Below are 71,105 nucleotides of genomic sequence, written 5' to 3'. Positions count from 1 at the left end.
AGTCTAACCCCCCTGCCAGAGCAAGGTCACCTAGAGCAGGTCACACAGGAATGCAGCCAGGTGGGTCTTGAATATCTTCAGAGATGGAGACTCCACAACCCCCCTGGGCAGCCTGTTCCAGGGTTCTGTCACTCTCACAGTGAAATCGTTCTTCCTCCTGCTTCCATGGAAATTCGACCACTGCCCCTTGTGCTGTCACTGGGCATCACCCAGCCGAGCCTGGCTCCATCCTCTGGGCACTCACCCTGCACATCTTTATCAAAACGAATGAGGTCACTCTCAGTCTCCTCCTCTCCAAGCTGAAGAGTCCTCAGCTCCCTCAGGCTCTCCTCATAAGAAAGATGTTCCACTGCCTTCATCATTTTTGTGGCTCTGTGCTGGACTCTCTTTAGCAGCTCCCTGTCCCTCCCTGTCCCCTCAAGCGGCCCAGAATTGGATATAATATTCCAGAAGAGGCCTCACCAGGGCCTTAGCAGACCTTAGAACAGACCTTAGAACAGACCTTAGCAGAAAGGTCTGCCCTACAGCTCCTGATACTCCATCTCCTTGAATACTCCATAGGCTCCTGTGCCACTGGAAGGCACTGTTACAAATGGCACGGGTTCCAATCATTCTTCCTCATAAAGTGCAACCACTTTCCCTTCAGCTGGAGGATGGTGATGGTTCAAGAGACCACGAAGAATTTTCCCCTGGTGAGCTGTGGGATTCAGTGTGGTGTCTGAACAGACCCACAAGGCAAAGGAACAGAAGCAAGATGGTAGCAGTTTCAAGATCTAACGTGTTCCTCAGCATGTGCTACACGTGTCACCTCCGTCCTTCTGGAAAATCATGAATCACGTACTGCTTTCCTGAAAAAAGCACAGCTGGTTTCTGGGATGGAAGCTCTGTAACTCCCTCCAAAGGGCAAAACAAATTAAGTAAGAGCAGAGCAGATTGCCTCCCATTTTGCAGAGGGGCTGGCTTCAGGAGAGGGCAGTGAGGAAAACATGATCCCTGCATGGGACTGAGGCGTGGTAGCAAAAATGGCTTCTCTTATCAGGCATCATTCTGGTGGTGACTGAAAGAGGATTTTCCTAAGAACATGGGCTTCTTGCTGTGGTCAATGTGCCTGAGGGACAGGATGCCATCCAGAGGGACCCTGAAAGGCTCGAGAGGTGGTCCCATGCCTCACCTGATGAAGTTCAACAAGGCCAAGTGCAAGTCCTGTAAGCTGGGTCAGGGCAATCCCAAGCACAAACACAGACTGAGCAAAGAGTGGATGGAGAGTGGCCCTGAGGAGAAGAACAGGGGGGTGCTGGTTGATGAGAAGCTCAGCTTGGCTCAGTGGTGCTCACTGGCAATGCAGAAAGTCAACTGGATCCTGAGTTGCATCAAAAGCATTGTGGCCAGCAGGTCAAGAGGCTGCCCCTCTACTCTGCTCTGTTGAGATCCCGTCCAGGGTACCACAGAGAAGGTCATGGAGCTGCTGGAGCAAGTCCAGAGGAGGGCCATGGGGATGAGGGCTGAGCACTTCTCCTACAAAGACAGATGAAAGAGTTGGGGCTGTTCAGCCTGGAGAAGAGAAGGCTCCAGAGAGACCTTAGAGTGGCCTTCCACTACTCAAAGGGGGCTACAAGAAAGCTGGGGAGGGATCTTTTATAAGAGCCTGTGGTGATAGCACAAGGGTGATGGCTTTAAACTGATTTACATCAGGTTCAGGTTAGATGTTGGGAAGAAATTCTTCACTGTGAGGGTGGCAAGGCCCTGGAGCAGGGTGTCCAGAGAAATTGTGGGTAGGTGTCCAAGGCCAGGTTGGATGAGGTTTCAGACAGCCTTGTCTAGTGAAAGGTGACCCTGCTCATGGAACAGGGTTTGGAACTAGATGGTCTTTAAGGTCCCTTCCAACCCAAACTATTCAGTGATTCTCTGATTCTTTACTACACCACACAATTCATACATCTTCCTGTTGGCTTTTCACCTCTGTGTGTTGGATTGAAGGCCACAGCAGATTATCTACAGTAAACCAGGTGAGACACAGGCTCCAAATTGGCAAGGACCTTCCAGCAAACACTGTCCATCCCCCTGAGCAGAAAGGAGCCAAAGTCCAAGAGCCTCAGAGAGGATGTGTTGTAGAGACAGGAACAAAATTGTGCACACTTGGAAAAGGCTTCCTGGCCTTTGCAGTGCTACAAGAAGATGTTGTGTGTTCCTGTCTTTGTGACACCTGCCCCTATTACTGAGCTTATCTGGTACCAGTGCTTGTCTTCTTTAATCACCAGTTAGCAGCCAAAACACCACAAAGGAATAATTCCCATGGACAAGCTCTTCTTCCAGGCAGAAGCAGTTAAATGTGAAGCTTCATCATGCAGCTTTTAGGCTGGAGTCAGAATTCCCCTAGTGAAAATGGTGTTTCTGCCTGTTTGTGCAATTACCTTCCTTTAAAGCAGTAATTTGATGCTGAGAAGGAAGGCAAACAATTACAGCACTCACTGGTGCAAGTACCTTCATGCTTTTTCTGCCTTCTGACTGCAAAGACAATATTGACACAAGCACACACATCATATCACATCTTGGACTGGTGCTAGCAGGACAAATATTCCCACTGCAATGATAGTTTGTTGATACTTCAGACACTTGGGGATCAGGAAATGCCGAGGCACTGATGGAAGGGCTGGCTGCCAGGGGTTTTGGGAAGCCATCTTCAGGAAGTCCCTGCTGAGTGTCTGCAGGCATGAAGGGACAGGAAATTCATGCCATTGGCTTCTTTCTGATGAAGCCCCCTACCACCCAACAGGGCATGACAGAAGAGATCCATCCTGGTACTCAACTGTCACTGGAGGTGTTCAAGAAACGTGTGGCCATGGCACTCTGGGACATAATGGCCTTGGCACCCTGAGGTTGATGGTTGGACTCGATGATAAATCATAGAATGCACTAGGTTGGAAGGGACCCCCAAAGGTCATCTTGTCCAACCCTTTGTGCTAAGTAGGGGCATCTCCAACTCAAGTTGCTGAGGGCCCTATCAAGCCCAACTTTGCCTACAGGGATGGGGCATCCACAACCTCCCTGGGCAGCCTGTTCCAGTGTCTCACCACCCTCACTGTAATGAACTTCCTCTTTATGTCCAATCTAAATCTACCCTGCTCCACTTTCAAACCATTGCCCCTTGTCCTAGCACTACAAGTCCTTGTGAAAAGTCCCTCTCCAGCCTTCCTGTGGGCCCCTTTTGGGTACTGGAAGGCTGCTGTAAGGTCTTTCCAGAGCTTAGAGCTCTGATCTTAAAGGACTTCCCCAACTAAAACAGTTCCATGGTTCCATGGTAATTGTTTTCTTCCTAGGAGCAGGTAGTGCTCTGGGAATGTCAGGAGCAGCACAGAAAGTCCTGTTGCCTTCAGTAGCAAGTCATCTGTTCAGCTGATGGAGAAGATTATCACAGCCCACATGTTGTTGGCATTTAATTATTCTCTTTCCTGTAAAGAGCCTGGCTTTAATTAAATGGCAAAACAAAGTGAGAAGTTTTCTCCAAGCCATTTTCAAGTGCTCACTTCCTCCTCTGTGTGTTCTGTGGTTTGCATGATTTGCATGAGTAATGGGGTGCTTGCATTTGTTTGGTAAAATTCAAGTGGTCAGTAACAACTTCCTGTCTGAGCAAGCTGCCCACGACTAATGATATTGGTGTGGTTTGGGAGCAAGTTGTATTTGCAGCACAGGGCTTGTGCTGCCAGCCTGCTGCTGCTGCTCCTAGGGGGTTTCCAGAGCTGCTGGCACTTAGCAGGCTCAGTCTCAACCCTCACCAAGGTAAATGCTGTGCTTGCAGGGCTGACACAGAAGTAGCCAGAAAGGTGTCTTCAGAACTAACATCAAAGCAGTGCAGAGGAGACATGTTCTGAACCAAACCTGATCTTCCTTCTTACACAAACATTTATTAACTTGCATTTGCAGGACCACATCTGGCTGTGACATGAGCACTGGACACACTGGTGAGGGGTTTGGCTTTGGAACATCTATCTCTTAGCTCAGATGGCAGAGAAAGTGTTCACCTGCTCCTCTGTTTGCCAGCACTGAGGGCAAGGACAGCCATCCCCACCAGGGAATCCCTTTGCTTTCAATTGAAATTAATTTTCCTGGTCTTGCTGGGACAGACTCCCAGGCAGCCATGCTCAGCAGGCCATTAGCACTTTGGAGTCAGACAGGGCAGCTGACCTGAGCTGGCCACAGCTGTGCCCTGTGTTACAATCAGGCTCAGTATAAAGGGGAGGTTTATCAAGGCGAGGAGGGTCTCTTATTTGGGCTTTCTGCTCCCCTTCCCTCTCCTGAGGCTTGCCTTCCTGGATTCTGTGGCTGCTGTACCTTCAATGGGCTGAGTATAACTTTACCTACTTCATACCAAGCTGGGTGGCTGTAAATCTGCTAGAGGGTAGGGAAGCTTTACAGCAGAGTCTGGACAGGTGAGACCCATTGGGCTAGGCTGACTGTGTGCAGTTCAACAGGGCCAAGTGCCGGGTCCTGCATTTGGGTCACAACAACCCCATGGTGAGCTACAGAGCTGGGGATGTGTGGTTGGAAAGCTGCAGCTTGGAGAAGGTATTGGTTGATAGTGGACTGAACGTGAGTCAGCAGTGCCCAGGAAAGCCAATGGCATCCTGGCTTGGATTAGAAACAGGGTGGGCAGCAGGGACAGGAGGTGATCATCCCCCTGTGCTCAGCACTGGGGATGCCACACCTTGAGTGCTGTGTTCAGTTCTGAACCCCTCACTCCAGGAAGGACACTGGGGAGCTGGAGCCTGTCCAGCGAAGGGCAAGGAAGCTGCAGAAGGGCCTGCAGCACCTGGGCTAGGAGGAGGGGCTGAGGGAGCTGAGGGTGTTCAGACATTTCAACCTGTTGACAAGAGATAATGGGCATGAACTTGACCACAGGAAGTTCCATTTAAATGTGAGGAGGGACTTCTTTTCTCTGAGGGTGGTGGAGCACAGGAACAGGCTGCCCAGAGGGGTGGTGGAGTCTCCAGCTCTGGAGTAATTCAAAACCTGCCTGCTGTAGGTGAATCTGCTCTGGCAGGGGGGTTGGCTGAGATGATCTCCAGTGATGCCTTTCAGCCCCTATCATTTTGTGATGATCTCTTCTTTCCTTGCTTCTCCTCTGCTGAGGAGGAATTAACAGGTGGTAGAGCAACTGCTATCCCTTGGCCCCAGATAGGGGATAAATGTAGAAATGCAGTCTTCTTTAACCTGCAGGTACAAATTTAGACCAGTCTTGTGTTCTGAGTGAAACTCTGGCATGGGACTCACTTCTGCTGAAAACACCTTGGAGAACTTTATCTCTCTTTATACCTGAAAAAAAGAAACCAAAAGGCTACACATAACCAGAGGCTACAATCTCCCCAAATTGCAATGGCAAGTTGACACAAATTATATTTAGCAGTAGCTGTTTCTCTACAAGTTACAGATATTTTTTTTTTGCCTGAATTTTATTCATTGCATCTTCAGAGAGTCAGAGGCACAGATGGGTACTGATCAGCTAACCCAGCCTCCAGGGTGACACAATCCTCTTGCAGGAGGCATTTGGAAAAGATGAACTCTATCACAGCTCTTCTTGCTATGCCTAAAGGCTGGTGTGGTATTTGTGGCAAGTAAAGGCATGTGGAAGAGCTTGGGCTCTGATATGACATAGAAAAAGTAAAAAATAAATAGGCATAGTCCATGACTTTTAAAATGTGGTGGCAGAGACTAGCAGAGAAACATCAGACTTGTTGCAACACCTATGGAGTCTGTGACAAAGCTGCTGCTGTCTCCGGTTATTGCTGTTCAGATCATGACAAACAATGTCTTTGCCATTAGTAGGCAAATACAAGGGCCTGTCAGCACAGAAGGCTTCAAACCCCTGCATCAACATCCAGCAGTTTGTTTAGAGAGCTGATTCAACAGCCTGCTGACATGGTTTGTCACTTGGCTTACTTCTTCAGCCTTTGCTTGCTGAGCCTCATGTCTGCATACGAGCATTGACCACCTTGGCTCTTTCTGGGAGCTGCAGAGAGGTTCAGGGGCCAGGGGTGGCCAGAATGTGGATAAGCACAGATTCTGTAGACTGTGTAGCCAGGTGGGGCTTGGTCTCTTCTCCCAGGCATCCAGCAACAGAACAAGAGGACACAGTCTCAAGCTGTGCAGGGGGAAGTTTAGGCTTGGTCTTAGAAAGAAGTTCTTCACAGACAGAGAGATTGCCCTTTGGGATGAGCTGCCCAGGGAAGGGGTGGGGTTGACATCCCTGGAGATGCTTAAGAAAAGCCTGAATGAGGCACTTGGAGCCATAGTCTGGTTGATTAGGTAGGGCTGGGTGATTGGTTGGACTTGATGATCTTGGAGGTCTCTTTCAACCTGGCTGATTCTGTGATTCTGATTCTGTGGACACCAACACCAGTGCGTTCTGCAGAGGATGCCTGAGTGTGAACAGCCTCCAGGAGAATTGTTCCACCCAAGGTTCAGCTCTGGATGATTTGATTCTTTGAGTTTCTCCTGGCCTTGATGTAAAAGGAGATACTCAGCGCTCCAAGGAACGTGTTGGTGGTACACGGTCTCAAGCCCTCATGGCACAGGCTGATTGATTATCTCAGGGACCTGAAACACAGTTTCAGTTTAGGAAAAAAAAAATCAAATGCCAAACATGTGCTAAGCAGATATATCTGAAATACTTCTTTCCTTCATCACCCTTCCAAATGCAGCCAGCAGCAAGCCTTGCACAGAAAGGAAGTCAGAGCAATGACGCTGTTCCCTGTGAGCAAGGCTGCGTGGGTGTAACCAGCATCAGCAGTGACACCAAGAAATAATGGCTCCTCTCTGACAACCACAAGTGCCCTGCAAATGTTAGTTCAGTTGAGCAACTGAGGTGGGCAAAGATGTTTCAGTTTTGGAGCTGAAGGCTCAGAGAACTGCAGCAAGGCATCTTGCTTGAGGTGAAGCACAGGGCTAGTGAAGAGCAAGAACAATGTGCCTGTGTTATGACTTGCAGACCTGTGGTCTAACCACCAGACAAGAAAGGGCTTATTAAAACTTAGTGTTAGGGGAAAAAAAAGTCCTGCTCCCTAACAAAACAGCAAGTTCCTGTGAAGAGCTGCGAGTGGCTTGTGCAGCCTCTGCAAAAAATTATTGAAGAGGGGTTGGCTGTGGTTCCTCTGTGAGCATCTACGTCAGGGCTCTTCAAGAGTTACTCAGAAGCCCAACGTGTTTCTGTGCACCTTGTTTGCAAGGCTCAGATTGCAGGTATAGACTACACCCTGTCTGCTTCGTGGCAGGAGAACAAAGTGCCTCAAGCCACCCCTTCCCCATTTCAAAAGAAGCTATCTCTTTGCCACAAGTTCAAAGCAAAGAGATTGCAGCTCTTTTGCCCATACAAACGTTTCACCAGAAGCCACCTGGGGATTTCAACTGACTAATAAGTCAGCTCAATCCCTCCAGTATGGGTCCTGATCTGGGTGTAGGTGCTAAAGCATGGCTACAAGCTGTTCCAAGCCAGGTGACACATGCTCATCCTCTTCTACCTCTCTCAGTCAGTCCTAGTTCTGCACAGTCTCACAGTATATCAGAGGCTGGAAGGGACCTCCAGAGATCATCAGGTCCAACCCCCCTGCCAGAGCAGGATCACTTAGGGTAGTCTGCACAGGAATGCGTCCAGGTGGGTTTGGAGAGTCTCCAGAGAAGGAGACTCCACAACCTCCTGGGGAACCTGTTCCAGGGCTCTGTCACCCTCACTGTAAAGGAGTTTCTCATGTTGAGGTGAAATCTTCTCTGTTCAAGTTTGAACCCATTGTTCCTTGTCTTATCCCTGTGAACCACCCAAAAGAGCCTGGCCCCCTCCTCCTGACACCCACCCCTCAGCTATTGATAGACATTGATCACATCCCCTCTCAGTCTTCTCTTCTCCAGACTAAACAGCCCCAGGGCTCTCAGTCTCTCTTCCCAGGGGAAATGCTCAAGTGCCCTAAGCATCCTTGTGACTCTCCTTGGATTCTCTCCAGCAAGTCTCTGTCTCTCTTGAGCTGGGGAGCCCAAAACTGGACACAGGATTGCAGATGTGGTCTCACCAGGGCTGAGTAGAGAGGTAGAAGAACTTCCCTAGCCCTGCTGGACACCTTTCTTGATGCATCCCAGCATCCCATTGGCTCTCTTGGCCACAAGGGCACATTGTTGTTCCATGCAGAACTTGCTGTCCACCAGCACTCCAAGGTCTTTCTCTGTGGAGTTGCTTTCCAGCAGGACAGCCTCTAACCTGTCCTGGTGCCTGTTATTTCTCCTCACTTGAAGAACTGATTTTGGCACCTGATTGGGTTGGTGAGGCAGCAGCCATCAGTTTAGCCCAAATCATGTTTGTTTCAGAGTGAAAACAAGCATCTGCAGCCTCTCCTCATGTCACCGTCATTTGAGGGGTAAATTTGACCAAGAGTCCATTTCCATTGCCCCCAGGTTCTTGCTGAGCATTGGCAATCCCCTCTGTATTAAGGCCTGTGCTTGGATGAAAAACATTTGGCTCAGAATTACAGGAAGAAAATCTTGGAGGTGTCCAGGTCTCAGCCTTCCTGCAGTTCCACGTATTTCCTAATTTCTTTTTGATAGAGCCCATTCAGAAAATATTATTCTAACTTTACAAACCATGACTGAGCCTCATTTGTGCAACCACTTTTGTAAACCCTTGAGTTTTACACACTACTTTGTGCTGTCTCTGCCCCTCCAACCTATGCCACTCCTACCCCACTTCTACACTTTGAATTTTAGTGCTTTGGTGGCCTCTGGTCCCTGCAGGTCTGATGACTTCTGCAGCCACCCATGCAACCCTGATCCTTCCAGATGTAGCCTGTTCCAGAGCAGGAGATCTCGTTTGATGCCACTAGATCCATGCCTTGGGTATAAACTGTTCTTTGCAGGAGGACTCTGTTCTGGAATGTCCATGTTACAGCAGAAATATTGTGCAACACGGTGATATATGGAGTGACAGGCTCAGGCCAGGACTGATGCAGCAGTGCCATCCTGTACGTGGGTTATGATTAACTCTGGTTCTCAGCACATGAGACATGGGCCATCAGTCTCCTTCCCTTCTTTTTCTGCTTTAGGATGAGCCACAGACGCTACCTGAGCTATATTGCAGTGCCCTAGAGGACACTCATTGTTTATTTGGAGTAACTGAGATGTGGTTGATGGAGCCTGTGGTGGACTCCAAGCCAGGGAGCAGGCTCTGGTGTTCTGGGCCCCAGTGCAGACACCCTACAATCAGGGTTTGCAAATGAAAATCTGGGTCAACTCACAACTCTTGGAAAGCTCATCTTGGCTGTAGCCCAGCTCCACTGCTGGGCCATCTGTACCCTTTTGCTTGACTCTCCCATCACTCGTGCTGGGAGCAAAACAGGCTCCAGCTCTAGATGAGCCCTGAACCCCTGTGGGACTCCAGACACAAAATTGTATTTCCAGACAGCCTCTGGGAGCTGCAGCTGCCTTCTGAGCAAGCGTTTCCCACACACGGGGACAGGCACCATGGGGGCACTGGTGGCTACATCAGGATTATGTTTTACCTTAGCTAATATGCAGGTGGTGCAGCAATCACCTCTGTGCTGACCACCCTGTGGGTTCCGGGAGCAGGTTTTGCTTGGCACTGGGCATCCCTCCTGTGAATACAGACTGAGATGTCTTAAGGGATTTAAAGCTGAACTTCGGTTTCCTGTGCCTTGCCAAGTTCTCACTGTGCTCTCCAGTGGTCCCAGCACCAAGGGGATGGTGCAATGGTCAGAGATGAAAAGGAGCATGTGTCAAAGCCAAGCCACACCACTGGGGAGTAAAGTCACGTAGCTATGGGAAAAACATGTGTCTGTGAAGACTTCCCCTGACTTTAGCACACACATTCTGCTCCTTATTAAATGTCTTTTTATATAACTTGACCTAACAACATCTGCAAAATTCTTGCCTTTCTGAAAGTGCTATGAATAGGTCACTGTTTATTTCTGATTAAGCCCAAGTCATTTATCATTCTGGTCAGGCTTTCATTTCTCTAAATACATTCACTCTCAAGATTCTCAGTATTTAAAGACATCTTTCATAGTAATTCTGAGGTCAGCAAAAACACCCTGCCAAAGACTATGTGCACATTTCTACAGCATAAAGTTTATTTTTTCACTTCCTAAAAAAGACCCCAGTAGTGTGCTTGTACTAAATCACAGTTTTGAAAGGAAATTTAAGGCAATAATTTCTGTAAAAAGCTTTAGCAGTTAACAGTTGGCTGAGTGTTTAAATGCAAACCGTTCCTAGAGACAGTTCAATAACCTCCCCTGTTTAATTAGTTGTAAAATTATAGCACTGGTGTATCATAGGGATAGCTGTTAGGAGGTAAATTGTTTAGGTAGCAAGTTCCCGAGCTCCTGTTTTTTCATGTGTTCCTTATAGAAAAGCCAATTTTAAAGTAGAATTTGGGCTAAAACATGTTTTGTCAAAATTCAGAACCCACTGGCTGATTCAAATCAAATTTGCAGGAACCTAACAAATCCCAGAGATAACAAAATCCCTGCCCACATGATAAAAATGAGCAGGCAGCAGGGAAGATGGACATCTGTCGGGGTGCTGGTGGAGAGGACAAGTGCTCCTTGGCTGCAGTCCTGCCCACTGGGCAGCTGCTCACAGCCCCAGCCCGCACCAGGGGACAGCCAGCAGGACGTGAGAAGGAGCTGGGAGCCTTGTGCGTGGGCACAAGGGTCAGACACAGAGAAGAGTTTGTTCCTTTGCAAAATTTCCACTTGAGGCTTTGATCTTGTGGTTTTCCATGTACTTCCCAAACTAATTCTGGTTCCAGCATCAGGTAACCCCAAGGGATGCCCTAGGAGGTGAGCCGCAGGTTGAATGTGTTGCAGGATGCACACAGGGATGAGCCAGGAACAGCTTCAAGGGCTCAGGGGGCTTGATAATATCCAGCCCCAGCTTGTGGCCATTTCACAGGCTTCAGCTCCAGCTGCTGTAAAGCCAAGCAACAACTGCACCAATTCTCCAACTGGTGTTGGACTAATTTTGGCCTGACAATGGAGGTGAAAAATGAGTTGTTTCTTCTCTGGACAGCTGCACTCTGATCTGGTTATGATTTCATCTGTATTTCTAGAAATACAGAAAATATCCAGAAATATCTGGCTATGTAATCTCTTCACGGATCTTCATGATCCTCACCAGTTCCTACCCCTCAAGCTCTTGGTTAAAATTAGCTAAGCCGTCACAGACAGGCTCAGGCAGTTTTCATCCACTGCAAATTTGTCACTTTGGGGTTGTGTTAAGTGAGTTCAGCTACAGGGTGTCTGAACAAAGACAAACCAAACTGACCTACCAAGAAAGGTCCGTGGGCAGTTGCAAGAAGCATGAGGTAGCTGCTGGGAGAACACAGACAGATGTTGGAGACATTTCTCTATTTGTAAACAAACAAGCAGGCTGACACCCAAATCTGGCCAGCGTGGTGGAAAATATCCAAGTCATGACCTCCATCAAATAAAAGAAAATAGATGACACACCAGTGGGACTCACTGTTTTCCCTATCTCTGGGGAGTCATGCTGGTTTTACGAGGCTCTCCAGGAGAGCTGAACTCAAGTGACCACTTCAGGTGCCAGTCAGGGCTTCTCATTGCACCATCACCATCTGAAAGGGCACAGCCAAGTCTAGGCTTGGTTTGGTTTTCTTCCTGATGGTTTCCACTGGTTTTATGTCTGCTCCATAACTCCCTATCTTATTTTTTTTTCTCTTCTCCGTGTTCTCTTCCTTTCCTCTCCTATCTTATCATTTCCTCTTAACTTTTCCTCTGTTCAGCTCTTTGACTCCCTTAGAGCCTTTGACACTGTCCTGCACCACATCCTGGTCTCCAAGCTGGTGCAGTCTGGGTTCCATGGATGGACCATTCAGTGGATAAAGAACTGACTTGCTGAGCACACCCAAAGAGTGGCTGTCAATGGCTCCATGTCCCAGTGGATGCCAGGGACAAGTGGAGTCTCTCAGGGATCAGTCCTGGGACCAGTCTTGTTCAACATCTTTGTTGGTGCCATGGACAGAGGCATTGAGTGCACCCTCAGCAAGTTTGCTGATGACACCAAGCTATGTGGTGCAGCAGACATGCAGGAGGGAAGGGATCCATCCAGAGGGACCTTGACAGGCTGGAGAGGTGGGCACAAGCCAACCTCATGAGGTTCAACAAGACCTAGTGCAAGGCCCTGCACTTGGATCGGGGCAATCCCAAGCACCAATATAGGCTGGGCAGGGACTGGCTTGAGAGCAGCCCTGAAGAAAAGGACTTGGGGGTGCTGGGGGATGAGAAATTCAACGTGAGCCAGCAGTGAGCACTTGCAGCCCAGAAAGCCAACCAGAGCCTGGGCTGCAGCAAGAGAAGTGTGGCCAGCAGGGCCAGGGAGGGGATTCTGCCCCTCTGCTCCACTCTGCTGAGACCATACCTAGAGGACTGCATCCGGTTCCAGAGCCTCTGTTACAGGAAAGATCTGGAGGTGGTGGGAGGTGTCCAGAGAAGGGCTATGAGGATGAGCAAAGGACTGGAGCTCCTCTGCTATGAGGACAGATTGAGAGAGTTGGGGTTGTTCAGTCTGGAGAAGAGAAGGCTCTGAGGAAGGGAGCTATCTGAAGGGGACTACAAGAAAGCTGGGGAGAGACTTTTTAGGGTGTCAGGGAGTGATAGGACTGGGGGGAATGGAGCAAAACTAGACGTGGGTAGATCCAGATTGGGTGCTAGGAAGAAATTCTTCCCCATGAGGGTAGTGAGAGCCTGGCACAGATTGCCCAGGGAGGTGGTAGAAGCCTCATCCCTGGAGGTTTTTGCAGCCAGGCTGGATGTGGCTGTGAGCAACTTGCTGTAGTGTGAGGTGTCCCTGCCCATGGCAGGGGGGTTGGAACTGGATGATCCTTGAGATCCCTTCCAACCCTGACAATTCTATGAATCTATAATTTAAAACTAAGTCACTAACACACCACTGTTATTTGTATGCATATTTGTTCTAGCAGTTGAGTTTAACATGCCACTTGTCATCCACTGAATTGTGTTGTCCAGCTGCAAACAGGTCCATAGCCTATTGTAAACATTAAAAAAAGAAAAAAAACAGCTATTTTAAGCTACCTTTTCATGTGTCTGAATCAACCTATTAGACACAACTCAACCAGTTGCGATTTCCTAGCCAAAACTTTAGTTCTGCTGAGGACCTGTCCCATTATGCCACACTCTTATTCTTAGCAGCCAGTTACAAACTGGAAACACCACATGGGTTTGGCCACAGCATTGGAGAAACAAACATCTGTGGTGACATACTTCTGATTTTGATTTGGGGTGCCTCATTCCTTTCCAAGTGGTGGTGGTCAGAGGTGAGCTTCAAGAGTGGGGTGTTTCCAAATTTTGCAAACAGCCTCGGAGGTATTTAAGAGATGTGTAGATGTGGTGCTGAGAGAAGTGCTTTAGTGGTGGCTTAGCAGTCCTGGGTAGAGTTGGTAATCTCAAAGGTCTTTTCCAACAAAAATGATTCTGTGAATTAACAAAGTGTGTGTGTTTGTGAACAAGTGTGCAGCCAGGGCATCTCTGATTACCTGCTCAACCTGCCTAAAAGTGGTGACTTGGAATTGTATCACAGCTTCTTCACACGTTCTCCTCCCCCTCTACTCTGCCCTGGTGAGGCTGCATCTGGAGCATTGTGTCCAGTTCTGGTCCCCTCACTTAAGGAAGGACCTCAGGGAACTGCTTGAAACAGTCCAGCACAGAGCCACAAAAATGATTAGGGGAGTGGAACATCTGCCTTACGAGGAGAGACTGAGGGAGCTGAGGCTCTGTAGCTTGGAGAGGAAGGAGACTGAGAAGTGACCTCATTCATGTTGATAAAGATGTGCAGGGTGAGTGCCAAGAGGCTGGACCCAGGCTCTGCTGGGTGATGCCCAATGACAGCACAAGGGGCAGTGGTGGAAGTTGAGGCATAGGAAGCTCCATAGAAACAGAAGGAAGATTTTTTTTCACTGTGAGGGTGGCAGAACCCTGGAACAGGCTGGCCAGGGGGGTTGTGGAGCCTCCCTCTCGGGAGATATTCAAAATTAAGCTGGATGTGTTCCTGTGTGATCTGCTCTACATGGCCCTGCTCTGGTAGGGGCTTGGACTGCATGATCTTTGGAGGTCTCTTCCAGCCCCTACCATTCTGTGATTCTTCATAGAGTTTCACCATGACCCCTGGGCACTTGACTGCTGCCCTGCTGCTCAAACAGCAGTGGAGATGCTCCAGTGGGGAAGTCTTCATTGTTATCAACTGAGGACTTTCAGTCCCCCTTCCCCAGCTGTCCCTAGACACCTTCCTCTGGGATAACCCCACCTCAGATTACCAACCCCTGCTGGTAATCCATCCCCTACCTTGCTTGCAGTGACTCCCTGTTGTCCACAAGGCAACAAAAACCGAATCACAATCTCAGCAAGTTCTGGTGACCCCTTTCAGAGCCTGCAACACAAACACAAGCGGCAGACCAAAGCGGAGGCGGAAAGCTGAGCTTTTCATAAAGCAAGCACATTGTGGGACCTTGGAAAGGAAGATTTGTTTGCATGCTGCTCTCTCCAGCATGCCTGTGCGTGCTTGTGCTGCATTCCCGAGGGAAGATGGGATCCAGAGCTGGGACGGGAGCTGCATGGGAAGCCAGCTGCTCCAGCCCTTACTTTGATAAAGTGGTGGTGGAGTCCACCTCTGAGAGAAGCACTTTTGTGGTCTTTGCCTTGGCAAGGCTGGTCTGTAAAGGTAAATTGGGTTCCTTGCTTTGTGATCTGGCAGGATTTAAAATCTTCTGCTTTTTGAAGTTAGTCAGAATAATTAAAGTGGGGCTGGCAAACAGGCGAGGCGATAAGTAGCAGAAGCCAAGTTTCAGGCTACAGGCAATCTGCATGTGCCTGGGATCCACCTAATGAATAAAATGAAGCCAAAGGAAGACAAGCTAGTGGGGTTATAACAGCTAAGGAGAGGCAAACCCAAATTATTCCTTTGTAGGAAAAAAAAGAGGCACCATTTGGCCTCTTCAGGCTGGAACTCATGCAGATGAGGTGGATCCCCTGGCTCTGCAGAGACAGAGCCTCTGACACACTGCTTCAGGTCTAGGGATGGCATGGGAGCTATCTGCACAGCATGCTCAGCATCTCAGGCTGAGGCTAGGCCAGCTAGAGCGACCCCTCCCCCGCACTACAGAACCCACTGTTATGGAGGGAACTCGGTGGCAGATGCAGCCATGCCGGTCCCTCGCGTTCTGACCTTGCGATGAAGACAAAGGCTTTGGGGAATTCAGAGTGGGTTTTGTGTGTTTACTTAGCTTGTGGGAGTTTAATGTTTAATCAGGACAGAGAAGTGAGTGGATTAGTCATGTAATTGTGAGCCATGATTCCTGCCTTTTCCCCTTTTGTTCTTTGTTCTTCCTTATCGGGCTCTTGCGTTCAGAGGACTCAGCTGGCTTCCCAGCCCAGGCTGCTGGGCTGTGGCTTCGCAGGAAACTGCACTTTCATAGCCTTTGCAGGAGGCTCTTCATTTAAACAACTCAAATTAGGGGCATGGATGCCAGGGGTGGTTGGCATTTAAAAGGCTGCCTAACCTCAAGGGAGGAGGATGCTTCCCCATGTCCAGGCTGGTGCCCATTGCAGTGAGTACCACCTTTCCCACACAGCTACACCATGCCCTCACCCAGGAGAAGCAACACTGACATTCCCCAGATTCCAGCAGTGATCACAGAATCACAAACTGGCTTGGGTTGGAAGGGACCTTAAAGATCATCTAGTTCAGCCCCCAGCCATGGGCAGGAGCACAACCAACTAGACCAGGTTGCTCAAAGCCTCATCCAATCTAATCTTAAGCATTTCCAGGGATGAGACATCCACAACTTCTCTGTTCCAGTGTCTCTTGACCCTCAAAGTAAAGAACTTCCTAATTTCCAATCCAATTCTACCCTGCTCTAGTTTAAAACCATTGTCCCTTGTCCTAACACTTAGAAATAGTCCCTCTCCTTTCCTGCAGCCACCTTCAGGTACTGGAAGGCTGCTCTAAAGTCTCCCTGGAGCCTTTTCTTCTCCAGGGTGAACAGACCTACTGCCCTCAGCCTGTCCTGATAGGAGAGGTGCTGCAGAGGTTGCTGATTTCTCAGATGAAAGGCTCCCAAAAGGAATAAATGGCACTAATAAGCAGCATAACTCCAAACAAGGGAACTGTTTGTGTGAAGTGAGCAGGACACCAGCCCCAAACTGCAAAACACTTTATGGGCTCCCTGGTTGGTAGGTATGAAATGACTTGCAGCTACCTAAAGCACCCCCACGGGGCTGTTCCCTAAGGGACAGGTTCATGCCTCAGTGCAGCTCAGATCTGCCCCCCAGCATGGGTTCACCCCCGCTCTCTGCCAGTGTGTGCCACAAACCCCAGCTGCTCTGTTCTTCCCACCCTTTTTTTTCCTCCTTAGAAATGTCAGATCTGGCCATGGTCTGCTGCTGCAAACCATGCTGCTACACTCCGAGCAGAGACAGCCCCATTTATTTAATGATTTTGATTACTCTTGCTGGTTAATAATTAATTCAAACTGGGTCCATAAGACACTTCTCTTGGGTTCTTACTGCTTTTAACCAGACTGAAGGATGCTTTTAACAAATCTGTACCTCAATTAATCCCTGTAAAAAGAAAGGATAAGCATCTTCATTGCCATCAAATATTTATCTTTTTTCCCCTGTGTCAACTCTACCTTACTCCTTTCTAATCTTAATTCATCCCTGTGTTAGTGGATCATAACACATCATTTAACACTTAGAGAAACAAGGCTGGTGAGGAGTTTGGAGGGCATGTCCTGTGAGGAGCAGCTGAGGGAGCTGGGGTCATTTAGTCTAGAGAAGGGTGAGAGGAGATCTTTTTGCTCTCTACAGCTACCCAAAAGGAGGTTGGAGTGAGGTTGGCATTGGTCTCTTCTTCCAAGAAACTAACAATATGATGAGAGGGAATGGGCTTAAGCTGTGCAGGGGAGATTTAGGTTGAACATCAGGAAAAATTTCTTTGCTGCAAGAGTGATCAGGAACAAGCTGCCCAGGGAGGTGGTGGAGTCACCATCCCTGGAGGTGTTCAAGAAGCTGTAGCTGTGGCCCTTCAGGATATAATTTAGTGGTCATGGTAGTTGGGTTAAGGCTGGACTCAACGATTTTTGAGGTCTTTTCCAACTTTATTGATTCTATGATCTACAGAGGTATTTCCCTAGTAGTCAGTTAATTACATAACAGACACATGGCCCACGCTGTGACAGCTGGTTTGAAATGTTTCTAAGGTGCAATAAGTCTGCCAAACGATCCAAAGGATGTCACTTATGCTTTCTTTTCCCCAAGACAAACCAGGACTGACAGAGCCACTCATTTTTTCATTATTAATAACACAACTGCTCTCAGCTGGGAAAAAAAAACCCACAAACAAAACCAAAGAGGAGACACATTTCAAAGCCCAGATGTCTACAGAGTCTGAAGTGCCACAGAGCAGCCCAATTCACCTGCTGCAAATATTGCCATCCCAGATATCAGGAGAACCACAAACCCCATCCACCTACCATGGAAAGAGACCCTCTGCTTGGAAACACAAAGCCACCTGGCTAATGTAGCCAGCAATGTGCTCTTGTGGCCAAGAAGACCAATGCCATTCTGGGGTGGATCTGAAGGGCTGTGGTTAGTAGGTTCTCCTCCTTCTCTACTCTGCCTGGTGAGGCCACATCTGGATTATTGTGTCCAGTTCTAGGCCCCTCAGTTCAGGAAGGACCTCAGGGAACTGCTTGAGAGAGTCTATCACAGAGCCACAAAAATGATTAGGGGAATGGAACATCTTCTTTATGCAGAGAGCCTGAGGGAGCTGGGACTCTGCAGCTTGGAGAAGACTGAGAGATGATCTCATTCATGTTGCTAAAGATGTGCAGTGTGAGTGCCAAGAGAATGGATCCAGGCTCTGCTCAGTGATGCCAAATGACAGGACAAGGGGCAATGGGTGGCAGTTGAGGCATTGGAAGTTCCATGGAAACAGGAAGAACAATTATTTTGCTGTGATGGTGACAGAACACTGGAGCAGACTACCCAGGGGGTTGCGGAGCCTCCCTCTCTGGAGATATTCAAAACTAAGCTGGATGTGTTCCTGTGTGATCTCCTCTAGGTGACCCTGCTCTGGCAGATGACTTGGACTGGAAGAGCTTTCAAAGTCTCTTCCAGCCCCTACCATTCTGTGATACTGTGGTTATGGCTGGACGAGCACAGTAGCCTGATGCAGAGGTAGCACTAGTCCTGAGAACAGCTGTCAACATCTGCCTGCTTTAGGGTGAGAGATTGCAGGGTTCAGAGACACCAACGCTGTCACTGGCTGAGCAGGGGCACAGTCACCTGGCAGTGCTGCTGTTTGCATAACCCCTTGAAGCTATTGCCACAACCTGTGGAGCTGGTTTCAGCAAGAGTGGAAAATCTGTGGACAGAAAGGGAATGCTGAAAAGCCAGGACAAGCTAAAGCAATGTCTGGGGAGGTACTGAGTGCATTGTCAGTTGCATCATTTTCAGCAGCAGTTCAGTTTTGTCCACATTCAGCCCTGGGTGTACTTCTTGATGGCCACAAGGCTTAGAGAAAGGCTCCAGACAAAAAGAGTTATTTCCTAAAGCATCCTTGGGGGCCATGAAGGAGAGTCTGTGATTGTCTCTGCACCCAGTGCCCTTTGTCTGGCAATAAATCAAGTATACATTGTTGTCTGCTCTCATGTGTAGACCTCTAACCTTTCACAAGAGGAGGTGACCAGGATCTGCTTGAAGGGTGTCTGCTGCAGGCACAGCACCACACCTGTGACAGCCAGAAAGCCAACTCACACCTTCTGATCTCCTATTGTCACCTCAAAACCATTCAAAAACTGGGAGCAGGGTTTCTCTAGGGTGAGTCCAACAGCAGACACAACCACCCTGAGCTGAGTAAGTGACTACAACAGCCGTGCAAGCTGAAAGCCCTCTGGGTGGTTTGCACATATTTCAGTGCAGAATGTGCCCTTTTCTGAAGAAGATTAAGCTCTTATCTTTTAAGCTTTGGAATGAGAGAAATAGTCCTGAGCTGAAGGAAACAGTTCAAGCTCTTTATTGCAAAGATACTATGTTTTAAAGACAATTTGCCTTTTATGTATATTTAATATGTTTATATATAATTACATAAATATATGTATTTAAATAGATATATTTAATATAGAAATATAATACAAATATCTATTATATAAAATATGTTTCTATATATTTATAATTATGTAAAGATAGTGTAATTATATATATAATATATATTTATGTGGAATGGCTTGGGCTAAAATGGAATAAGCGGGGGAAAAAAGGCTCTTTGCTTTTCAGTCATAAACTTTATCTCTAAAAATTATGGAAGAAAAAGTAAAATGTACTGCTTGATGGAAAATGAAGATGCATCATCTGCATTTTAGTATAATGCTATGCACATAGGAATGAGGAAAACAACCTCAGTGTAGGAATATTAAACTCCTAAGACTAATGAACTCCAAGTGTTTAAATGTGACTTTCATGGAAACGGGTTACTTAAAAGGCTGAGAAATTACTTAATCACTGTGTGTCAGTACTGATACATAGCAGTTGCACCAGGGTATGCTTTTCTGCTTCAGTACCAAATTAATAACAAGATGCAAAGACTGGCAGCTGAATCTGAATGAATTCAGCCCCCATGTGAGATTAAATTTCCAAGCTCTGTCAACATCATTTCATCAGAGGAGCTGAAGTTTTAGCTCTCACTCAGAGGCTTTAAAATGCATATTTGTAAATAGGCTGTAAAGCAGCTTTTGAATTAAACTCCCTGCTTAGATGTGCAGGGATTTTAATGCTTCTGCTCCTTTCCTCCCCAGGGCAAGAGGCTTGCATTGCCCTCAAAGTGCACCTCGCTCACAGGGATTTGCTGTAAAGCAGTGACTGCAGGGAGACCTCCTCCTGCAGTGTTTCAGCTGATTGCCTGCAGGGATGGAGAGGCTGGTTGTCCTTCACTACTTGTTAGCTAGGAATAGCTTGGGGATCAGCATTGTTAGTCTCTCAGGCTTCAGAAACTCCGTAACAGGAGGTGAACAAGGATGTACTCAAGAGGTGGAGAAGGTGACCTTGTTTCTTACAGTCTCTCTTGCTCGTGTGTTTGAAGTCACTGCAGCTGAGAACCCTGAGGTGTACAAAGGGTGGCTCTTCCCCAGGTCATATTGACAGGAACCTTGGAGAAGTTTTGTCTGTTTCTATATTAGCAGATCATTTAATTAGGTAATAAATATTACACCATTGATCCCATGCCACTGCAGAAAACTCAGACATTCATCCTCTGGGATAAAGTTTAATGGCTGAAAAGATTTCCCTGAGTGCTAACACTGAAGGTGTTAGCAGAAGCAAGCTACTGAAGCAGAGGAATGACCTCTTCTGATCACAGCCTCTCAGAAAAGTAGTCCATCTCAGTTTGGTAACACCCCTCCAAAAACAGTGCATTGGAAGAATACTGCATGTGGATGGAATTTGCTCTTCTGAACTTATTAAAAAAAATAATTGAGAGCCTTTTACTCTGTACTTGGTAATTCTCTGGCCAGGCTTTTTTCTGTTTTCCACTGTAGCAAAACTGTTAGTTTTAACAAAATCATTTTGTCTAAGGCAGAATTAACTTCTCTAGGCAATGAAGTGAGGGTTTGTTCATAGCTCTTTGTTTCTGCTTATGTAGTAAGTTGCCGAACTTCCTCTGCTGGATAAAATTATCCCTCACAAAAATACATCTAGAAAAGTTCAGAACTGGGGTGGTTTTGAATTGATGAACATTTCTGCTTCATTGCCAGGACATGCAGGACGTGTGTTTATATAGAGAGGGCATATATGTGATGTTGTGCTGGTTCTGCTGGGACAGAATCCTGGGCCAGTCATGGGCTGCAGGTCATTAGCAGTCAGCCAGGGTGTTTGCAGAGGGCAGGGAATTTTCTGCTTAGACTCCTGCTCTTGCCTGCGGTCGTCCTCACCCTGCTCCTGCTCTTGAGAACTGCTTTGCTCTTTAACATGACTGCTGTACCTTTAGCTGGGCTGAGGGTAGCTTTGTATACTTTATGCTGCCATTGCTACTATTTCTGCTCTTTCATTAAATCCATTCTCATTTCAGCCCACGGGTCTCCTCTCCTTTCCCTGATTCCCCTTTTCTGATGGGCAGGGGTCATTCTGTGATAGAGCAGCTGCTCTACCTTAGCCCCAGATGCAGGCTAGACATAGACAGCTATGCATATTTACCCCTGTATCACAGAATCATAGAATGGGTTGGGTTGGAAGGGTCCTTTAAAGGTCATCTAGTCCAACTGCCCTGCAATGGGCAGGGACATCTTCAACTGGAACAAGTGGCTCAGAGCTCCATCCAACCTGACCTGGAATGTTTGCAGGGATGGGACTTTTAACACCTCTCTGGGCAAGCTGGGCCAGTGTTTCACCATTCTCAGCATAAAAAAATCCTGCCATATATCTAGTCTAAATCTCCCTCCTTTCAGATTAAAGAGAAGGCTCTGAGGAGACCTTCTTGTGGCCTTCCAGTACCTAAAGGGGGGCTACAAGAAAGCTGAGGAGGGACTTTTTAGGCTGTCAGGTAGTGGCAGGAATGGGGGGAATGCAGCAAAACTAGAAATGGGGAGATTCGGATTAGATGTTAGGAAGAAGTTCTTCCCCATGAGGGTGGTGAGACACTGGAACAGGTTGCCCTGTTCTGGGAGGGGGTGGAAGCCTCATCCCTGGAGGTTTTCAAGGCCAGGCTGGATGTGAGTAACCTGATGTAGTGTGAGGTTGGAACTGGATGATCCTTGAGGTCCCTTCCAACCCTGACAATTCTATGATTCTATGATCACCTCTTCTCCTGCCACAACAGGCCTTGCAAAAAAGACTGTCCCCAACTTTTTTATAGTCCCCCCTCTAAGTTCTGAAAGGCCTCCCCTTCAGCCTTCTCTTCTCCAGGCTGAACAACCCCAAGTCACTCTTCTTGTTCTTATAGGTGTTCCAGCACTATGATCGTAAGGTCCATGCCCTTCTTGTCTGAGGGCTCCAGAGCTGGCCCCAGCCAGACCAGCACTGCAGGTGAGGTCTCACTAGAGCAGAGCAGAGGTGGCAGAATCACCTCCCTCAATCAGCTGGCCGTGCTGCTTTGATGCAATTTGCCTTCTGGGCTGCAAGTGCACATTGCTCAGCTTCTCATCCACTCTATGCATATTGTCTATACAATATATACATACAGTATTTGCAGTTCATATATATACATGCACATCTATTACTCCTTTGGTTGTAACTGTTACACAGGTACAGTAGAACTCCCTTTTTCTACCAGGTGTTTCCAAATCCTGTGAAATAAACACTTGCTCTGTAAGATACATACTGCTGCAGGTCACCTACCCAATGTCATTTATTATAGACTGTATCTTGAGCACTGGAAGCCCACAGGACTTGATGTCCAAACTCTGTTACTCCTTGCAGTAATGAGAATCATAAACAGCTCCTTAGTAATGTATCAGTGCTGAAAGGGCCTGCCAATATTTTTCCCAGGCATGAAGACTGTGTGAGAATACCTGCCAGCTTCTGGAAACTATGAATAGAGACAACTGGAGAGGAAGTAAGTGCCTGTCTCATCATTCTGCTGGAATACACTGGGCTCCCAGCCAATTTCTACACTGAAGTCAGTGGCACTGCATGGGACAGGAGATGGTGCAGACTTTATTCTTGAACATTTTTAGACATTACAAGGTAGGTGAAAAATAGAATCTGACCTTTGTGGTCTATGCACACCTACTTTGTACTGCAGAAAAATGGGAAAGTATCCACATGATCTCATCACTTCAGATCTGAGGTTTACCTGTCTGTCACCACAGTTTCTTTCAGCTGACACATTTGCACACTGGACAGAATGGAACATTGAAAATACTGAATAGCCTCAAAGTCAGTGAGCTAAGCTGAGCTTTAGCAGCCTGTGTACCAGTACAATATCATAACACCAGAACTATGAGCAGCCTCCTACTGAAAGTAATTTTGCTTTAAATTGAGGTATTAGAGATGACAATATTTATGTTTCTATACACAGAAGGTTGTCTTGGACATCAAAGATTGCTACTTAAATGGTACTGTGTTGAAACACAACCCTGTTGGGTTCACCTTCTGTGTCTGTAATTCCTGGGGGGAAAGCTGTGTCAATGGCAGCTGGTTTTGCCACCTCAGATCCATCAGTGGCTGAGCTCTTCATCTTTTGGTTCCTCACATGCAGAGTCTGTGGCTAACAGAATTTGGCTATCTGAAAAAGTTTGTACCTCAGCTTAAGCAAAGAGAGTGCTTAGATACCTGATAGAGAAGCCCAGAGAAGTTGTTGATGGCTCATCCCTGGAAGTGTTTAAGACCAGGCTGGATGAGGCCTTGAGCGACCTGGTCTAGTGGGAGGTGTCCCTGCCCATGGCAGGGGAGTTGGAACTGGATGATCTTAGAGGTCCCTTTCAACTCAAGTGATTCTGTGATTGTCTCCTCACTAAATATACGAAGAACTGGGCCATTTCAAAAGAAAGGTTACAGAAGTATTCAATGAAGGAAATTAGGGTAAATAGCAATAGGAAGTTTGCTACCTGATTTCAATGGAATGGATTTCCCATTCCAAACGTCACCATCATCTTCTTTTATCCTTTCCTGAGTCCTATTGTCACAATGCATGGTTATTCAAACCTTGTTTGGGAGGCTGGAGAAGGTACTTGGCAGACTGTAGACTGCCATGGTTTTCATTCCCTCACTTTCTGCAGGTGTGTAATGAAATGGTTTTTGACTGCATGGCTTTTTGATCACCAAAAAGGCATATTGCTTTTGCAATTAGCTCTTCCACCAGCCATGCAACGGCAGACCACATCCTGTCATCGTTTAATGGGCTGCCAGAGTCTTGATAGCTCTGTCAACACCAGAAGTGTCAGCTAGGGACCTAAGCAGGGGAGGGACAGAGAGCTGGCTACTGTTAATTGTCTTACGTTAACTCCAGTAAAACACTGTTAAGTGAAAATAATTCCAAAAACGTATGAATAATTGTGAATGGAGTCCAGACTGAAAAGCTTTTGGCTCTTGCAGCTGCAAAGTATGTGACCTAGCCGGGCTTTGATAGGGAAAAGTTGCCATGGGAATGGTAGGGCATTGTTTGTGGGTGACTTCAGCTTTTATTGTTGAGCTCTGATTGCAGCTTTTGTTTCACTGTGGAGCGAGTAGGGTCCTTAAATGCCAGCTCGAAACAAAGATGTATTTACAGGCAATGGCTGACTTCAAATGATTTCTATTTCTAGAGATATCATGGCTTTAAGCTAGCAGGAAAAAAATAATATATTACTATTTTGGAAAACATTAAGTAAAAAAAGAGTCCAGTGGAGGGTTACAAAGATGAGGAAGGGACTGGAGCATCTCTCTGATAAGGAAAGGCTGAGAGCCCCAAGGCTGTTTAGCCTGGAGAAGGGCAGCCTGAGAGGGAATCTGATCAATGCTGATCAATAGCTAAAGGGAGGGGAGCAAGAGGATGGGGCCAGACTATTTTCAGAAGTGCCAAGCAACAGAAACAAACTGGAGCAGGAATGTCCACCTGAACATGAGAAACTTTTTTTTTTTTTTCCTGTGAGGGTGCCAGAGCCCTGGAGGAGGCTGCTCAGAGAGAAGGAGAGATTCCAAACCAGCACGGACATTGCCATCCCAGGCAACCTGCTTTAGCAGGGAGGTTGGACTGGATGACCCCCAGAAGTGTGTAGAATATAATTCCCAGTAAAACAGGTTAAATATCGTTACTGGACGTTGTTATTTGCCACTAGAATGGTAGTGACCAGCGCCTTCAAAAAGCTTTGTGGTAGCATCCAAACTGACAAAGCTTCTGTGAGAGGTGTAGGGGAAGTGTCTCCACATATCCAAACTGTTAATTCTGTTTCTGATAATCCCTCTCCATTAAAGGTAACGTTAAAACCAAAGTAATTGCACATCCCCAAAAAAAGCAAAGCTGCAGGAAATTACTATGAGCAGTGACCGATGTCTTTGCGTGACAGCTGACAGCCGATGCCTTCCCGTGGGCTTGGTTCATTCCCTGCCCCTCCTCGGTACCCACAGCGGGGGCAGCCCCAGGCCCCTCTGCTAAGCCCACGCCTGGACTACAACTCCCACCAAGCCTTGCTCCTCAGAACATCTTCCGGACTACGGTTGCCGTCAGGCCTTGCGCGGCAGGGCACGGTCTGCACTGCCGTTCCTCTCAGACATCGCTTCGCAGGGCCGCGCCGATGCCTCCCTTCCCATCGCACTACAGCTCCCAGGAAGCCCCGCAGCCCCCGGTGCCTCCCGGGAGGTGGCGTTGCGGCGCATGCGCACGGCGGGGCGGGGGCCTCGGTGCTGTCTCCGCGGGCAGCGAAGTTTCTTCGGAGGGAGAAGGGGGCGGGTGGAGAAAGGGCCGAGCCGGGCCGGGAGGGGAGCGCGGCAGGAGGCGGCGAGTCCCCGCACGGCCCGGCTCTCCTCACGGAAGCTCCCGGACTGCACTGGACTCCAGTAAGTGTCTTGGCCCGGGGCGGGAGCGCTGAGGCGGGGCAGCGGCGGGGGCTGAGGCGGCGGGGCAGCACGGTCCGGCCCTGTAGGGAAGGCGACTGGGTGATGCTCTTCCTTCCTTCCTTCCTTGCTCGGTGTTAGACCGGGCAGGGCACTGTCCTGTTCCTTCGATGCTTCTGCCTTTGTGTGGCTTCTCCATCGTAACCGCTTCGTGCCTTTCCCTTCCCTCCCCCGTCCTCTTTTCCTTCGTTCTCCCTCCAAGCCGCTGCCTTGGCGTGGAGACTGACCCCGTGTTGTACCTCGGGGACGGTGTACAGGAGGGCTGGGGCATAATTGTCCTGGTAAAGCAATCAAGGCTCTGTCTCATCCCCAGAGGTAAGAGGATGATCTCATAACCCGTAATATTTTTTTTTCTTATATTTTTTCCCCCCTTCTCTCTTCTCAACTTCGGTCTTTGAGCATGATGGGAAGGAGCGATCTTATCTGGGCAGAGCCCTGCAGTGATGGTGCCTGGGAGGGTGTGGGCTCCTTGAGCACCCTGCCTGCCAAGCTGGGCCTGCCTCGGTCCTGCTCGCGTTTGGTATGGAAATGTCTGGCTGGAGCTTCAGAGAGAGCTGAGTGTGATCAGGACAGCTAACATTTAGTGGCTGGTTTGTTTTTAGCTTTCGAAGGTGCTAGTTCTGAAGAGGGCTATTTAGGAAAGCTGATGCCTGTGCTAGCAGTGCAAGCCAGCGCCTTCTGAGTTGTGTCCTAGCTTAGTTGAAACTTGGGCTGGTTATTTACTGAAGCAGAGCGTCTTGAAATGGATAACGTGATTATAAATCAGTGTTAAACTGTAACTAACTTTGTGGTATTTGCTGGTTTTAGCACGTGTAAAAATCCAGATAGGCGTTTGACATGCTACTAACTTAACACGGATTTAAATACTACATGTGTTATGCGGTTCCGTTAGGTGTAACTAATGCATAACCTTCATTAAAGGCATTGTATTAGTGCATAAAATGTTTGAAAGGTAACATCAAGAGGACAACAATTCCTCTCTGGGGAGCAGCCTCCTGTTTTGAAGTCTCTTTTTAAACAAAACTCTACTTTTCCTTCATCGGCTTGTAACCAAGCAAAAGGAACAGTTTATCTTCATGTGTGGAAACAGTTATTAATTTATTAGGTTGAGTGTTAGGAATTAGGCATGAACAAAGTGCTGGTGCTTATCTGAGTTAGTCTGAGAGGGAGAGGTTTTTTTAAATTTCATTTTTTAGATTCTTAAGAGCTAGGTTCTCTCTCTTTAAAAAAACACAGTGCTTTTAAAGAGACTGCTAGGCATCCCTGCATGTAGTAAGCTCAGTGGCCTCAGCTTTGTTATTGCCTTGTGAAAAATTTCTTACTTTACTAAAAGAGGCCATAATATCTGCAAGGATCTATTTTCTGTTCTCATTGCTTAATCCCAAACATGACAGAAGACAGTGCCATGTTTGATTATGCATTTTGGGCCTATGAGGTGCCAGGGATAACTTCTCACTGTTGAAACCAGCAGGATTTGGGGTTTTTGTTGTGTTGGGTTTTTTTTTCCTCTTTTTTTTCTTTCTTTGATTTGTTCACTTCCTTTTTATGCTTCAGCTGTGTTCATTATGATGCAGCACCAACAGTCTTCACTGAGATGCTGTGCATGGCAACTTAGCCTGGTTGCTCTACAATGACTTACTCTGTCCCTTAATGACTTCACTGCACTTTTAAGGATGGGGTTTTTAATACTTCTGATTTGAAAGCTGTGATGGAGTAGGACAAAGTCTTGTGTCAGTTCATTTCACAACAGGTGCAACTTCAAAGCAAATTCAGTAGCTCCTAAGAAGGTCTATATATCCAGTTATATATAGGAAGACTTTCTAGGTTTTATTACTTGCTCTCATGAGGCTCTATGTTGATAAATTCACAAGAGATTTGCTGCATTCTAGCAGGTCTTTGCAATGGGTTTGTAACAGTGCATTTGCCTTTTAGGTCCCTGCAGTCTCTCTCATCTCCTATTTCTGGTTGTTATTTTTGCTTGAGAGAGTCCCACAAGTAGCAATACACAAAGCTGTCAGATAATGTAAAGCAGAGAAGTGTAGAAGTGCTGTTTTCCTGTTTGTCACATGAGTCAGTGTTAAAAGTGGGCTGAAATCTCTCATGGTAGAGAGATTCTTAGCCTGGTTGATATTTGGAGAAGAGCATTGCAATTCAGGGATAAAAAAGCACTGGCACTGCAGAAAGTGGTAATTCAAGAGATAGTATGTGGGGAGTTTGTGTTTCTTGAATATCACTAATGCTGAACTGCTGGAGACAGCTTTGCATAAATAACAAAACTTTGTGTGGCTCTCGCATGTTCATTACAGTTATTAGATGCTGTGATTTTATTTTGGTAGTAGAAGATAGAATTTTGAGTTGGTCAATTATAAATACAGAATTTATTTTCTTAAGCTGTTTCTGTGTTTTATAGCTGTGGTTTGCCTTATGTTCCATTGTAGAGCTATGCATTTCAGGGGCAGAAATAAAGAAAAAGATGCACAATAGGTCACTGACAGGTATACTGCAGCATTTAAGTGTTTCAGAGGAGCAGGTGCATTCATATAGTCGTAGAATAAACAGCCAACAGTTGACAAAGAAAATCAGAAGCATTTTACTATTTTCCCCTCCTTTCTCCTTTCATTTATTCTTCCTCAGGAGTAGTAACTGAGTGACAGAAGACAGGCACACACATGGAAAACAAGGCAGGCATATATATGAGGGATGAATACAGAAGGCCTTGGTTTTCCCAGGTAGCTGTGGCTTATTTCAGAAAGTGAGGGAGCTATTTCAGCAGAAATAATTGAGGCTGACTGTACATCATGGACTTAGAGCAGAGGAGAGGAAGTGCAAAAGGCAGGTTTTATTTGCTGTAACAGATTAGAAATATCTTGAGGACATTACTGAAATGTGAACAGATCTCCACTTGCAGTACAGCCTCCATTGTTGTGTTGGACATAACCCAGACTGCCAGGCCTGCAAAATTCTTAATCTATTTTAGTAGATTTAGAATTCCATCAATGTCTTTATTACCAAATTTTCCTGGTTATTTAAGCTGACAGTATTCATAGTAAATGTACTTCCTTCAAAATGCAGCAAACCAGCAGCACTGGGAAGTCAGGGCATGTTACAAGTGACATGTTTCCTTGCATCCTGTGATGTCCTCTTCCATATATCCAGCTGTATGTCTGAACAGCAGCTTGTGACACAAGAGCATGCCACTTTCTTGTCTGATGGGTGTTGGGGTTTATTTCTCCTGATAATTCTGAGCAATATAAACATGATTAGAAAATACTTAGCAAGGTTTGGATCCAAATAAGCCTTTGTGCAGTTGTGTATTTGCATGAAAATACAGGATTGCAACTTCAGTGCTAAAATAAGGGAATTTAGCTAACTGGCTTTAGCAGAAAACATTTTTACAAAACAGAGCAAGTGCTGTAGATGGCACCAGGAAACAAACGATACCACAAATTGAACAGTGCAGGTATTTTTTTTGGGTTTGAGCCCAAATGCATCCAGATACGACTAGAAGCATTGCTCTTGTTCAGTTCCAGTTATATGAGAAACGTAAATGTCACAGTTCTAGTGAGTTTATCTGTCATGTAGAAATAATGTAGATGCTTTAAAAAAACCCTACCTACTAACAAGTATGGTTCAGGTTTTGAAGTTCCACTTTAATGTACAGAATGACTGAAATGAATTGGAATGGGAGATATGGCTGAGCTGTTTCAATTTTTTTTCCTGCTCTTCCAGTGATCTCTCATGTTAAGACTTTGAAAATTCCTAAGTCTAAGGTCATTTTGCTACATGCTGTAGCCTAACATTGATAAACATGTAGATATGTATTCATATATGGCTCAATTTTATAAATAACACTTTCCTGTTAGTGCTAGGTAAAGCAGCAGGGTTTTGTTGCTGTTGAGGAAGGAAGCTCAGTTCATTGTCTCAGCACTAAGCAGCATTTTTTCCCTCTGGGGACTTGCAGAAGCATCTAGAATGTGTAGGTGTTTCTTTAATCTTGAAGAAGGAACTTATTAAGCTTTCTGGTGCAGAACTATATGAGCCACTTTCAACAGATGTTATCTACATGAGTAGGGAGTTGCAGGTCTGGTAGACATTTGTGGCATTCAACAGTTTAAACAGTTTTCAGGTTTGAACATATGCCTTTGCCTTGAAAATCTGAATAGTTTCAGGTATTATGTAGAAGAAAGATGGTTCAATGGTGAGGTTGCTGCTCTGGGACTTGGGGAACAGGTTCAATTCACTGTGTTGCCAAAAGCTTCCTGTGTGGCCTGGGACAAACTTCTTCTCTGTCCCTCTGTTCTCATACTGAAACTGCAGAGCAGGAGCAGCTCTGCATGGCACAAGTGTCACAAGGATGTGTCAGTCAGGTGCAGGGGTAACATGGGGCATGTAGCTCCCTTGTGCTAGGAGGAGGAAGTTACAGAGACTGCCTGCATTAAAAGCTGAGGATGAGCTTCAGACAGAAAGAGTAAAATCAGAAAAATAAGGCAAGGGAAAAAAAGGTTTGATTGGAAATCTCTTGTACTAACTAAAAGGTGGGAAAAAAGGAAGGCAAGTCCTTAAAACTTTAAGGAGCGTTGCATGGCTCTGTTTGTTTAACAAAGTATGAAAACAATGTCTAAAATACCTGAATGAGCCAGGCAAATCTTTTCTATTATGATTCAGCCACACAATGAACAATAGCAAAACTGTCTCTGTCTGTTCTTTGGAAAAAGCTTTTAATTCTAGCTAGCCATTAGATCCAAACCTTTGAGCTATCAATTTTCTTCATTTCCTCTGCTGATGTGATAGACAGCATCTCTTAAATTCAGTCTGATTTATTGCCTCTTCATGTGAAAGAGGCTGAGAAAAGATAGCTCTTCTACTTCCCTGCTCTCCTAAGGGGAAAAAGATTTTGGAGCCACCTCTGAAGAGTGGTGTCTTTACGTTTATAAAGCTAGAAGTGTTTTGGATTTTAAATCCTTCTGGTGGAAATACAAGATGGCATTGTCATTGCTTTAAACTGAAAATGTAGACTAGACAGCAATTACCAAGGTTTGTAAACATGTTTTCATCATTGAGAGTCAGCACTCCCAGGAACAGTCTCCCTGTCCTGGCAGATAGGTGATAAATTCAGTAATTGAATATGTACTTGTTTATGCTCTTCACGGGTGCGTTGGTACCCACCACATTTATATCCCATGTCCAAGGAAATGTGTTTGAACTTGTTCAGACTAGTGACTTAATTAAGTGTTCTGCTGCTAAGTGCTAAAACAGTTACATGTCAGGTTTGCTGTGAGAGGGAGCAGTCCTCTTAAAGCTGCACTTCAAAAGATGTTGTTAAATATATTGGTTAACTCTTTAGGGAGGCTTATCATAACAAAGGGGACTTAGGCTGAGCTACTAATTCCTCTAGCGAGTTATTTCTATAGCTAGCAGACACTTGTGCTGTAAAGTTACGTGGCACTGCTCAGAGGATGTTCATGTTTCAGAAGTGTTCCTGCTTATGCAGGACTTCAGACTTCAGTTATATTTCTTCATCATTAATCTTGTCTTTTTCTCCATAAATCAAGTTCACTGTAGGTGCTGTAATTTATTTATACAGTCTTGCTGATTTGTGCTGGTGGCCTGATTTTTGGCTTGAGGAGCAGGATTTCATTTGGGAGGTCCATTGGTTCCCTCCATGGGGGAAGGCCACAGTACAGTATGTTGAAAACCAGTCTGTTGCACACTCTTGGTAAGGCCAGGATTCCTGGGCATGTTATTGCACACACAGAGGACTTGTGATTCTCCTGAAGTGCTTCCATCTCACTGTGTGTAGGTCAGGCAGCAATCCGGTGAAGTGCCAGGAGCCTGATGACTTCCAGCTGGAGCTGGGATTACTCTGTAGATGGAGCATTGTTGTTCCCCATATTTATGCTTTGAGAAACAGCAGCATCAGTGCAGACCAGCAGCTGTGCAGTAAACTGATATTTGTGTCACTGAACAAATGAGGAGGAAGGTTAGTAACCAGGTGTGGGTTGTACCTGTGAGAGGACAATCCCTTGGGCTCGTGTCTTGCTTCCAAGGCTGAAGGCTGCTGAAAATGAGTTGTGTGAGAAGTTACAGTGAAGTATGTGCTGCAAGTGAAGTGTTGGTGAGCTGGTGCTGTCTTACAGGACCTGCCATTGCGGATAAACTTTAATTTGTGGGCTTTCACTCTGTGTCAGGTGAGACTTTTGTGAAATATACCCAAGTGGCATTTTATTTCCTTAAATTAAAAAGTATAAAAAAGCAGGGGAAGGGAAGGTCGTTATCTGAAAATGCAGCCATTTGATGGGAGCTTAATTGTCTCCTCCCACCATGCTAAATGAGTATTGGTTCACTTACATGAGATAGACAAAGCTTTATTCTTTCTAAAGAACTTTCACGAAACTGGAGCTTACTGAAGGCTCTGGGATTAGTCCTAATTGCTGCAAATCCTTTTGTAGTACTAATATGGTTGCTAAATAAGATGGATTCTGGAGGAGATACCCAGTTTTCCCAGTAACAGGAATTTTGTCCCACAGAGGGGGCTTATGCAGCAAAACATGGTCTGTATGGCAAAGCCCACAGTTAAAATAAGTGAAGTCTGAATGGCAACAATTTTTCCTTCCCAGGGTATTAGTGTAGATGAACCATTGCTTTTTTCTTTTTTTTTTATTTTTAATTATCCATTGGATATGAAAAGTTGGTAATCAGTTCCTTGTGTTGTCTGTTTGGTTTCATTAAGGCTTTTTGTGTTTTTTAAGGCCAAATCAAATATTGTTCTGCTGGTGCTCTTTTCATTATTTGATATTTCAAATGGACTGATAAAATCAGTTATTTACAGTCCTTAGACTGCAGTTGGCTTTCAAGAGGTAAAAAAGATGCTCAGTGCTGAGTTCACTGTAGACAAGATGGTTAAATGTCTTAAGCCCATGTTCAGATGGCCTGTTGCTGCTGGTAGACATGTAATGTGAAATCATAGTTCTCAAGTGCTGAGCTATTCAGAGCTGCCTTTAGAGTGTCTTAAATATGTACAGTTTAATGCAATTAGTCTGAGTACAGGATTGCTTTCAAACTTGGAACTTGCCTTTGGATCTGTATGCAGAATGAAACCTTTTACTATTCCAGCGCTCTTTTAAGCTTCCCTCTGTTTGGCTTCTACCCAGTATTTTCAGCACATTTTGGTGCTATTGAGGCAGATAATTTTTTTTTAAGTAGTACTTTCAAAATTGATTTAACAGACTCTTCTGTACATGCTGCTATTTCTTCAATGATCTAGGAGGACTCTCTGAAAACTGAAGAAGATATTTTCAACTTGCTAATTTCCTAACCAGCTGGTCTTGTGAGGTTTTTTCGTAGTTTACAGGAAAAAGGTCTGTGTTTGTGCTGAGGAGTTTATATCCAGGATTCAGAGCAAAGTTCTGGCTCAAAAATGGCAAATTTTTTGGTTGGTTGGTTGGTTTTAAACCATCCTCATCTTCTTGTATGGAAGTTCCTCAAGTCAAATAAGCGTCCTCAAGATTTGTAGTTTGATGGAGAGAGTCTTTGTGCTTCAGAGTTGTTGTGATGCTTTTGAGACTCTTGCTCTTTCTTAGTTGAACCCTGTTTTGGGTTGAATTTGAAATAGCTGCTAGCTGTGGAATCTGAGTCCTTGGAGTGGTTGGCCTAGATGAAACAGTTACTAATAACTGAAATTGAAAAGGTTTTTGCTAATGAATAAGTAGTAATAATAAGCAATCCTAAAAAGTAAGGTACTTATACCCTGCCTAAGTTCTAATTTAGGTTGGTTGCCATCAATGGAACCATTCCTATGGAGTAATGCATGTAAGCATTTTGAAGAGCAAGCACCTAGCTTGTCATATTTGGAGTTTCACACAGAGCATAAAATAATTGTAAATACAAATAAACTCTGAAGCTACATTATTAAGCATTTTAACTGCTCTGTAACTGGAATTAATAAGCTTTAAAAGAATTGTTTTGAGGATTGCATGAAATAACGTGAATTAGTGTAGATATATTTTGTTGTACTCATCTGTAGTTTTATCTCATTTGGAGTAATTTTGTATTGCCTACGTTTAATATGAAGTGATGAAAACTGTTCTTCTGTCTGCTATAAAAATGTTATTGAAGATATTCTTTCACTGTCTTTCAGCTTTGTTTTGTTTTATTGCTTTCTAGGCTAGTCATCACTTTTATTAATAGATAAATTTCAAGACTGGCTTCATTGCACAAGATGCTTCCTTTTTATTTGTGTTACTCAGTGCTGTTAGAGGGACAATTAAAACGCTTGTTTTAGCTAGGCAAAAACCATTAATAGGTGAGGTTTTTTGGTCTGGCTGTTTTAGGAGATCGGTGATAGGAATTTTGCATCCTGTGCAGTGCATTTCCTCATTTCATCATGTCCCAAAGCCTTGGCTGCTGTTGCACACACCTTAAAATGGAGGAAAGGAGGCAGTTTAAGAGCATGAAACATCACTTACAGAAATTCCTGCAAAAGTTTTTGAGGAAATAGGAGTCTGTTCCGTTCTGGAACCGGTAGATACTTGAAATAGACATGATGGATTCAAGGTAACTTGAGAACATTTTCCTTAGCATTCCAATTTTCCTCTAGGTCATACTGAATGTTTTTGCATAGTCAAAGGCAATATTGCTGCAGTTTAGGTAAAGATGAAGTGCCTGTGCGTGGGTTGATGTCATTGTCCGTGGTAAATGTGTTTTTCTGGTGGGAGCTGGGAACAATGGGGCTGGGAGGCTGTGAAAAACCTTAACTGCCAGTGTAGCAGGGAGGGAGGTGATGGTCTGAGTTAATTCATTGCATTTACTTTTTGTGATTAACTTCATCTCAGTTGTTTCTTGCTTCACTTTGGGCCAATAGTTTCTCATTATCATACTGAGGGTCTTGAGTTACTACAAGTTTGACTGGATTCAATCTGTACTGAAATAAGGTTTGTCAAACTGCATCCTCATCTCATGTGAAATTTGTTTGAATACATGTTGATTATATGTGGATGTCGGAAACACCTAGAATTAATGCTGTAGCATTTTAGTGAATAGTATGGAATAAAATTAGTCATTCAACTTGGCTAAGGTACAATGGGAAAGAAGGGAATAGTTAGTTGGCTTACCCTGATTTTTAACAAGTCTTCCTGGAAAACAGCAGGTCAGATGCATTTTGGAGATAGAATGGTGAGTGAGACTTGAGTGCAAGATAAAGTGGCTGGGTTTGTGAGAAGATTTTACAAGTGCAAATGATGATTCTTCTATATCGTAGCCTGGTTGGAATTTGGATTAGGTACTGGGGGAGGGATGTATTGTTTGACTGAGGATAGGAAAGGTCAGTGCTGCTGGTATGTGTTTCAGGGATTTTAATTTTGAAGATTAACTTGTGCCTAGGAGTTCTCTTGCAAGTGAATAATGGCCTTTTGCAGCTGCTTTTTTTTTTTTTTTTTTCTCTGCTTGACCACGTTAGAGAAGGATTCTAAATTTAGGGAGCAGCATATTCTGGAGACTTGCAGTTCTCATTTGTTGATGTAGTTAAAATGTTGCTAATAGTTTCTTACACTTGAGCAAATCAAAGCCATGTCTTTTCTGTTTAACAAAATCGTACAGTGTCTGTTGCACCCTCCAAAACAAAAGTGAACCAGTGAAGGCCCTCTGAGAAATAGAAAAGCTCAGCGTGTTGTTTTAAATCAGTCAATCCCAAATTATCATCAGTTGTCATCAGAATTGTGTCGAGATTATCTCTCCGGTTCCTAGATCAGTGTTTTTCTGTCATATTTGGGTACTTAGGAAATTTTGGCTTTAAGGGGTTTGTGAAACATGAGCAGAGATATTGTCTCTCAGTTCAAATTATACATACGGTTTTGTGCTTCTACTGGAAGCTTTTCAAGATGTTGAAAATAAAGCAGCTTGAACAACTGTCCTGGAAGATTTATATGACTTGTTTTCAGAGGCTGTTCTAAGCTGGTTGTCTCAGGGTTATGCTGGTTTCCACTCCCCCCTCTTTGTTGCCCTGGATATATGCAAGGAGGAAAGCTTTCATTGCTGCGTTCTGCCAAGTATAAGCAAGACGGTTTGAACTCATCCTTTACCCTTGGGAGTCAGTAAATGGAATCAATGATCAGTAAAAGAGATGACCAATGGGAGAGTACCTGATTTACAGCAGGAAGCTGATAGTAATTGCCTAGGCAAAAGCCAAGAGCATTCAATAATCTTGGAGTTACAGGAGGGACTGGGAATTTGCTGGTGGTGCTGCTCACCTTCCCTTTGTGGCCGTGGAGCTGCTGATAACAGTAGAGCTTTAAGGGGTGGGGGGGGGGGGGGCGAGGAGGAGGAGGATGGGCATGAGCCATGGCATCCTAATATATTTATTTGGTGTAGTTTTATGAATGGTGTTCATCATTTCATGGGGATGAATAAGAAGGTATCATCTGTTTGTTAATCTTCTTAGCTAATACAAAAAGAGCCCCAAAGTCATCTTCTGTGGTAAGTTAAATCCAAAGGTCAACACATCCACAAGCTCACAGAGCAGGAAGTGTTACTAAAAGTGTTAATCTAAATTGAAAGAAGTATAAAATTCTAGCCAAAGCTTGGGGAAAATACATGTAAAATAAAGCTAAAAGGTGCTCATCCTGCTATATTTCTTAGTCCAGCTCTTCTGTGGGTAGTGCAAAGCCTTGCATGGACGTTTATTCTTACAAAGTTCTACCTTCTCCGGTAAGCCAGTGGTCAATGGTTTGTGCCTGCTGTGGAAATCAAGTCTTAGCTGTCAGAGGAGAGTGGCCCATAGAACTGCTCCCTTGCATGCCACTTTACTAGTCTTGTATATGGCCTTTGGACTTGAAGATCCAGAGGCAAGCTGGAAAGGAGGTGAAGTCAAGAGCAGGTGCTGGTGTGGAACTAAAAATAGAGATTACTGCAAGAGAGTTGAAGCAGCCTGTTATAAATGGTGACAGCAAGATGCTTGTATGCCTCAGCAGGTTCCAGTTGTGCAGTCATGCATTTACAGCTTCAGACTGGGAGAAGGTGATCTGTGATTTTATTTATAGTGGTGCCCAGGAGGCCAGGCAGCCTTCAGTTTGTGATATAAATGTTGAGGCCCGTTGCTGTGTGGTAGAGCTCGGAGGAAGAGCACACTGAGAGGGGAAATCTGAGAGAAGCTGGACTGGTGAGCTACGTACCTGCTTAAATTAGTATGCTGCCACTGGAAAGAGGGATGTGAGACTGCAAAAATAAGTGAAGCCTCTTCTTTGGATTCTAACACAGCCCTCCAAGAAGGAATTTTAAGGACCTGAGAGTTTCTGAGCTCTTCAATGTGAGTGTTGATATGCACAACGAAAGGAGCTGTAAGAAAGTATTTTAGTTTCTGGTGGATTGTGGCAAGAACAAAGAGGAAATGGGCTATAGGGATATTTTTTTTTTCTGAAGCAGCACTATGTCACTGACCCACATCTTCTCCCTCCCCTGCCTCACATCCCCACCCACACACACACTTTGGGGAGGGAAGGCAAAATCAAATGAAGTTTTATGTAATCTCTTAAACGTTTAATGCCTTCAGCTTTTCTCTTTAAGAATTCCTAATCTTTCTCTATATTTGATTCTAAAAATGGGTAGAAGTTATTACACTGTGCTGCAGATTCTGCTGCAGAAAAGAACTAAGTGTGCATGTAATAAGAGCTGTAAAACAGACTTGGAGATTATTGTTGTAGAATCACCTGAAATAATGTAATGAAAAATAAATCATCTGTGTAAGAAGGGCTCCATAGACTGAAGATACTGAAATTGAAGTTGTGGTGAATTGGGAAGCTGATTTTCTTACAGATCTCTTTACACTGAGGCATTCATGTTGTAGCTCTGCAATTCCTTTTATGAACCTTAAGAAGTAAATGTGGTAATTCCATCTTTGCTGCTTTTCTGGTCTGTCTGGGGTTGTCAGGAAGGGTGTCCTGGTGGTGGTTTTGTCGTGTGTGTTCAGTTGCTTTAGTAACTGGAAGAAAGGTACAAATTGATTTCTTTTTTTTAATGCACATTTACAAACTGTGGTTCCTCAACACATGCTGAACACAATTGGTATTAAATTAGAGTGGAACCATGCCAAGGTGTAATACGGTGAAAGCAGATTTTTAAAAATGGAAAGCAATTGCATGATTTCATCTTTGGTTTATTTCAATTTTATAGTAGAGTTAGAGTGGCTTTAATCACTTTTTTTACCATCAATCTGGTAGCATCAGTAATTCCATGAGGAGTCTTGAACAGACTGGAGGAAAACAGCAGTTGCACAACTGAAAACTTTAACGATAGTTTATCCTGCATTTTTATCAGAGGACAGAAGAACTACAATAGTATCACTTTGTAGACTAGAAATTAGCTAGTTTTACTCTGAAATAGAAAATCTATCAATTTAGGTTTTGGTTTTTTGTGTTGTTGGTGGTTTTTTTTTTGTTGTTGTTGTTTTGTTTTTGTTGTTGTTGTTTGGTTTTTTTTTTTTTTTTTTAAATTGACTTAATGGCAACTGAGAGCTCAATTTTGTCATTTGCCCTGGGGGGAAAGAAAAAAAGTAAGCATTGAGTAGTTCAGCGTTAGCAAATTGCATGCTCATAATGGAGCATTATGAGTATTTTCCTTTCCTTTTTCCTAGAAGGTTTTCTGAAGCATAGATTCTCCTGTAGGAGAGAAGTGCTTTGAAAATCCAGTTGGTTTTATTCAAGGGTTCTTAATCAATCTGTACATTGTTTCAAAAACAAGTTTTCCTTGTTTCATTTTCTTCACACCTGCAGAGGACACAGCTTAAGCCTGCTCAAACAGCAAACCAGCCACCAATATTTGCCTTTTTTTTTTTTTTTCAGGCAAAAGGCTTTTCTGGGCATCATAAATTGATGATATTAAGCTGCAATGGTGTCCTGGAACTGCTGTGTGTTTTCCTGAGAGACCACCCAGCACACCATAGGACAACAGTAGTAAAGGACAATTTTTATCTTATTTAAATGAAAACAATGTGTGATGCCAAGTTCTGCCAGCCGAAGGTGTGACTGAGAGAACAGCTACCCTTGAGCTTGCTCCTCACTGGAGAGGTGTTCATAGTGAGCTGTTTCTTCTGTGTAAAGTGATCCCAAGAGCCAGAATGTGAATTACTGATGAATGTTTGTTATCATCATAACATTGTCTTAAGAGTTCTTAAGTGTTCCTGCTGTTGCTTATAACTGGGTTACAGAAATTGTCTTAGATCTGTGGTATTGCATTTGAGGAACACCCCAATAACAGTGACATTACCCTAGTAAATTTTGTTACTCCTTTGAGGAGTTAAATTTAATCAGTACCTTAAATATGGAGACTTTTGCCTTTTGGAGGCAGAAAGAAAACCAAATCAATCAAGCCCTTAATGGAAGGTTAATAGGCATGTGCCTGTATTTCCTTTTAGCTATGTGGAAAATGTCTTGCCTCTCAAACAAGCGTGTTAAGTTTGTTGTACACAAAAATGCATTTAGCTTTAGAATGTAATGGCTAAGATTAAGAAACCCAAACCAGCAGCGGTTTTAGCAGTCAGCCATTGCTGTGATACTGCAATCTCTTCAGCTGTTCTTTGCAAATACTGCTGAATTGAGACTGTTAGATCTGGTCCCTGCTTGCCAGGCTTGATGTACTGGACTTCAGTTCACACCAGGTATTAGTGTTGGGCACAAAATAGGTTAGTTATTTTACAGATTGAGTTAAATCATGGAATTATTGAGTGGTTTGGGTTGGAAGGGGCCTTAAAAATCATCTAGTTCCAACCCTGCTGCCATGGGCAGGGACCACCTCCTACTAGCCCAGGTTGCTCAAGGCCCCATCCAGCCTGGCTCTGAACACTTCCAGGGCTGGAGCCACCACAGCCTCTCTGGGCAACCTGTTCCACTGCCTCACCACCCTCATAAAGAAGAATTTCTTCCTAATGTCTGGTCTTAAAACTGCTTACTAGAAATTCTTCTACTACAGGATCAGAATCATGGTAACAGATGTCAAAGTAATTGCTTTTCAAAGTAGTTGAGGCAAAATTTGACTAATGTTCTAATTAGTCATCTAAAATGACAGCTGTAAATGCAAGCATATATCTACATATTCCTATATCTGGACCTCAAAAAATAAATGTGTGCTGATCTGGAGATGTGACTCCTCAAAATCAGCGCTTCCAAATGTGCTTAACCATATGTTGTGTTTTACTGGGGTGTATCAATAGCTAGCTACAGAGAGTTATCAGTCATCTGCCTCATTGTGTGTGTTTATAACTATATTTGAATCAAATAAATTAAGGAAGTAGGAAAGGTAAACAAGTTCAAGAACTATTAAAAAGAAACTATTAAAAAGAAACATTACACAGGGAAGGCTGGAAGATGTTATGAAATGTGTGAAGTGTTTAAGCCTTCTGCGTCTCATGTTAATGTTTTTGGCTATGTACTATTTCTGAGTTTTGTAACAAAGATTGGCATCAGCCTGATTTTTGTCATACTTAACACTTGGTTTATGGCCATTTCTAGATGCAAATTTATCTTTGCTCTTAAATCTGGCTCTTAAGTTAAATGACTGTACTGCAAAAGCAAAGGAGGCAGGTAAAAAGGGCAGCAATAGCTTGTGGAGAGACAGAGCAATAAAAGGTGAAGCACCAAAATGGGAGTAGGTGGTCAGCAGGACAGATTTGTAGTTATTTTTTAAAGCAAAATAAAAACTGGCAAAAAATCCCCAACCCCCAAGCTTTAAAAAAAGCCTGCCAGCCTCAAGCTTAGTACCATGTGGGGGTTGAGGATTTCAGTTGTGGGCTGGCAAGTACGTTCACATCTCTGCTGCTGCATGCAGGACTCTGTTCTGACTATTTAAGGATGAAAAGATGTCTCTTCTTAGACATTGTTAGCATCCAGTTCTTTCTGTGGGAGAAAAGGAAAATGTGAAGTGCTTCTAAAAGAGTTTTGTTGAATTTGCTTTAACAAAATCTGAGGAATCCCTCTGGACAGTAGAGCTGCTATACAAAGTTCCTTTGTTGACCACGAAAGGCAATGTCCAAGAAGGAAGTCTAAACCTAGTTGTCTCAACTTGGTGTAAGTCATGGAGGTGAATCTTTGATTATTCTTTGGTCTTGTAAAAGCTAGTCTGCTAGTCTTGATGCTCATGGGCTGTTTAGTTCTTGTATCTTTGCACTTAGGGTGTTAGAATCCTTACAGAGAGGCTTCCAACAAGTGAGAAACCTATGCAAAAATTAAGGGGGGGAGTAGGGTAGCAGCTACACTTCACTGAATTCTTCTGTAGAAACTTCTTTAAGATGCTGGTTGAAACTGCTCAAAACATCATGGGTAGGCACACAAGAGTCTTAAAATCAGTAATGAGGAACTTTGCTGAATGTCTGTGTTCTGTTCTGCAGTGTGATGTTCAGGGTCAGAAATGCCTTATGTGGATCGTCAGAATCGCATCTGTGGTTTCCTAGATATTGAAGAAAATGAGAACAGCGGGAAATTTCTGCGGCGGTACTTCATCCTGGACACCAGAGAAGACAGCCTGGTGTGGTACATGGATAACCCACAGGTGAGATGTTCTTGGCAAGAGTTTCTGGCTTCTACCTATTTCCCCCTTTTTTATACTTCAACCAAGTAACTCAAAAATGGTGTTAGGCCATGGACCTAGAAGCCGGGGAAGGGGGGAAAAATATTTCCATGAGTGAAATAATTGCAATCAGTGCTGCTTCTTTGCTTGTCTGTGCGGTCTCTTAAATAGAAATATGAACTGTATTTTTTCCTTTTACTAGTAAAACCTCCAAAACAACTTGGACATAAATGAGTTGCCAATTTATGGGATCTCAATATTGATAGGGGATATAGGGAACCAAAGGGAGTCTGAGTTTGATCCCACGTATAAAGTCAGTAATTGGTTTTGAATCGTGATGAGCTATATTTGTTTTCTATTAAGTATCTTGAATGTGCATTGCAGCTTCCCACAGGCACTAGGCCAGTGCTGTATAGGATAACCAGATGAGCCAAATCACATACTAGTTCTACTACACAGGTCTTTTAACTCCCCTTAAATCCTGCATGCAGGTACGTAGTTTTCTTACCTCAGCAGAATCAGTCATTGAAAAGCAATTTCTGAGGATGCTTTCAATTTCAGTACAGCGTGATGTACTGGTATGTGAATGAGAAGAGCTTGTGTCTATCATGATGGACAACATCCTTTGTACAAATGCTACTTCTACAGTGTGCACACGCACAGAGGAGAAGAGATAATTACTTCAGGTTTGGGTACAGAGTCAGTAGAAGCATAGGATCTAGGTCAGCTGACAACTGTCAGCCAGAAGAATATTCATGTACCATTTTGCCTGAAAGACCAGACTTAAAATGCAGTGGAACCTGGCTGTTCAAAGGAACCCAAAAAAAACCCTGAAATGATGTGCAGCTCGATGAATGTGACTCGTGATCAAACCATTTAGCAGGTCTTACTCAGGAGAAAAAAGAGAGATTTTTGGAAAATAAGAGAGGCGGCAAACATTTGATCTCAGTGAGTGAAATGAAGCAATTCTGTTTCCAGTTTCTCCTGTGATATAACCAGGCCATGTGGGCAAAAAATGGAAGTGCTATAGAAATGACATTTCTTCAGAAGTGCTAAGACTAATGATATGTGCAGTGCACACCACTTAGAGTTTTCACTTTAGGCTTTCTTACTTTCTCTATGTACATTAAATGAAGGGGTACCTTGCAAGAGGCAAGCTGAAGCTTCTTGATTTTTCTTCCACTGCTTTAGTTTGGGAGAAGGGCAGATTTTACAGAGCCAATATGTGGAGTTCATTCTCAATCCTTGATGTGATAAAACTCCTCATACAGGATGAGGCTGTGGTGTGTGCAGAATGTCACTGGGCCCTTTGCTGCTGCTAAAAGGGCTCCATTTGTATCTGTGAGCATCAGTTCATCTGTTGAAAGAAACAATGTTTTAAATTCCACTGTTAATCACACGTCATTATCCTAACATAAAACCTGGTGTATGCTCAAATAAAACAAAACTTAAATGTATTTGGACAGAATGGGCAGACTTTGTAAACTGAATGTCAGTGTTACTAGTCTATAGTAAACCTAACCTACTTCTTACCATTGAGATACAAATGGAGGACAAACCAATTATTTCTCTCTCTGACTCTGTGACCAATATTAGGCTTTTCATTGCAATGTCAGAGTTGCCAAGGCATTGTGGAATAATGAAGGGCACTTGAGCTTGGGAAGGGATCAGCAAGCAGCTGCAGTTCTTTTCTTGTGGCTGCCAAGCAAAAAAATGATACTGTAACACAAAGGACCACTTGAAAAGTCAAAATTGTATTGAGGAAAAAGCATATGAAACACTATTTAGAGGAATGAAATTAAGGATACTATCAGAAAGTCAACCTTTTTTTGTGACTGTCAGTCTTTTAGCTGTTGTATTTCTAGGCTACTAGTTGCTGTGAGTAGTAAAGTAAATGGTAAAACTAGTGCGGAAGTTTTTAAGGCCAGGCTGGATGTGGCTCTGGGCAACCTGATCTTGTGGAAAATGTCCCTGCCGTGGCAGGGGGGTTGGAACTAAAGGATCCTTCAGGTCCCTTCTGACCCTGACAATTCTATCATTCTACAAGAAAGCTGGGGAGGGACTCTTTAGGGTGTCAGCTAGTGATAGGACTGGGGGGAATAGATCCAAGCTAGAGGAGGGTAGATTTAGATTAGATGTTAGGAAGAAGTTCTTCACCATAATGGTGGTAAGATACTGGAACAGGTTGCCCAGGGAGGTGGTGGAAGCCTCATCCCTGGAGGTTTTGAAGGCCAGGCTGGAGGTGGCTCTGGGCAACCTGATCTAGTGTGAGGTGTCCCTGCCCATGGCAGGAGGGTTGGAACTGGATGGTCCTTTGAGGTCTCTTCCAATCCTGCCAATTCTGTGATTTAAAGCAGTGGATGGTTCCTGTTTGGACTAAATAAATATACTTAGGTTTACCTGCAGCTTTAGGAAGTATCGTATCCCTGCAATAAATTTAAAATTAAATGAGAAGACTGATTTACTTCTTTATTTATTAAAAATATCCCTTATTTTAGTCCCTTTTGGAAAATCTGTGAGACAGCCTTTGAAGCATCTGACATCACAGATGAATGTCACTTCTTGTCCCTCCCACCTGCCCTGGTTAAAATACATAAGACTCCAACATCTGTTAAGGAAAAGTATTCTTTCCGGATTTCCTGGATGCAGACCTGCAAGAATCCTTTTTCCTCTAGCAAAACACAGAAAGCCCTGAAACAATTACTATTTGTATTGTTTCTAGCAGTGGTTCTGTTTTTAGGTGATTAACAGATGTGTGTATAATAAACAAGCAGTTTAGATCCTGTTTGGAGCACGCATTGTGTATTGTCCATAAAAACACGCAGGGGTTTCCTTTTGGTGGAGGAATTATTTGCTTTTGATGTAAACACTGACTGTGATACGAGAATAAACAAGTTTCACTTTGGAACATGTGATCTATTTCAGAATCTTCCCTCTGGATCTCCACCTGTTGGAGTCATCAAACTTACCTATATTTCAAAGGTAAGACAAGACACTCACTGCTAGACTTCTGGTGATAACTACCAAGGGCCACTTCTGAAGGCCTCAACTTTAGACAGTTTTAAATGCCTCTTGCATAGCACCTGGGAAGCTTTTTGCTTGTGTGCTACTCCTGAACTTTTAGACAAGTCCTACAAACACTCCAATAGTGTCAAAATAAGAACAGACTGTTGCCTAGGCTTGTCTTGTGATCTCAGATGACAGCTCTTTGTGCTGCGTAGAATTAATACTTCAGAAGTGTTTGCTTCAGGTCTTTATGAGTATTTAAATTCCAGTTAGTCTTGAAGAAAAGACAAGGTATTTATGAAGTTAGATAAGTCTTTGGGTGTGATAGTTTGCAAGTAACTGCAGTAAATAGAACAGAAAAAAATCTAGGAAGTGCTTAGTTCATTACACTCTCTAAACACTCCCACAAACGCCTGTAAGAAGATTGGACTAAAACTCTCACTAGGTAAAATTGTAGCAGTATCTGCTACAAATAAATTATTAACAAATAACTTGATGGTGAACCTGTTAACAAATAATTGACCTCCTCTTGTCCTGTCTACTTGTTTCTTGTCCTTTCTTTGCTTTTCTTGTCATGCTGCATCATCCCACCTCCCTTGTTCTGGATTTTTTGGTTTGTTTGGTGGTTTTGGTTTTTTTTTTTTTGTGGTTTTTTTTTTGTGGGTTTTTTGTTGTTGTTGTTGTTTTTTGGGGTTTTTTTTTAGTTCTTGTAAAAGATCTCATTGATGCTGGTTATATCATTAGTACAGGAATGTCTGTGGGAAGTTACTTTATATCCTTCCTAGTTTCTTCCTCCTCTGCTTACTTTGCCCCAGAGCTCAGAGTTGTCATCTTAAGAAATCTGAAACCTTGTATCCCACTTTTAAGAGGAGCAGGAATGGTCCCCTGTGCCTTTGCACTTGTGTGCAGCTTTGAGGGCAGCTCAAGTGTGCCTACTGTATGGACGCTTAACTTTCTGTAGTTCTAGTTATGTAGTATGTGGCTTTTGTTTCTGGCCACAAAACAAAGGTTTTGATGTGGAGCTGCTTTGCTTTCTCCCCCACCTTTGATAGAAATAGTTTCTAATGTAAAAATATCAACAAAACAGGGCACCTGCATCCCTCTGCCAACACTGCAACATTTTAGAGCCTCCTGAAGAAAACTATTCTTTTTGTGTTAATGAACCAAAATACAGCTGATGCCCTTGACAATATGAAATGCCCTGGAATTTTTAGTTCAGCTGAGATGTAGAACTTCAGAATCCAAATCAAAGAGTAATATTTTCAGATTTCAACATTTCTCTGGTAACGAATCCTTAAACGTAAGGAACAGGAATGTATGACGTAAGGTGTCTTTCACCATAGGCTGCACACCTTGAATTGAATGTGTAGAGCATTTTTTGTTATATTTGTATGTCTTTACACTTAACAAGCTTGCTATGGTGCTAGTCTTCAAATGCTGCTGCTTGAAAGGGGAGAAATTGTGATACCTGATGTATATTTTTCTGTGCACAGTGGTATTGATAATCTTAATTTCCTTACTAGGTTAGCGATGCAACTAAGCTAAGGCCAAAGGCGGAGTTCTGTTTTGGTAAGTTCCTTCCTGTGGCATCTGTATCAAGCACGGCCTTCAGAAATCTGGAACAAAGATCATGTTCTGCAGTTCTGTTACTGGATACAACTGGGAGTTAAAAACAGCTTCAATTCCTTGTTTCTTCTTTAGTGTGATGTAAATGTTGGCTTCTTCATAAGGGACTTCTGTGGCTTTTCTTATTGCAGCTTTGGGGAGTAGGTGAGCTGTTTTTCAGACATTTGAAATTCTTGAGGCATTAATAAGCTGATCAACAGTGATGGGAGTTTTCAGAATCATGGCATGCCTGTCAGCTCTGGAAATGGGTGATATAACTATTTTGCTGATAAAAGAGTTGATTTACTTGATCTAAAAATACCCTCAGCCAAGGCTCATACATTAAATTTCAACCTCTACTGTTGCACCAAAGAAAAAGAATTTGCTTGGGTTACCTTCTAGTTTTATTGATAATTACACTCGAGTGAAGCTTTAGATAATCATAAAAGCCCCTTGTGATCTCTTGAGATTTTTCTTTTAAGTAATTTTCCAGAATTTTCCATAATCCCAGATTCTCTATGGTCTTGAAGGTCCAACTGATGCAATTCTGTGATTTTATGATTCTTTTCACAAGCAATTGGCATTCACAAAAGCCATGTGTAGAAACTGGACTCAGCCTCAGCTTTCTTTATGGCTAACCACTCTTTATGGCTGCATTCACCTTAGAGTTTCAGCTCAGATATGGGTGCTGAAAACACCTGAAGGTTTTATGACAGTTAAGTTTCCCTTACCATGTGCAGTGTTCTACAGGCCTAGAGAAGGCAGTTCTTCCAGATTTGTACCATCTCTGTGTTGGAACTCCTGCAACACTTGGGAAATCACTTGTGTGTAAGGCTTCAGGGATTCTAGACTAGTACTTAGTGTGTCACCTCAGTGCCATCTACAGATTCCTCTGCACATGAGTTTGTAGAGGGAGTTTGCCTTCATTGCTCTTATCAGCTCTAAAAAGCCTTCATGATCCAAGATGCTGACTGAAAGCTTCTGATATTTCTGATTTACTAAAATGTTTTTGTTACTTTTAGGGGAAAAATTGACCTTTGTTTTCTGTTTGTTTAAATACCAGGAGTTGTTGTCTGAAACAACTCCTTATGCAGTTCTGTATCTTGAATTTCTATTTGCTTCAAACTATACCCTTGAGAAGAAAGATGGCAGAAGAGTACAAAGTGTCTGTTTCTGGTATGTGTTTGCTGCTGGGGATGACCTGAAGAGCTGTCATGTTCTAAGCAGAGCAGGGAAATCTGTTCAGACTTTAGCTGTAAAGCTTCAAATTTCTGGGAAGGTTTTAGTCACTGATCACCTTAAAAATTAATTCCAAGTTAATTTCTTAATCTGAGAAAACCAGCTATGTTTTTTCTATTTCCCATTTTTTTTCCCTCTCTACTGTTGTGCAGAAATGTTTGGAAAAGGTTTGTCTGGAGTTGCCAGGTAGAGATATAAACTTAGTAAAAAAAATACTTTCTCTGCCAAGTCACTGAAGCAAAATGAGGTTTTATGTTGTGGCTATTTTTAAATTGTTTGGTCCTGAACATCATACGCTTGGTAATTGATGCTGTTTTTTTTCACAAGCTAATAAATTAAAATCAGTGATCAGAGTCATGTTCATGGATTTGTTGTGACTGATAACTAGAGTCAAAGAAGAAGTTGTGGAGGTCCCCAAGTAGACAACATTTTTTTCTTGCTTAGGGAAATGGACAAAAGGGAAATGGAACTGTAGAAATTGCTGCTAAAATTCAAGGCTTTATTTCTATGGGATAAAAATAATTTAACAATTTCTGATGCTCTTGAAGTGGAGAGCTTAAAAAATAGGAAAGAAAAAATAGGGGGTTTTAAACTAAAGCAAGCCTGTCAAATGGATGTAGGGATCTTAAGATTACTTTTTAGAAAACAATGCAGCAACAAGCTTAAATACTTCAACTTGTTTTCCATCTAAAATCAAATATTTTTATGCAGGTGTTATGTTTACCTTCAATGTCAGTGGTGTTAACTTTTCATACTGGTTTTTTTCAGTTATGAATGCAGGGATGAGAAAATACTTTCTACAAGCCAATGATCAGCAAGACCTGGTTGAATGGGTAAATGTTCTGAACAAAGCCACCAAAATCACAGTAAGTGCTTTGGTTGATATTTGGCAGTGCTTTCAAATGGTGATTGTCTCAAGGAGTTTAAACCTTTGCCTCAAGTTTTTAGCCTAGAGTAGTCTTTTAATCTCTACAAACAAGCCTTGACCTTGGCTTTGCAAGAGTTGGGAAAAACTGTGCAGGGTTCCCCCTAAACTTGAGTGTCCAATTTCCAAAGGAAAATGTGAAACAAAAAATGTGATTTCTCTTTTTTTCAATACACGTAATGATGTTTTTTTATAATTTAAAATTAACTATGCATATTTAAGATTAATTGAAGCACTGGAGAGATACAGGCTGAGGGGAGACCATATTGTGCTCCACAACTACCTGAAAAGAGGTTGTCGAGAGGCAAGGGTTGGGCTATTCAAGTAACACATGATAGGATCTGAGAAAATGGCTTCAAGCTGCATCAAGGGAAGTTTAGTTTGGCTATTAGGAAGAATTTCTTCTCTGAAAGGATTATTTAGGGTTGGAATAACTTGCACAGGGAGGTAGTGGAATCCCCATCCCTGGAGTTACTTCACAGGCATGTAGATGTCGTGCTTAGGGATATAGTTTAGACAAGGACTTATCAGTGTTAGGCTAGTGATTGGACTCTGATCTTTTCCAATTTAGGCAATTCTGTGATTTGCCTAGTGTCAAAAGTTTGTATTTCTTAAAGTATCACTAAAATAATGAGTGAATACATCTTGCCATGCTCCTGATTTCAGATAACATCCATTCAAAGAAACACAAATGCATTCTTCTAATAAGGATTAAATCACTTCCCTGGTTTGGAGCAGGGCAGCTTGTTAGCACGTGATGAGAATCCTACATACTGCCTCAGTTATTTCAGGAGGCAGAAGTTATGGGATTATTTTCTCTGCAGTTTTGGGGAAGTGATGACATAATCTGTTTTGAGAGCACAGCCTTACAAAGAAGGGGCTCTGAGCATAGGTACACTACTAACCATAAGTAACTTTCTCATTCTTGGGTTATGTAAGGATGTTTCCATGAGTTGTCTGCCTTACTTTAATGTAGCTCATTCTTTGGAGCTATGAAAATGTTGCTATAACTAATAAATAACCCCAGAAGCTCAAAGCCCTCTCATTTGGGTTTTTCATAAGGAGGCCACGCCAGAGCCAGGCTTGAATTGTTGCCGCTTCAAGAAATGGAGCGAGTAAGAATTAATTGCATCAAATGAGAATTTGGCCTGGAAGCTGTTTATTATATGTTTAACTTGCATCCTAAGTGGCTGGTGAAATCATAAGTCATGTTTTGCCTTTGAACTCTTCATCTGCTCAGAGGTTATTTAGTGTGGCCAATTATTTAATCAAATAATTAAGATCATTCGGTTATTAATGTTCATGTGCTATAGATGATAATCTTCCAAGAGCTGTTGCATGCTTTCAGTACTCTGAGTTCTGAGAATTCCAAAGCAGCTCTGAACCTTTGCAGCCCAGCACATCATGTACCTGTTTGAAATTGCATTCCTGTGAGAAGGTTGCTGTGGCTTTGCCCTGTGACACCTCAAGTAGGAGTTTGTGACGGCTGAAGCTCTCACCCAGAAAGCTGTGGCTAGAGGCCCCTTCTCATGAAAGGGTGAGGCCCATGAGCTGTGTGCACTCAGAGACTGTCTTACCCTTCAGCACCAGGCTTGCCTGTAACTGGAGTCACCTTGTACCTGTGTCAGCAAAGCTGGGTGTTGGCTGAGGGGACATTAGAAGTAAGAGAATGAGCCTGAGGCCACAGCAGAGCAAGCTGCTGAGTGCCACCTTCCCTTAGCCAGGAGGAAGCTGTCCTAATATGACATTTGTGCTCTCAGGACCATTTGTACTTCTTTGCAGGCTGGGTTTTTTTGTGAAATAAGCAGTCCTGGGTGCAGGAATGAGACTCACAGCAGGCTATAAAGTAGCTTTGTGTTTGTCTAGATGAGTTCAATTTCAGGTTTTGAATGTGCCACAGTCTTGCCTGGATTTCCCTCTGTAACAACAGTTTGTCCCTTCTTTCTGAAGGAGTTTGTATGTTCTGGGTAAATATCCAATAGGTTGCTGGCTAGGATGTTTTGTTGTGAGACTGGATCTCTGCTTGTTAAAGCCTAGGAAGAGAGAATGAAAATGTCTTAGGTAGCCAGTTAGTGCTTTTCTTTGTGCAGGCAGTAAATACTTATGACCTAACTCATAAATCCCAGTGCACATTTTAGATCAAAATGCTTCTTGGGAAAATCAAATTCCTGTAGTGTTTTAATTGCTTTATTAGGTAATTCTCTCAAATGTGGCACTGGTTAATGATAGCTAGAAATGGGTACTTAGGGTCATTTGGCAGAGAGTTTAGCACTATGGGTGGGATTAATGGAGGCAGTGCATGCAGTCATGATGCAAAGTGCTGGAATGTGAGTGCAAATGTCACACTGCTCAGGCATCCTCTTTGACAAAAGCCAATGCTGTTGCCCTGTGTTGGTGGCCTTACTGTGTTAGCTCTCCAGGCACTGGGGCACCTCCAGTCTTAGCATTTACTGCTAGAACTGAAAGCAAGTGAAAAAGAACCAGTTCTTCTAGAGATTAGCAGTGCTTCTGGAAGATGAAGTGTAGCACTTAGAACAAAGTTGGAATTGATTTTTAGACTGCAGGTCAAGTGGCAAAATGTCTTTATTAGCACCAGTTTCCTTCTGAGAATTAAAGCGTAGCCATTGCAGGAAACTTTCCGATTTCTAGGCTTTTCACAATTAGAGAACATCTGTTAAATCCTACTGAAGACAAATGAAATTGAGTAATGATTCAGGCTGTTTTAAAGTCTTTGTAAGACCTCTGTTAATTACCACACTCCCCTTTCAGGTACCAAAGCAGTCTGATCCTCTGTGTCAAGTGGATAATGCAAACCGTCAAGCAGAAAGCCCAGGTGGAAAGAAGCAAGTCTCTTACAAGACAGAAATTGTTGGTGGTGTTCCTATCATTACCCCTACCCAGGTAATACCCTTAAAACAAGTGGGCTCTTCATTGATAGAGGAAGCTTGGGTTTGGGCAGGTAAGAACAGGTATCACAATATAGTTGTCAGCTTCTCATCTTGCTCAGGGGACAGATACTTTGGTATGCACCTTTTAGTCATACTGACTGCTTTGAGAAATTTTTTCCCTTTGTGCAAGATTATAGAGAATTATATAAGACTATAAAGACATACTGAGGTGTTTGGGGTTTTTTTGTTGTTGTTGTTTGTTTGTTTCCCCCCCCCCCCAGGTATCAGTTAGTATGCTAAAACCGTATTTTTGTTTGAAATGAATTGTTGGTGTTAACTATGCCAAAGTTCTATCTGTCTTTTAGCTGCCAGAAAAAGGGGGGAAAAGTTCATTTGTTTATATCTACACTATGATAATAGAGGTAGTAAAGATGAGAGCAGATTAAACTATTGCAGAAGGGCCTTTATGAAATATGTGGACAAACAAGATAGGAAGTGAGATTCAGGGAACATAAAATGTGGTGTGAGGGATTCTCGGAAGAACAATCCAAGTATTTATAGGAAATACTGGATCATGAAATACGCATTTCCACTTAAGTGAGATGTAAGAGCTCCCATCATGCTATAAAAACATCAGTTTAGGCTGCAGTAACAGTGGAGAGAAAAACCCTACAAGAACTAGGAGTTACTAGGAAAAGAAAATAAAGAGCGAACTAGAAAGCATCTTTTTTTGCTGTGTAAATCCTATTTTTGCCCAGACCTTGATTACCTTGTCTGGTTATGCTCTCATCTGAAAGGTGAGAGATTTCAAGGATGATTGGTCCAGGTGGAGTCATCTCCATAAGAGGAGCAAATAGTAAGCTTAGTTCTCTTCCACATGCAAAAGAAATGACTGGAAGAGGATGCAAGGGCTCTCTACAAAGTCACCTCGCAGGAGTGGATGGGGTAAACTGTCACTTCCAGTATGGGTTTTTAAACAAAGCTACTGGTACAACTATATGAAACAAAGGGAAGGAGTTCTTTTTCCTTTGAGTAATAAAGCAGAAGCTATTCCTTGCCAAGAGATGGCATGGATGAAAGAAACTTTACTGAATCTGAGAGCCTGGACAAGCTCCTGGGGGAAGAATCAGACCTATCATCCGAACTGTATAGAAGAAGTTGGTGAATTCTGATGTCCTCTGGCCCTAGAAGCAGCTTTTTCTTTGCTGTAGCCACCTCTAAGTGTTTTGCCCTTAAGTCATGTTATGAGTTTGCACTAAACACATGTGTGTCTTGGGTTTAGGTCTGTAACGTTCTTCATCGAGTGTCTGTCAATAATTGAGAATGCTCAGCAGTTACACTATAGTTTCTAACTGGAGCTTCCAAGTGCTGAACCAGAGCCTTGGAGTGTTTTATTAGTTCTCTAGACATCAGCTGAAATATGTTATTCTTACACACAAATCAGAACTGGGATTTGTGAGCATGGAGTGATAAAATGATTTCCTGCTATAACTAGTATAGTTGTAACCTGACCTTAAAAAAAAATAGAGAATGTTTTGAATTTTCCTGCCTTTTTTTTTCTAGAAAGAAGAAACCAGTGAGTGTAGTGAAGGGGGAGATAGGAATTATTTGAAACGGTCACAAAGTCACCTTCCCTATTTTACTGCTAAGCACCCCCCAGATAATGCTATTATCAAAGCTGGCTACTGTGTAAAACAAGGAGCAGTGGTAAGTGTTTGAGATCAGTGTGCTTCGTTAATCAAAAGTCCTAAGGTGGTGGTTCTGCTTACAAAGGAGATGGTTTAAAAAAAACCCAAGAAATAAAAAGATTTAATTGCCAGTAACTTCAGTACTACTGACAGTATTAAGAATGGCTAAAGATAAGGTTTCTCCTCCAGTAGCAACTAATTTTATGTGTGTATTACTTCTTTTCATTATTTTCTTCAGTTTTATGTAGTTGATGTTTTGGAAAGGAAAACTTCTGTGCACGGAGACTTTCACATTATGATTAATGCATGCACCTAAGAGTTGGAAAGAAATTCTTTATATGTTAAGGGTGGAGAGAGAGTGGAACAGGTTGCCCAGGGAGGTTGTGGATGCCCCCTCCCTGGAGGTGTTCAAGGCCAAGTTGGATGAGGAGACTGGGCTAGTGGGAGGTGTCCCTGCCCATGGCATGGGGATGGAACTAGATGATCCTTTCCAACCCAAGCCATTCTGTGAATCTATGAATTCTTTTATCCTACAGTTATGTAGAGATCCTTATTTCACTTACTTGAAGCATCTAAATAGAGGCAGAAGTTCAATGCCTGCATCATTTTAAAGTCACTAAAATACTTAGAAAAAGCTTATTTGTCAGTTCAGAGGAAGAATAGGACAGCTTGTCAAACTGATTAACACAAGTGGAACTACTCACATGATGCCTTGCTAAAGGCAGGAACAGATAGCTCAGATTCAACAAGATACGCCTGCTTTGTGAGCCCTCAGGCACATTAGCTTGGATTATAAAGCTGCTTTTTGTAATGTTCCTTTTATTAGCTAAAAATAATCTAGACACCTGTAATGTACTGCCTCTTAATGTTTCTTACAGGGTTCATGCTGCTGAATTGTTTCAGAGGAGATTGAAAAGTTCTTACCACAGGAGATAATAGCTTCTAGAATTTTTAATTATTGCAGTTGTCAAAAAGAAAAAAGAAAAATTGGGTAGTCTTGCAGAATTATTTTGGGACCATTATGGAGAGATACACAACACACAAATAACATGTAATATATAAAATTATGTATAAATATATATTAATAAATAAAATGTTACAGATAGAAATTGTATGATCTCATCAACTAAAAGTCTATATTTAAATGTGTAAAATAGACAACATGTATTTTATATAAAAATATGTAAGTATTTCTTGATTTATTTTTTTTTCCCTTTACCAGATGAAGAACTGGAAGAGAAGATATTTTCAGTTAGATGAAAACACAATAGGATATTTCAAGTCTGAACTGGTAAGTTCCTAAATGTGTGCTGTTTTGCAGTGATAGTTCCAAGCAAATCTGGAGAAACACACTTGTATTTCCAAACTGTGCTGTGTTGCTCCTGCACCTCTTAGCATAACTTCTCGTGATGAGGAAGAACAAAAAAATTCATCAAGTGGCTGTTAGCTCAGGCTTCAGTCTTATGTTTGGGAAGCTGTCTGCAAGTCACTGAGGGGCAGTAATACACAGCAAGATGTATTCCACAAGCAGCCTGACTCTTGTGTTAGTATCCTGTGTCACTTTGTGCTCTGAAAACAGCTGATCAGTGTGTAGAGAGACAAAAGCTGTCACCTTGCAGTTCGTAATTTTAGTTTGGGTTCTGGGGTGTTTATAGTGCAAGTGTTGGGATCTTTTCCCATGTGCTTCTTTCACCAGGGCAGCCAAGAGAGGCAAACAACTCCACTGCTCAGAAGCAGCTCTTGGAGAGTTTGTTTCAGTTTCATGATTTTTTTCTTCCCCCACTCATTGCTCTTGAGCCTTTTGACCAAATTTGACCAAATGTTAAGTGCCTTCAGGCTTCACTTAGAAATATAAGTGGCTGGTACCAGAGATGGCCTGCTTTCCCCAGAAAGGAATCCCACACTTGGTAAACATCAGAAAATCTGCTCCTAAGGAATGAAGTCTGAGTTGTGGAGTATTATAAATCAAATAAAATTGAGTTAACAGGCCAGCTGGAAGATGTAAAAATGTCCAGAACCCAAATTTCAGGCTGTTCCTGAAGACAACTTTTGCTTCAGTTGTAATGAGGGAGAGTACAACAGTAGCAGGAGTTTGACCTTATGCCATTATCTTAGTTAAACTGTCAGCATAACACAGTTCTGACTCATTGCCTATAGTAAACCCTCTGGTTTTGTTAACAATAAATAAATCTGAATGCAGATTGCTCAGAAGCAAATTCTGTCTCAATGAAGACTTGTGCTGTGTGAGAGGATACTGGAAAGCTGGTAGGAGTACATGACACTTGCAGTAATTCCTCATGCCCCTTTCCAAGTTGTAACTATTTTGAACAACATAAAATCCTGTGGTGTGGTCTCTGCTTCAAGCTAATGTCCCCCTGCTGCAGTTTGAGGAAGGTGTTGGACACCAGCTGTCAGACAACAGAGAAGTAGATCCTGCTTCACAAGTTGTACTGAAATTGGGGCTTTTTCTGTTTTTAAGAGTGTCATTCCTCTTCAGGGAAGTAAGCACTGAATAGAGGCTGTAGTATCCTTTTCTTGGACTGCAGTGGTCAACCCAAGAACTGAATAGTTAGCAAACCTAATTGTGAGCGTCACGTTTCCTGTAGTCTCTGTAACTGATGATGATCTGCCTGGTCTGAAGCATACACATTAGAGAGGTGTTTAACCTGCACTGGAGAAGTCAGGTTACAGATCAGAGCCCACCAGGGAGAAAACATCTGCAAAAACTTAAACATACATCCATCAGACTTATTTATGTCCTACAAACACAGAGAGGGTAAAGTGCTCTCCTCTGAGGATTTCAAGTGGTGAATGACTACTTCCAGTAATGTGTGGAAGCTGAATTTCTACAAGTCTCCTCTTCCTAGTTGGGAGTAGCACAAATGCAGGAAGAAGGTTCAGTAGCAATTGTTTGCTGTGCCTGTGTGGCAAAGACTACAGCATAGATGTCATCTTCACCCACTGTAGCATCAGACTTCTAGTTCTGGAGTACTTCTTTCTACTGCAGTTCAGTTCCCAGTAGTCTTTGGTCAAGTATGGCTCTAACTTGATGTGATGTTGGACAGCCAGCAGCCTGCTCACAGAGAGATCAAATGACCTACTGGATACCTTGAGGTGCTGTGGTCTGGCATCTGGAGAACTATATCCAAGTTCTCTGCTATCAAAAATTTTAAGAAGCTTGGGGGTTGGTTTTGGGTTTTAATTGAAAAAATGAATAGATGCTGGGAATTTCTTCTTGTAATTGTTTATAGTTTTGTTGTGTTCCCTCTTACTGATCTCCTCTTCAGTTAGAGCAAAAGCCAGTTTTCAAGTGGGGTATAGTGGAATCCAGGCAATACCAGAGTTGGAAAATTATTATATTTGAGCTAAGTTCTTCACTGCAATGGGTGTCTGTATTCCAGGAACAATCTTGCAGTTCCTATTTGTTGTATTACTTTAAACTCTGTTGTAATGCATGAGTGAACCTAGGAAGAGCAGGGAAGGGAGAAGAGCAAAATACCTGAAAACACTGAGGTTTATACTCTGTACACTTGTTGTTCTGTAGAGACAAGTGATCTGATGCAAGCTGACACTTGAGGATGGTTATATTTGCTATCTGCTCTGAAAACACAAATCTCTGCAGTATACACAATAGAAATTGTAGAGGAAGTTGTCGTTCCAGAGCTGTCAGCTTTTGTTTTGTCTGGAAGCTGAAACCAGTTGAATTAGCTCATTGTGACACTGCTTAAAGAAAACACCTTAGGAGGTAAAAGAAGTTGTTGTTTGTTTGTGTTTCACTACAACCACCACAGGAAAATACTGCTATGTGTGAGGTGGTGTTGGCCTGGCAGAAGCGAAAGTGTTTCTGTTTGAATGGTCTCACTCTTGTTCCTGCTGTGTGAAACTTTGACAGAATGGTAACACTTATTTTTGTTGCAGTACCAAGGATTTTGGTGTGCTTTAGAACACTTTGCTGTTACAGGTGTTGGTAGGACTGAGTTCTTGGCATTTTTAACTGCCTGTAGTCTAGGATACAATTAATCTTCTTTAAAGCCATGTCATACAGTACGGTTACCAGAGCATCTTGTGCTGTAGCATTTCATAGCAAATGATTATGGTCACAGTTTAACTGAAATCACAAATAATCTGGTTGGAAGAGACCTCCAAGCTCATCCAGTCCAGCCCCTGACCCAGCGCTGAAGGGTCCACTAAACCATGTCCCTAACACCAGGTCTACACGGTGCTTGAATATCCCCAGGGATGGTGATTCCTCTACTGCCCTGGGTAGACCATGCCAGTGTTTGAGCTTTCAGTAGAGAAATGTTTTCTAATGACCAGCCTGAGCCTCCCCTGGTGTAGCTTGAAACCATCTCCTCTGGTCCTGTCTCTTGCCACCAAGGAGCAGAGGCTGCCCCTTCCTCGCTCTACCCTCCCTTCAGGTAGTTGTAGAGAGCAATGAGGTCTTCCCTCAGCCTCCTCTTCTCCAGCCTGAACACCCTCAGCTCCCTCACCCCCTCCTCCTAGCCCAGGTGCTGCAGGCCCTTCTGCAGCTTCCTTGCCCTTCGCTGGACAGGCTCCAGCTCCCCAGTGCCCTTCCTGGAGTGAGGGGCTCAGAACTGAACACAGCACTCAAGGTGTGGCGTCCCCAGTGCTGAGCACAGGGGGATGATCACCTCCTGTCCCTGCTGCCCACCCTGTTTCTAATCCAAGCCAGGATGCCATTGGCTTTCCTGGCCACCTGGGCACACTGCTGACTCATGTTCAGTCAGCTATCAACCAAGATCCCCAGGTCCCTCTCCAAGTTGCAGCTTTAATAAACTTCTTGATGCCAGATTTGATTTCCTGATCTAGGTTGAACAAGGGGACTGGGTTGGTGGCTTTCTCCACTATTGTAAGGTGGTTGAATGTTTCTGAGTCTTTTACTTCTTGATTTTTTTCCTCCTATTTGTTGCAGGTGTGGTGGTTGGTTTAATACTTTATAAAAGCAAATTACGATTTAGTTGTCATCAACTTTTTGCATGAGTGACTGTATGAGATCTTATGTACAGAGGTCTGCTGCTGTCAGCTATTCTGACCACTGGCTGTGGTGGATATTCTAGTTGTTGGCTATACTCTGCTAAAATATTTTTGCCTTTTCTTTTTTCTTCTTTTTTTCAGGAAAAGGAACCTCTCAGAGTCATACCACTTAAGGAGGTCCACAAAGTTCAGGAATGCAAACAAAGGTGAGGAGAGCAGCACTAATGTGGTCATGTGGTTGTCCACTACTTTGTCATGGCTAGACTCTCATTGGGAACAATGGGGAAGTGATGTATGCATCTGTGATGCTCTTTACTTGAGGGACAGCAAGTAGTTTATTGTGCACTAAGCTAGTGTTGAGAGGTCTGCATTAGTGTGTGTTTCACACTTGGAACTGTCAGCAGAATGTGAGTGCATTGGACAAGGGTGAAACAAAAGAGTATTGTGCAGTCAGGAGGCAGAGATGCCTGAGTGCTCTCTGGTGTGAGCAGCAGCTGTAGAAGTCTCCATTCTGCTTATCATCTCTAAACATTTAGAGAACATTGCTTTACATTAAATCTCCTAAAGAGAACACTCTTCCTCCTGCCATTTCCTTCCCAGCAAATTACTAAGGAATTAATTGCCTTTGTAGTAGTCTGTTGGTTTTAGCAGGGTACCACTTAGCAAATACTTTGCAAATACAACACAAAAATGTGGGAAGTTACAGAAATGTGACAAGAATAATAAATATCTTTAAACTTTACGTGCTGTGTTCCAATGAAAAATACACATATAGTAGCAACATGCCACTGATAAAGAGTCTCAGGACTAAAATGAGTAAGAAATGCTGCTTTTCTACTTGGCATTTACTCAGAAAAACAGTAGCAGAGTGATAAAGAAATGCAAAGGTCTTTGGACAAGTGGTGGTTTATTCAGTGGTTGAATCCCCATCCCTGGAGGTGTTTAAAGACCCAGAGATGTGGTGATGAGGGAAATGGTTTAGCACTAGACTTGGAAGAATTTAGAGGATGGTTGAAGTTGATGATCTTAAAGGTCTTCTCCAACAAAGTGTTTCTGTGACAACAAATGCTCAGGCTCCCTGCACATCCTGGAGTCTTCTTGAAACAGAAAGCTGTACTTGCTGTTGAAGTGTTTCTGTGTTTCATTTACAGTGATATAATGATGAGAGACAATCTCTTTGAAATTGTAACAACTTCTCGAACCTTTTATGTACAGGTAATTCCTTTATTAAACTTTGGGCCAAACCAGGACGCTGCCATAGTCAAAGCAAAGGAGCTGGTTTGCTTTTGAGCCATGAATTTCAGAAAGATGCCTATGAGAAATGTTCCACATAAAAGCAACTGTTGTGCTGGTAACATAGGATAGCAATAAACAGTAAATCCCAATGTGATTTTGTTAACATTTGAGACTTCAGATTCTGTAGGATCAGCTCAATACTTGAAATCTTTGATTTTTGAAGTACTGATTTTTTATGTATAACTGAGTTCTCAGGTTCAGGTTAGTTACCAGTTTAAAATATCTACTAAAACACAACAACATTTAGGGGTTTTTAGTACCTATTTGGTAATGTGTAACCATACGCTCCCTATTCACTGCATTCTTAGGTCACTTTCTGAATCTTTGGCTGTAATACAAATCACAAAGATCTGCTTGTCCTAGCTCTGTAGGAACATGATGCTTACAGTACTGGAAACCAGTTTTTGAGCTCCTCTTGCAGGAGCAGCAAGGCTTGTATGGTCTGTTAGAGGTAGTGGTGCCAGATGCTGAGTTGAGAGCTGTCCTATAGCTCAGCATAATGAAGTGACATGTTGCAGGTGTTTTTTACTGGATGGATTCCCTGAGTTAATTGAGCTGCAATCTAATTAGGAGGCAGCTTTAAGTTTCTATCTGTCTTCATCCCAGATATGCACATTCTCCCTGTATTCACTGTTAATCTGTTGCATCTTTGTTGGGTTGTTTTTATAAGTAAATGTACAGCTGACCCTTGACAGACAAGTTTTGATTTGGCTATAAGTCCTCAGGAAATAACTGATACAAGTAAAGAGCAGCAGTGACCAGGAAGTTATGTCCTTGGCCAAATTCTGCAAAGTAACTGATACAAATAAAGTGCAGCAGTAACCCAAAAGTGATGTCCTTGGCCAAAGTCTGCTAAGAGACCCAAAAGTTATGTCATTGGCCAAAGCCTGATAAGGAGGCAGCAGATCTCCTGTAAGAATACCTGTGGGCACTTCACTGAAAGTAAGAATTTGAGCCTAGAGTGTGCAGGTAATGTAAACTCACTTATTTCTTGCTTATTGTTTTTATATAACCGTGTACATGCAGCAGTAAATTCAGGGTAGAAGCTGAAGTTAAGTCTGGGTTAAGAAATGGTAGTGGCTTTCAATAAGGGACTGTTGGAATAGGGTGAGGCTGTCCTTTGAGTGGAGATGGTGATCTGGGGAAGCTGGGAGTTGCTTGTTACAGACACTTGCTGTGGTTTGCCACAGGCGGACAGCCCAGAGGACATGCACAGCTGGATCAAAGCGATTTCTGGGGCCATCGTAGCACAGAGAGGACCTGGAAGATCAGCAGCTTCCGTATGTTCTGATCCTCAGAGAGCCTGTGATCAGCTGATGTTCCCTTGTGCACGTGAAGTTCTAGCTGGTGTTTCCTTTCACCTCTCCTCTTTCCTGTCCCATAGTGAGATGGTGTCTTTGCATGAACTTCCATACAGACTGGCGTAAAATATTGTTGTGGTTTTAATGGAGCACTGCTCTTAGTCCTACCTGTACAGAACTGTGTGTGCATTGTGTTGTCTGGAACATGTAGATAATGCAAGTGCTAACCTAGACACATCCTTCTGAGGTCAATAAGGTCTTTGTCACTGCTGGTTTGGAACGAAAATGGAAACCTAATTCCTGCGAGACATTCCTGCTCTTTGCTGAACTTTGCAATCAAATGGCAATATCCTGATCTGGTTTTGACAAGATCCTAATTTGGTTTTAACAACTCTCACTACCAAACTGTCACTCTGTGCAGCTGGTAGTTTGTTGTACCTGCAGATTCAGATCCCAATTTCAAGTAACTTCTCTGAGAGATCTCTGCTCACACGAATTAGTTGTTGATGTTGAAAATGTAGTGAACACCACCTGGCACCACTGAACTGAGGCACTGTGACAAATCTTGGTCTTGGAAGCTGTGAGGATGCCAGAATTTCACACACACACTTAACCTGTACGCATATACAGTACAAAGTACATGAACCTGTGAAAAGTAGTGAGGATTCTGCAGTGTCACAGTGTCCCCAGGTACATCCAGAGTTAACAGAAGGAATACTCACAGTTCAGATGTTGCAAGCTGTGGTTCGTACTTCCTGGCTGTGGGATCGTCTGTAATAAGCTGAATATATCATTACCCCCATAATCTAAAATCTAGTAATTTAAATCTGGCTCCGGTCTAGACATTTGCATCGATACTGTTTCTTTTAACTAAGTTCTCTCAATTAGTTTTTGCAGCTGGGAGCTGCTTCCTGCTTTTAAGTAAAATTTCCTGTGACCAATTCTGTTTCCTTGTGGGGGGAATGAAAATCCGCAGATAGCTTTCCTTTGGTGTATGCTCTTTTCTTTTTTGTGGGGCTAACTGAGCAATCTAGCTGTGACTGTCTGCATCACTTCTGTCTTTTTCCCCTCTCTTCTCTTCTTTCCCCGAGTATAGGTTACTCTAATCTTAGCTTTGCACTGTGTTCCAGATGCGGCAGGCCAGAAGGCTGTCGAATCCTTGTATACAGAGGTATACATCAAGAACTGGTGAATGCAGCACGTATGTGGGCTCTCATGTAAACTTGCCTTCTTAACAGAGGGCTACGACTAGAGACTAATTTGCACTATAAGAAACTAAAAACAATGCTACCTGTTGTCATAACTAACTCCTAAATTAGATCCTTCACTTGCAGGTTTGCACCGTTTTGTCTGACTTTTAAACAATTGGAAATGAAAAATGGCAAAGAAAAGTGTGTTTGTACTTCAAAGCAGGCTATATGTTTAAAAATAAGTTCTGTGGCACCATTTTAAGACGAAAGTGTTAAAACTCATTTGCATGAGAGTTCATATTTCCATTTTACTGTGCTTTTCTGTTTTGAAACTGTGCAAAAGCAAAATGAAGTCTAAGCTCTCCACAAGCTAATGCAGATGCGTGCACCCAAAAATGCACGTTGGAACTCTAGCAATTGGAAGGGTTCTGTCATAGCCTGATTTGCATGGCTTGGAAATCTCTGCATGAAATTATTAGTTCAAACATAGCAAACATAGAAGCATTATAATATACAGTTGGTACTACACTGTTCAAAGCAGTACATCTTACGAGGGATATGGCAACATAGTCTCTTAAGTGTGAAATTACAGTCAGTTTGGGTAGTAAAATCTGAGTCTCCTTCAGTGCCATTGAGCAAAGTAAGTGCTAGCAGCCCTTACTTTTGTCCTGTTTTCAGTAAGATTGTTAGTAAGAGTAGTATGTACATTGCTGGATCATACTCTCCTAAAGGAAGTGTTTTTTGTTGGAGTATCAAGTATGGACTAAAGCAATGTAAAAATCATGTGAAATACTTCACTGAAGTTGAACACAAAAGTATAAAGCCAAAAAAAAAGTTGCATTACTTCTTCACCCACTAGGATTCATTTATGACCATGAATAAATTCATACTTGGCAGAATCCAGTATGATTAAATGGATGAACTCCTGTCATACCATTGGAAAAGAAACTGGGAAAACTGCTATGAAAAAGTCAGTCTTTCATTTCAGATGGATATTTGCATCTTGGACACACATCTGTGATGTGTTTTGGTGAACAAACCTGCTTGAAACAAGCCTTGGTTTGTGTACAGACATGGGTTTGCAGATTCCTGTAGTCCTGTTGTACTAATGCTGGCGATGGCAGAAGTGGCAGCAGCTGCAGCTCATCATGCATGCAGGGGGAAGCACTCACTGCACCATCACACCTCATGTTGGTCATACCATTTAACACCATACCCTGCCCTGGGGATTTGTGAGACAGCCTTACAGAACTCATAGGTACAATGCAGAACCTGAGGAGGTACAGCTGTAGGTCAGACAGGATAACTTAGCTCATCTAAATGACACTCAGGGCGTATGCTGTCGACATCGAAATCATTTCTGGGTAGCCTGGGAACTTTGCATAGGTAAATGGTGAAAAATTGTTTTCACAGTATCAATCTAATGGAGGGGCAGGTGACAGCAACAAACACAAGAGAACAGCCTGCCAATTAGAGGGACTTGCCTGAAGAGCAGGTTTTGCCTAGGTCCATTAACTTTGGAAATTGTTACACACCCTTGATAGCATAAAACAGCTACTGTTTGTGTTTGGTCCCTGGAACAAGCTGGGGGGAGTGGTACCCCAAGAAGACAGAAGAGTAAAACATGCCTTTAGCACAGGATTTAGGCTGCAAGTACCTGATGTCGATGGAATGCGTTTTGCTCTTGGAAAGGCCCTTTCAGTGGCCTTCAGAGAGTAGAGCTTCGAAAGGTTACTTAACACCTTAAACAGAAGAGAGGCTCCAGATTTCTGGATTGTATGATAATGTCTGAAAAGCCACTGAGCTTAATTTGAGACGTTTAATTTCCTAAACTGAAGAACCTGATGTTGCTGTCACATACTGCTGTAAGCTCACATTTAACAACACATTGCCTCCTGCTGCTGTGGCTGAAGCTTTGCTTTGTGTGTTTTTCTGTCTGGAGATTTTTTGTTTGTTTGTTTGTTTGTTCATTCAGAGAATGAAATCTGAAGCTGCACCTTTCCAGCGTGCTGTCGGTGACTTCAGCTGACACAGGCTTCTTCTTTTGCAGGAGCATACCGAGTCTGCTTCCGAACCCAACCATGCTCTCCGTGCTGCCCTCCCAGCCCCAGCCACCTCACATTCCACAGCCGCTCACGGCAGCCCTCTGGTCCCAAACCCTCACACCAAGTACCCTGCCCTGGAGAAGCGAGGATTTCACCAATCTTTTACCAAGGCCAAGCCAGGGAGCTACAAGATCCAGGCTGTCGCTCCAAGAGAATCAGCTTCCAAAGTGACTGAGTGGGGCCTCTCTGAACCCCAAAGCAAAAATGGCACTCAGGAACAGGATCCTGGCCTGGTGGATCTGGATGATGCAAGCCTTCCAGTCAGTGATGTGTAGTGACGGAAGGGTTTGGAGAATGATCCATTGGTTGGGTCCTCTGATTTCCTTGTTGGGACTTTTAACCAAAGAGAATGGTAGGGAAGGAGAGCGAAGAGCTGGAACACTGCTGTCTAGACGTGTGTGTGTGTGTGTGCTTCCGTGCACACCGCTGTGTGTATCGTGTGTTTGTATATTGCCTTGCAGCTGAGGGTCAGGAAAGGGCCTTGGGTGTGTTCTCAAAGCCTGACAGTAAGTCACTCACTAGGGAGGGGCCAAACTGCACAATTTAGAAGGAAAAGCAAATAAAAGCAAAGGACTAAACAACAACAACAAAGTACTTCTGCAAGTAAGCAAGGTACCAGCAACTTCTTATTCCTAATCTGACAAATTGACTAAATTCACAAGTAATGCTGTATTGTGGAGAACTTAATGCCAGCAAATGTGATCATTTAATTTCATTTGGAGCTACAGTAACATTTGAGATACAGGTGAGAATTGTTTCTCCTCGTTACTTTCAGGTGCCAGGAAATGCACAAAACCTTCCTTCTGTTCTTGAGGATCAACCAATTTGTTGTCAGAACAGGAATTCTGAAATCCCTTGGAATTCTAGCTATGGTGCTGTACAATTTCCACTAAAATAATATTTTTGAATAGTCAGACTATTTTTGATGCACTCCTCAAGATGGGTTCTAACCTTTTTGCACATTTGGATTTTAATGGACTGCATGTAAGGGTGTTTGGGAGGGGGGAGAAGAGAATTTGGACTTGAGAATTGGACACTTTTAGATCTTTAGAACCCAGTAAGGTTTCTATTGTGTTCCATTAGGCTTTGCAGCAATTTCTTTTTTTTCTTAACTGTCTAAATGTATGGTTGGGTAAGTGTTTTGAGGGTGGGTTTTCTTACCAGTGCTTTGTGAGCAGTTCCTGTTTCTGGGTTTGAGCAGTGGCAAAAGCTCTTGGTTGAGTTCTGCCGTTGCTGGTACTGAACTGTTCAGTCATGCAGTCGTGGCCTATGCCTTTTTTGTGCACTAATAATCTGAAGTGCCTGTGTTTTTTCTCACTTTGTGGAAACACTTCGGGGTCAGGTATGTACACAAACCATTCCTGATGGTTTTGAGGCCTTGGCTTGGAGTCGTTCTGAATAGCCTAGGTCAAAACAACTGTTCAAAGCAGAAAACTTAGGCAAGGGATACCAGTGGTCTGGTATTGCACCTACTAGCTGTGCAATATTTGTCTCTGAATGATGGATCTTTGTTTGTGCACACTGTGTTGGGGGCTTCAGTGATGCCAGTGGAAAGAACCTTTACATTTCAAGCATTGGCTTAGCTCCAGCCTGTCCTGTCTAATTGTTTCTGAAAATTGTTTGCTTCAATCAAACCCCCACAAATCTCTCATGCTACTGCTTACTGTGATCCAGATTGTCCAGCTCTGTGATACTTCTTTGTCTGCTGGCACCTAAGATACATACCATACAAGTCCATTTTCTCTCCAACTTCCAAACTGACTTCTAGCTTGAGAGATACAGATGGCTTGACCACAGTAATTTGTTGATCCAAGGAATAGGAAATTTGGTGTCATCTAAGAATGGAACAGAATTGAACTTCAAAACCTTAAATTGTGTCAGCACCTTCATGGTTGGTGTGGTTTGTTGGTTTTGTTGTTTGTTTTTTTTTTTCATCCATAAGCTAACTAATCACTGTCTTAAGGCAGTGGTGTTTGTAATTACTGGTTTTGTTTGACTCTTTTAGATATATGTGAAAACTACCACAGAACTGGGAGTTCCTGTAAATGTCTGTACTAGCATTGTAGGTTTTAACTACTCTAAAGGTAAACCAACAGCTCTTTAGAAGCTTTTCTTTTCACAAGTGCATTCTGTGTGGAAGCCACTTTGCATTGAAATATTTTTACTGTAGTCTAACATCTGAAATCACTCGCTCTGGTACAGCTTTCACACTGCATGGTCATGTTATATTTTGGCAGTTCTACACATTGGGTGGAGGTAAAGCAGCTCCATTATGGGACTTAGAAAAGAGGAAGAAGGAGGAAAAACTTTAAGAGAAGAACTACTGTTGTAGTTCAGTAGCATAGGGAAATATTTGTTGTTGGTAATTGTTAGGGTCTCCTATTTATCAGTACTTTTATAGATCTATGAAAATTGTTAAATTATTTTAGAAACAGTGCTGTAAATATGTCACATTTAAATTGTCAATAAATCAGTTTGGGTAACTTAACAGCTGGCTGAGTTTTCTTGCACCATGCTCAAGTATTTTAACAGAACAGTGTGTTCCTTCTTAGCATTTAAGAGTGTCATAGAATCATAGAATGGTCTGGGTTGGAAGGGACTTCCAAAGGTCTTCCAGTCCAACCCCTCTGCAGTCAGCAGGGACATCCTCACCTAGATCAGGTTGCCCAGAGCCCTGTTGAGCCTCACCTTGAATATCTCCAGGGAAGGGGCCTCAACCATCTCCCCCAGCAAGCTGTTCCAATTTTCCACCACTCTCATGGTACAGAACTTATTCCTAATATCCAATCTCAATCTGCTCTAGTTTGAAGCCACTGCCCCTTGCCCTGTCACTGCAGGCCTTTGCAAACAGTCTCTCTCCATCCTTCTTGTAGCCCCCTTCAGATACTGGCAGGCTGCTCTTAGGTCTCCCTGGAGCCTCCTCTTCTCCAGGCTGAACGCCCTCAGCTCCCTCAAGAGGTCAGATTATCTTTTCTGCAGCTATAACCTCTTTTTGATTCCTCAAAGCTTGATCAAGTTGGGTAGCCTGAGAGAGAAACCGACCAGCATAAGCTGATTTTTCTCCTGGTGGTCTGGATTTATGCTGTGGAATTTTTGCCTGCTATTGCAGGGAAATGGATCAGGTTTCTTTTGAATTGATGGGAAGAAGGACCTGATGCACAGTAACATCAAGTTTCAACCATTTGGAAACACGCAAGCACCATCTGAAAGGGGACAAAATATACCCCAGGAGAACAAAATGTTTACAAGCAGTTTTTTCTGCATAAGAAAGGTTTTCTCTACAATGTTTTCCTGGAATAACATCACCTGCAAGCAACTCACTGTTGCCACACTTGAGCCACTGCATTTCTCAAGTCCACTTACCTGTCTTGTCCAGTAGCACACTGAGTCAGCCTGTCTCACAACACAGTCTTCAGATAAAGAGCAGCAATAAAGATGATACTATTTTGTATATAGGTTGGACATAATTAAAGCTGCAGTGTGGCTGTGACATCTCCTGCCTGGGGGTTATTGCAGGTACACACAGAGCTGCAGTCACACTGGTGTCAAAATGCACATGCTACTGCCCCAGACATTGTGCTCTGCAACGTGCAACTTCCAGAGGGGTCCCTGCACTGAGTGTCTTGAAGCTTCCATTTTAACCACTTGGACCATGGGCCAGAGTTGGTATGAAATGTGGATGTTTATACCTTTGGCAGCCCATCTCCACTTAAACTGGATGTTTGCAGCTCGCTCTCACCGTGACTAAGCTCCAAAAGCAGCTTGGTGGCAGCAGTATGGAGCTGGTGTTGCAGTAAGGTCCTTGGTGCCTATACCAAGTTAGATACTACTCCATGTACAGCAAAACAATTTGTTCTTCCTGCTAACAAAGGTCAGAATAAAATGCAATTTCTGGCTGCAACTCAAATGAGCTGAAGCTACCACTTCCAGTTCCTTTCTCTTATCACATCCACCTCTATTCTTTAGCTTGCAGCTTTTTAATCCTGATTGTTTTTTATCTTTACCTTTCACACTTCCACAGCCCATTGAGAGCTGATCTGTGGTCACTGAAGTGACTTGGATGCTCTCCTACTACCTGCTGCCTTTCATGCTTTCATTTGCTGGCTACCTGCCATTACCTCCTTACTGAAGAGGGAATTGAATGATTGGTTCTAGATCTAAACCCCCTGTGTTAGAAATTGTAACTGCCAAATCTGCAGTCCTGAAGGTAGCTGCCAAAGGGTAATGGTGCAGAATCTGGTTTGATAACCTGGCAGCTGCCTTCACGCAGGACTGGCAGGACATCAGCACCACCTAGGGGTAATGCTCCAGCTTTGGAACCTAATGACAGAATTGAAGTCTATTTCTGAATCCTAAAGCCATCCTGAAATTCCAGTTGTTAAGTCACTGGACTCCTCAAAATCGGTTGGGTTTGGGTTTTTTATTGTTAAACTCTTGCTCTTTGTAAGCTCTGAACAGTACTGGCAACAAACAGGTTGAAGACAACCCAAAACGTTCACCCTGAGACTTTTGTTTACAGTGCCAGTTTACTCCTGAGGCAAGGGAAAAAGGGAACAAGCTGTTAACTGATGCAGTGAATAGTGGAAATATGAGGCTTCCATGATGATACAGCCTGTGGAAAGCACTTACAGGTAATCAGAGGAGAGAAAAAAAATGTTTGAAATGTAAGCAACTGAAGAGATAATACTTGGAAGCATGAAAGAGCAGATTCTTCAGTGCAGCAAAACTCAAACCCAGAACACTAATGATACATATTGGTGGTAAAGAACCTGGCAGAGCACTATCAGCTAATAGCTGGAATGGAGTTCAGGCAGAGTAGCCTTTTGGGACTGCAAAGCAAATACATTTGTTGGATGACTGTATGGAACGTGTAGGCCCAAAGCAATTATTGCTTGCAAGGCAGATACCTGCAGCTTCTGTGCGAGGAGGTCTGGAGCCGAGCTTTCAGTTACTGCAGTTCAATGTTTTTTGAATTCTTCTGGGAAACTGCTTATCCAGAATGATGCAGCTGCTCAGAAGGACCCTGGTAATATCTCATCTCATACAACCTCTTAAACTACTGAAAAGGAAGTATCTCTGCTGCTTGTGGTAGTCCCAAGTAATGTGTCACAAAGATATGGGTTTGGAGGCAGACCAATGTAATGAAGGAGGGACCTAACCAGTCTGAAAACTTGTTCTTTACTGAGCTGTCATTTGAATAATTGCACTTCTTGACTTGGAGGGTTTGCAAGTGCAGATACGGGTTCAGAAGTCACAATTCTATACTGGAAGGAGTTTGAAGTGCATACAGCATGGCAGAGAACCTCCTGGCGTAAAAATGGCTGTGCTGGGAGAAAATGGTGACATTCAAAGGCTAGTCTGTAAGGGTGGAGAGGAAATCTGTGTTCTAGTGGATGGAGACATCAGAGAGCACACCAAAAAAAGTGCACTCTGAAGGAGTGGGACAGAAATATTACTGTTCTTACAAAGGTTCTATGTTAATGTGGAAGAGAGAGAAGAAATGGGGGGGGCATTTTTACTCTAAGACTTAACATAAAATTTCAAAATGGAAGCTGTGCTATGTATAGTTTTGATTTTTATTACTTTAATGTTTTAATATTCATCTGTATTTTGGACCACAAACTATTTGATGCTGCAGGTCACTAAGCCGCTAAGGGATTTCTGAGTTCTTCCATGGAAGTAATGAAGGCTGCTCTCCAGAAAGATCAGATGTGTCCTAAACTGGGTTGAGGGTTGAGCTGGATGATCTTTGAGGTCTCTTCCAATTAGATGTTTTCTGTGGTTCTGTGATTCCATTCTACCTGAATCATGTCCCAAGTGCCTGCCTTGCTTTTCAGTTCAGGTTTCCTGTACAGCCTCTCTGAGAAAGAGAAACTGGTCCTCATTAGTAAAGGCAGTGTGTCATGGTGTAGTAGTAATTGGCTGTTTCTCTGGCAAGTGACACTGTAATTGGGGACCTACATCTCAACACACTGCCATTATGCATATCAGCATGCAGAGTGAACACAGCTTGGAAGAGTTTTATCCACTCTGTTGCACCACATTCCTCTTGCTCCCATTTTCCTACCAACTGAGTGCACCAAGACACCTGAGCGAGGGCTGTTCCCAGCAGGTGGGTGTCAGCATCATGTTTTCATAGCAGTGCTTTTGTTTCCTGTAAGGTAAGATTAATTCATTAAGCTTCAGCACTGGCTTTACAGTCTCTGCCTGTAGTTTGATGTTCTCTGACATCAAGGCATAAACCCCAAATGCATACTGAATTTGTTCAGGTGAACTGCTGTTGCTTGGTGCCCTGTGAGGCTTTACAAAAGCCCCTTGGTCATTCATTTACTTTGTAAATGATGGCAGCAGCTCTGCTGGTCAGGCACTGGGCTGTATGCACACCTGGAAATGAAGAGCTAGTTCTATACTCTCTGCTTTGCAGCCATTCTCTTCTAGAAAAATGTTTTGGGTTTTTTGTTTTTTTTTTTTTTTTAGGTAGCAAGAAACCCAGCAGATGCTTTTTAAATGTACTTACCAAATATGAGAAATCCTACAGAGTGGAGAAGTCCTGGGAGGGTGGGGATAGAAGTGATACATCCTGTCAAAATGTTTGTAGGACATTCATTTTCCCAGAGAAAATCTGAGAGAAAGGCATAAATGAAGAACCAAAATGATATCAGAGTCACTGTAAAGCTTGAGAAGCTTCCTGCAAAGTCCAAGTTGGTTAAGGTTGCTCAGACTAGAGGCATTCTTATCTCAAACCTTCCTCATCTTCTTTTCTGCCCAGGACCCTCCTAGGCCCTTAATGTAATGTTAAGCCCCTTCCACTCCTGACAAGCATACTCTTTCTTTTCTCTTCCTTTCCTGTCTCATTGCTTCCCACCCTTCCCATGTGTGCACAAATGCTTACACCAAAGCCACCTCCTTTGTAACAACGTAAGAAAGGAAGCCACAGGAAGTAGCAGCTCTTACTGTGAGGTGTCTTCCAAACCTGGGGTTTCATAGGGTTTTTACATTTGCATCTGGGGTAGCTTGGCAACAGCTTCATGGGCATCCAGAAAACCTTACATTTATAATAGGTAAGACAGAGTCTACTGTTGGGCTGCAGCAGAGGTGAGTTCTTCTCTCCTGACCCATGCTGAGAGCAAGGCTGAGGATGAAGGTTGGGGTAAATTCCAGATCCCTGCCAGCAGTATCCCAGCTCTCAGACTTCTGGAAGAACTTGTAGTATGTGGTCTCTAGGTGGAGCCTCCTATCACAGTTCCACAGGAGAAGCAGGAGTGATTAATTTTTGGTCTTTGTCTTGCTGAGTGTTTGGTAACTGCCGACTTGGATGACTGTTCTGTGTGAAAACTGCTGGGGGAGAAAGAAGGGAGTCTGAGTTTATAGCACCTCAGACACCTATGAGCGTAAGGACTTCTGCACAGATTAAATGGGGAATTGGCAAATCGAATCATAGAATTGTCAGGGTTGGAAGGGACTTCAAGGATCATGCAGTTCCAACCCCCTGCCATGGCCATGGGCACCTCACACTACAGCAGGTTGCTCACAGCCACATCCAGCCTGGCTGCAAAAACCTCCAGGGATGAGGCTTCCACCACTTCCCTGGGCAACTTGTGCCAGTCTCTCACCCTCATGGGGAAGAACTTCTTGCTAACATCCAATCTGAATCTCCCTACTTCTAGTTTTGCTCCATTCCCCCCAGCCCTATCACTCCCTGACACCCTAA

The 71,105-nt window shown here is 43.4% G+C and overlaps 1 protein-coding gene across 4 annotated transcripts; it reads left to right on the top strand.

Moving 5' to 3' along the window:
- Positions 1-25,521: 25,521 nt before the first annotated feature.
- PLEKHA1 (pleckstrin homology domain containing A1) lies at positions 25,522-64,452 on the top strand. Of its 4 annotated transcripts, none has more exons than XM_054382765.1 (13): positions 25,522-25,550; positions 40,978-41,138; positions 44,082-44,138; positions 45,686-45,731; positions 47,775-47,872; positions 50,701-50,832; positions 52,383-52,526; positions 53,730-53,798; positions 57,644-57,708; positions 58,654-58,717; positions 59,989-60,078; positions 61,230-61,270; positions 63,340-63,609. In XM_054382765.1, exons 2-13 carry the CDS (start codon positions 40,998-41,000, stop codon positions 63,563-63,565), a joined length of 1,173 nt encoding a protein of 390 aa, XP_054238740.1. In that variant the 5' UTR covers positions 25,522-25,550; positions 40,978-40,997; the 3' UTR covers positions 63,566-63,609. The 4 variants fall into 4 exon arrangements, with proteins under 4 accessions (XP_054238740.1, XP_054238742.1, XP_054238739.1 ...); XM_054382764.1 differs by lacking the exon at positions 25,522-25,550 and adding an exon at positions 25,884-25,922 and having other exon boundaries at positions 61,196-61,270; positions 63,340-64,452; XM_054382767.1 differs by lacking the exon at positions 52,383-52,526.
- The last annotated feature ends 6,653 nt before the right edge of the window (positions 64,453-71,105 follow it).

This window comes from Indicator indicator, chromosome 7 (genome assembly GCF_027791375.1).
Source record: "Indicator indicator isolate 239-I01 chromosome 7, UM_Iind_1.1, whole genome shotgun sequence".
Taxonomy (NCBI): domain Eukaryota; kingdom Metazoa; phylum Chordata; class Aves; order Piciformes; family Indicatoridae; genus Indicator; species Indicator indicator.
The sequence above is the reverse complement of the archived record's forward strand: the minus strand, read 5'-3'. Positions and strand labels throughout refer to the sequence as shown.

Excerpts from the sequence above, each read along its gene's own strand:
- PLEKHA1 (XM_054382764.1), top strand. The coding sequence starts at position 40,998 with ATGCCTTATGTGGATCGTCAGAATCGCATCTGTGGTTTCCTAGATATT. Across the intron at positions 45,732-47,774 it reads AAAGGCGGAGTTCTGTTTTG|TTATGAATGCAGGGATGAGA; the intron begins GTAAGTTCCTTC and ends GGTTTTTTTCAG. Across the intron at positions 50,833-52,382 it reads CTATCATTACCCCTACCCAG|AAAGAAGAAACCAGTGAGTG; the intron begins GTAATACCCTTA and ends TTTTTTTTCTAG.